This window comes from Staurois parvus, unplaced genomic scaffold (genome assembly GCF_062004578.1).
Source record: "Staurois parvus isolate SC_StPar_1 unplaced genomic scaffold, SC_StPar_1.0 ptg001795l, whole genome shotgun sequence".
NCBI lineage: Eukaryota > Metazoa > Chordata > Amphibia > Anura > Ranidae > Staurois > Staurois parvus.
In genome coordinates this window covers 12,606-84,694 of record NW_028319591.1, presented here as the reverse complement: position 1 = coordinate 84,694, position 72,089 = coordinate 12,606, and the positions used below count along the sequence as shown (strand labels likewise).

General features: G+C 46.1%; 1 protein-coding gene across 1 annotated transcript; it reads right to left on the bottom strand.

Annotated features, from left to right (window-relative positions):
* Positions 1–23,533: 23,533 nt before the first annotated feature.
* Positions 23,534–64,016, bottom strand: LOC149434246 (uncharacterized). Its single transcript, XM_089663875.1, has 10 exons — positions 63,884–64,016; positions 58,062–58,151; positions 56,887–57,056; positions 52,554–52,665; positions 46,633–46,754; positions 41,111–41,204; positions 39,715–39,771; positions 36,219–36,295; positions 35,008–35,151; positions 23,534–24,320 (listed from the first exon to the last, which is right to left on the bottom strand). Coding segments are annotated over exons 1-10 (972 nt in total). The 5' UTR covers positions 63,989–64,016; the 3' UTR covers positions 23,534–24,319.
* Between the last annotated feature and the right edge of the window lie 8,073 nt (positions 64,017–72,089).

The window sequence follows — 72,089 nt, the reverse complement described above, 5'->3', positions numbered from 1 at the left end:
TTTGAAGGGCAATTTCCTTCATTTTTAATATTTCAGAGACATACAATGCATCAAAATGTAGGTCTGGGTATCCCTGCTGCCACTAAAAATGTCCACGGCTAAGCCATAGTCCTGACAGTTTTCACAATATGACCATTTGTTTGCAACTCACGTCGCCTATTGACATTCATTGAAACTCCACTCTAGCCACCTCAAATTTGAAGGGCAATTTCCTTCATTTTTAATATTTCAGAGACATACTATGCATCAAAATGTAGGTCTGGGTCTTGTGATTCTCACAAGATCCAGGATTTATACTTTCTAAACTACAACCGTTTGAAGATGGCAACCGCCAGTGAAGTGAGCAAGTTGGAGCAGTTTGTTTTTAACCGCTCTTCTCTGCCCTTGCTGTAGAGTGAGATGCCATAGGAACCCAGGTGTGTGAGCAGGCAGCAGACTGACAAAAGCTAGAGTGTGAGCTATATAAATAATTAAAAGTTGAAATGCATTTCTCACTCTATCAAGCTTGCCATGTGCACTTTTAAAATTTGATCAATCAATTGCTTAGTGTCATGTTCACTATCTTTACTCACTCCAAACACTCCACACAGTTACTCTGCCCACTCCATAAAGTTACTCTGCCCAGTCCAACCTTTTCACAGTTACTCCAGCCACTCCAACCACACAACAGTTACTCCGCCCACTCCACCCAGTTACTCCACCCACTCCAGTTCTAGACTACTGGTGGAGGCAAGAACACTTCACACAATTTCCCCAGAAATTGTAGCTTTTCTAGTTCAATTTGTGCTGCAAATGTGGCTATATTCAATTGTTTGGTTATTGTTTTTTGATGTTAATATATATATATTTTTTTTATCCACAGTGCTATTATGCGGAAAACGACATGCGAAAGCACCTATTCTTTGAAAACATAAACTGGGATGAATTGGAAGCTGGAAGCTATGTCCACCATATGTCATGAAAGAGGTAAGTATATGACCAGGAAATAGGAACACTTCTGTAGTTGTGCTATGTCTGCTGCTTTGCATTCTTTATTCTGCCCCCTGTTGGGGGATAGCTGAAGCTGCATTGTGTTTTGAGTTGTACAAGTGAAATGAGCTATCGCTGTAGCTAGATTGTGCTTTTAGGATGAAAAAAACAATCCATAGTGGACCATTTATAAGTAATGGATCTATAAAACATGAAACCTATCAACATTTCATGTTTCTAACTGCCAAGTTCCTGCAGAGAAATTAGAATCAGCGCAGCCTATAAAGATCATTTATATACACGCCTGTACACATTATAATGATGAAGCAAATCGATGCAAATGTCCAATTGTGATCGGTCCTTTTAATTAGAAATTCCTTTTAAATGTTCACTCAGCACATAGCAAATAGCAGAAGTTGCCCAATAGTAATATTCCGTATATTGATGATAGTTAGGCATTATCTGAAGTCATTATTTCCTGATTCTTTAATGCGTTTCTTTCCACAGAGACGAGAGGTCGACCGATCAATAAAGCTAAAACTGAAGTTCAAGAAACCCGATGAAGATTCTCCAGCATTGGAAATTCCTGGCTTCAACTTTATCAGCGACCGATGGAGAGAGATGCCGCAATGCAAGTAAGGAATTGGGATGAGCTGGGATTCAGTCCGATTCCTGAAGTGAGCCGTCATTGCTGGACCAATGAGGAGAGGAGAGGAGAGGAGGGGAGAGTAGTGGAGGGGAGAGGAGAGAAGAGGAGAGAGAGAAGAGAGAGAGGATAGAGGAGAGGATAGAGGAGAGGAGAGAGGAGAAAGAGAGGAGAGAGGAGAAAGAGAGGAGAGAGGAGAGAAGGGGAGAGAAGGGGAGAGAGAGGAGAAAGAGAGGAGGGGAGAGAGAAGAGGGGAGAGAGAAGAGGAGAGAGAGAGGAGAGAGAGGAGAGAGGAGAAAGAGAGGAGAGAAGGGAGAGAGAGGAGAAAGAGAGGAGAGAAGGGGAGAGAGAGAAGAGGGGAGAGAGAAGAGGAGAGAGAGAAGAGAAGAGAGAGAGAGGAGGGAAGAGAGAGAGAGAAGAGAGAGGAGAGAGAGCGGAGAGAGGAGAGAGAGCGGAGAGAGGAGAGAGAGCGGAGAGAGGGGAGAGAAGAGAGAGAGGGGAGGGAAGAGGAGAGAGGGGAGGGAAGAGAAGAGAAGAGAGAGGGGAGGGAAGAGAAGAGAGAGGAGATACAAGAGAAGAAAAGAGAGAGAGGAGATACAAGAGAAGAAAAGAGAGAGAGGAGAGAGAAGAGAAGAGAGAATAGAGAAGAGAAAGAGAGGAGAGACAATAGAAGAGGGAGAGGAGAGAGGAGAGAGATGCCGCAATGCAAGTAAGGAATCGGGATGAGCTGGGATTCAGTCCGATTCCTGAAGTGAGCCATCATTGCTGGACCAATGAGGAGAGGAGGGGAGAGGAGAGGAGGGGAGAGAAGGGGAGGGGAGAGGAGGGGAGAGAAGGGGAGGGGAGAGAAGGGGAGGGGAGAGGAGGGGAAGGGAGGGGAGAGGAGGGGAAGGGAAGGGAGGGGAGAGGAGGGGAAGGGAAGGGAGGGGAGAGGAGGGGAAGGGAAGGGAGGGGAGAGGAGGGGAAGGGAGGGGAGGGGAGAGGAGAGGAGAGAAGGGGAGAGGAGAGAAGGGGAGAGAGAGAAGGGGAGAGAGAGAAGAGGAGAGAGAGAAAAGAGAGAGCGGAGAGAGGAGAGAGAGAGCGGAGAGAGGAGAGAGAGAGGGGAGAGAAGAGAAAGAGGGGAGGGAAGAGAAGAGCGGAGATACAAGAGAAGAGAAGAGAGGAGAGACAAGAGAAGAGAAGAGAGGAGAGACAAGAGAAGAGAGGGGAGGGAAGAGAAGAGAGGGGAGGGAAGAGAAGAGAGAGAGGAGATACAAGAGAAGAAAAGAAAGAGAGGAGAGAGAAGAGGAGAGAGAAGAGAAGAGAGAAGAGAGAGAGAGAGGAGAGACAATAGAAGAGGGATAGGAGAGAAGAGCGAGAGGAGAGAGAAGATAGAAATGAGAGAAGAGAGAGAAGAGAGAGGAGAGCGAGGAGAGAGAACAGAAGAGAGAGGGGAGAGAGAGAAGAGAAGAGAGAGAGGAGAGACAAGAGAGGAGAGACAAGAGAAGAGAGAGGAGAGAGGAGACAGAGGAGAGGGAGAGAGAGAGAGAGGAGAGAGAAGAGAAGATGAAAGAGGAGAGAGAGGGGAGAGGAGAGAGAGAGGGGAGGGAAGAGAAGAGAAGAGAGGAGAGACAAGAGAAGAGAAGAGAGAGGAGAGACAAGAGAAGTGAAGAGAGAGGAGAGACTAGAGAAGAGAGAGAGGGGAGACAAGAGAGAGAGGAGAGAGAAGATAGATGAAAGAGGAGAGAGAAGAGAGAGAGGTGAGAGAACAGAAGAGAGAGGAGAAACTAGAGATGAGAGAGAGGAGAGACAAGAGAAGAGAGAAAGAGAGAGAACATAGCAGAGATTGAAGAGAGAGAAGAGAGAGAGGAAAGAGTAGAGATAGGAAAGAGGAGAGAAAAGAGAGAGAGAGGAGAGAGAGGAGAAGAGAGAGAAGAGAGAGAAGGGAGAGAGGAGAGGGAGGAGATAAAAGTGGAGATAAGAGAGAGAGGAGAGGAGAGAGAGGAGAGGAGAGAGAGGGGAGAGAGGAGAGGAGAGAGAGGGGAGAGAGAATAGTGGAGAGGGGAGAGAGGAGAGAGAAGAGAGAGAGAGGAGAGAGAGGAGAGAGAGAGAGGAGAGAGAGGAGAGAGGGAGAGGAGAGATAAGAGAAGAGAGAGGAGAGAGGGGGGAGAGAAGAGAGAGAGGAGAGAGAAGAGAAGAGAGAGAGGAGAGAGAAGAGAAGAGAGAGAGGAGAGAGAGGAGAGAGAAGAGAAGAGAGAGAGAGGAGAGAGAGGAGAGAGAAGAGAGGAGAGAGAAGAGAGAGAGAAGAGACAAGAGAAAAGAGAGAGAGAGGAGAGACAAGAGAAAAGAGAGGAGAGGAGAGAGGAGAAAGAAGAGAGGAGAGGAGAGAGGAGAAAGAAGAGAGGAGAGAGGAGAGAGAAGAGAGGAGAGAGGAGAGAGAAGAGAAGAGAGAGGAGAGAGAAGAGAGAGAGGAAAGAGAAGAGAAGAGAGAGAGGAAAGAAAAGAGAGAGAGAGAGGAGAGACGAGAAGAGAGAGAGGAGAGAGAAGAGAAGAGAGAGGGGAGGAGAGAGGGAGATGAGAGAGAGGTGAGAGAAGAGAGAGAGGGGAAAGAAGAAAAGAGAGAGAGAGGAGAGAAGAGAGAGGAGAGAGAAGATAAGAGAGAGAGAGGAGAGAAGAGAGAGGAGAGAGAAGATAAGAGAGAGAGAGGAGAGAGAAGAGAGGAGAGAAGGGAGGGAGAGAGAGGAGAGGAGAGAGAGGGGGGGAGAGAAGAGAGAGAGGAGAGAGAGTAGAGAAGAGAGAAGGGAGGAGAGAGGGAGAGGAGAGAGAAGAGAGAGAAAGAAGAGAGGGGAGAGAGAAGAGAGAGAGAGGGGAGAGAGGAGAGAGAGAGAGGAAAGAGAAGAGAGAGAGGAAAGAGAGGAGATGAGAGAGGATAGAAGAGAGAGAGAAGGGAGGAGAGAGGGAGAGGAAAGAGAGAGAGAGAAGGGAGAAGGGAGGAGAGAGAGAGATGAGGGAGAAGAGGAGAGAAGGGAGGAGAGAGAGGTGAGAGAGAAGAGAAGAGAGAGGTGAGAGAGAAGAGAATAGGGAGGGGAGAGAGAAGAGAAGAGAGAGAAGAGAGTGAGAGGAGAGATAAGATAAGAGAGAGAGGAGAGAGAAGATAAGAGAGAGAGGAGAGAGAAGAGAGGAGATGGAGGAGAGAGAGGAGGGGGCCAGAGAGAAGAGAGAGGAGAGAGAGAAGAGAGAGAGAGAAGAGAAGAGAGGAGAGAGAAGAGAGGAGAGGGGGGAGAGGAGAGAGAAGAGAGAGAGAGGAAAGAGAAGAGAAGAGAGAGAGGAAAGACAAGAGAGAGAGAGAGTGGGGAAGAGAAAAGAGAGAGAGGGAGGAGAGACAAGAGGAGAGAGAGGGGGGGCAAGAGAAAAGAGAGAGAGAGGAGAGACAAGAGAAGAGAGAAAGAAGGGGGAGAGAGGGAGAGGAAAGAGAAGAGGGAAGAGAGAGAGAAGAGAGAGAGGTGAGAGAGAAGAGAGAAGGAAGCAGAGAGGGAGAAGAGAGAGAAGAGAGAGAGAAGAGAGAGAAGAGACAAGAGATAAGAGACAAAAAAGAGAGAGAGGAGAGAGAGAAGAGAAGAGAGATGGGAGAGAGAAGAGAAGAGAGAGGGGGGAGAGAAGAGAAGAGAGAGGGGGGAGAGAAGAGAAGAGAGAGGGGGGAGAGAAGAGAAGAGAGAGGGGGGAGAGAAGAGAAGAGAGAGGGGGGAGAGAAGAGAAGAGAGAGGAGAGAAGAGAGAGAGGAAAGAGAAGAGAGAGAGGAAAGAGAAGAGAGAGATGAGAGACAAGAGAAAAGAGAGATAGAGAGGAGATACAAGAGGAGAGAGAGAGGAGATACAAGAGGAGAGAGAGAGGAGATACAAGAGGAGAGAGAGGGGGGGGGGAGAGTGGAGAGAAGAGAGAGGAGAGGAGAGAGAGGAGAGAGAAGAGAAGAGAGAGGGGAGAAAGAAGAGAGAGAAGGGAGAGAGAAGAGAAGAGAGAGAGGAGAGAGAAGAGAGAGAAGAGAAGAGAAGAGGGGGGAGAGAGAGGAGAGAGGGGGAGAGAAGAGAAGAGAGAGACGAGAGAGAAGAGAAGAGGGAGAGGAAAGAGAAGAGAGAGAGAAGAGTCAAGAGAAAAGAGAGAGAGAGAGGAGAGAGAAGAGAAGAGAGAGAAGAGAGAGATGAGAAGAGAGAGAGATGATGGAAGAGAGAGAGGATAGGAGAGAGAGAGAGAGAGAGAGAGAAGAGAGAGAGAGAGAGAAGATAGAAGGGAGGAGAGAGGGAGAAGAGAGAATAGAGAGAGGAGAGAGAATAGAAGAGAGAGGGGAGAAAGGAGAGAAGAGAGAGAGGAGAGAGAAGAAAAGAGAGAGGGGAGAGAGAAGAGAAGAGAGGGAGGAGAGAGAAGAGAAGAGAGAGAGGAGAGAGAAGAGAAAAGAGAGAAGAGAGAGAGAAGAGAGAGAGGAGAGAGAAGAGAAGAGGGAGAGGGGAGAGAAGAGAGAGAAGAGAGAGAAGAGAGGAGAGAGACGAGACAAGAGAGAGGGGAGAGAAGAAAATAGAGAGAGGGGAGAGAGAAGAGAGAGAGAGAAGAGAGAGAGGAGAGAGAGAGAAGAGAGGAGAGATAGAAGAGAGAGGAGAGAGAAGAGAGGAGAGAGTGGAAAGAGATAGGAGAGAGAAGAGGAGAGAGAAGAGAAGAGAGAGAGGAGAGAGAAGAGAAGAGAGAGAAGATAAGAGGGAGAGGAGAGAGGCGAGATGAGAGAGAAGAGAGGAGAGAGAAGAGAGGAGAGACAAGAGAAGAGAGGAGAGACAAGAGAAGAGAGGAGAGAGAAGAGAAGAGAGGAGAGAGAAGAGAAGAGAGAGAAGAGAAGAGAGGAGAGAGAAAGAGAAGAGAGGAGAGAGAAAGAGAAGAGAGGAGAGAGAAAGAGAAGAGAGGAGAGAGAAAGAGAAGAGAGAGAGAAAAAGAGAAGAGAGAGAGAAAGAGAAGAGAGAGAGAAAGAGAAGAGAGAGAAGACAGAGATGAGAGAGAGAAAGAGGAAAGAGAAGAGAGAGGGAAGAGGCTCAGAAAGGCCTTGGGTGGTAAACAGCCTGCAACACTGTCTAAGGGGACAAAGTCTCTGAAATTGTTAACTCATCTGCAGGAAAGACAGTTCAATGAGTTCTTAAAAAAACAAAAAAAAAACAAAAAACACTGCACCCCCTAGTAAAACATGCCCATCACACTATTAACCCTTTGATTGCCCCCAAATCAGCCCCGGCACCTGCCAGCACCTGCGTTTAGCCCCTACACTTACCCGCCCCCCTTCTCCCCCATTAAGTGCAGTGTCAGTAGGTCACTGTCACTTGATACATTGCACACAAAACCGCAGTGTACGCAGAATCAAGCCTGATCTCTGCTAGCACTTGCCGATAAATATTGATGACTCTCATATGCAGCAGAGTGCCAGTACTAGTGCCGCTCTACCTTTTGGTGAACTGGCGAGTACCAGCGGTCTAGTACATCCTGGTCTTTCACATACCAGCACTGCAGTATCACTTGGTGACGTGGCGAGTCCCATAAGTGCAGTACAAGCTGGTGCGGTGGCGAGCACAAGTATTGTCCCGCAACCACCAAGAATTCGCACACAGACCCGTAGAGCCCCTAGTGTCCTTCCGGATGTGCTTGCAAGTCCCAATTGGCAGCCCACAAATTCTGCAGCTCCCGTACTTCCCCCATCCACTGCCCAACCCGGAATTCAGGTGGAAACAGCAAATTTAACTACTCCCTTGATCCTCCAACCAAACCTTGCCAGACCATTCGCATGGAAACCTGTTATGGTTTCTGAATTAAAATTATTTTTTGGGGGCCTAACCCTCAACGTTGGCATTACTAAAACAAAAAATGAATTGCGGTTGTATTGGTCCACAGACCCGATTCATCATATGCCCGTGTTCTCTGCTGTCATGGCCAGACATAGATATGAGAGTATAATGTGTTTTATGCATTTCAACGACAACACACTCTGTCGTCCTCGGGGTGACCCTGAATTTGACTGGCTCCACAAAATTTGGCCCCTTGTAAATCACCATAGCCAAAAACTTGCAGATGTCTATATTCCCCAGCAAAAAATCTGCATTGATGAGTCCCTCAATTTTTCTGGCCACCTTCCATTCAAACAATTTCTCCCCAGCAAGCGTGCCAGATATGGGGTCAAGATGTATAAGACCTGTGAGAGGGCAACAGGCTACACAAGTTTTGGATTTATGAGGGAAATGATAGTCACGTGGAGCCCCCCCAGATGCAAGTGGCAAGATAGGTTGGTGTCATCCTTTTTCCATATGGGATCCCACTTATAGGTGGACAATTTTTATTCAAGAGTGTCTCTATTTAGACATTTGTACAATCTTGGAACTGGCGCATGTGGCACCATGCGACCTAATGTGTGTCCACCATTAGAAGTGGGTGGATGCAGGGCGGTATATTCTAATGGTGGGCATACCACACACTTTTTCTGGCAGAGATTTCATCTCTATTTTTCCATTCAGGCCACAGGCTGCATAGAAAAAAAAACAAAACAACATAGCATATATACCCAACAAAGACCAGCGATGTACTGAATGGTTATACCAGGATGATGCCTACAGCTGCAGGCATCATCCTGGTATCTTCTTTTTCATCCAGCGATCAGTTTTCATGTAAAAGCAATCCTAGTGGCTAATTAGCTGCAGGATTGCTTTTACAAGCAGCGGGAGATGATGCCCCCCCCTTCCCCGCTGCCATCCACGGCCTTCTCGGGCAGTCCCGTGCCATTGGGGGAACCTGAGAATGCAGAGAGTGTTTCTGCCAGTTGACCATAGAGCTGATTGGAGACCAGAGTGGTGCCAATCATCTCTATAGTCTAAGAAATCAGAAGCTACGAGCATTTCATCACTTCAGTTTTGCAGGATATAAACAGCGCCATTTGTAAATTGGGAAAGCATCTGATCACATCGATCTTGATGAGTTAGATAATGTAAGGGCAGAGGAGATATCTAAAGTCTGATAGACTCCAGATTTCTCAAAAAGAATATATGACAATGCCCATTGAAGTTATAGGGGATATTTGCATTCCCTATGATAGCATTAAAAGTGATAAAAAAAATGAAAGACAGTGTAAAAATAATGAAAACATAATCAAAATAAGTAAAAAAAACAAAAAAAAAACCATGCTCGCCCCCCTGCGAGGGGGTTGACCTTGTGCCGGCATGCAAACAACGGTTGCACCAAAAAGTCTCATGCATATGGTATTTTTTTGGGGTGTAATTCCACACATACCCATGGCTTGTGTGAGTAATATATAATTTAAAACTTTGTGTAAAAAAAAAAATGTTTTTGTCATTTTCCAAAAACTTGTGGAAAAAAAATAAATCTTCCAAGGACTCAATATGCCACTCAGAAGATAGCTTAGGGTGTCTACTTTCCAAAAAGGGTCATTTGGGGATGTTTGTACTGTCCTGGTATTTTAGCACCTCAAGAAATGTGATGGGCAGTCAGAAAATAAAAGCTGTGTAAATTCCATTATCTATACCATAGTTTGTAGACGCTATAACTTTCTCACAAAACAATCAATATACACTTATTGGGGTTTTTTAACCAAAAACCTGTAGCAGAATAGATTTTGGCCTAAATTTATAATGAAATTTGAGTTGTTTGGATACTTTTTATGACAGAAATGAGAAAATATCTTTTTTTTTTTAATTTTTATTTATAGCACCAAAATTAAAAAGCGCACAGGTGATCAAAAAACACAGAAAGAATGCTCTATTTGTGTGAAAAAAAGGAAGTAAATTTAATTTATGTACCGGATAAAGAAAGAGTATCAGCGAGCGCTTAATAACCAGAGAAGCGGCTATGGACTAAAAAGGAAACCATAAACCCTTCAGAGTAACTAAAATAAGAAAGTGCAGCGCTAAAAATAATAAAATAGTGGGAAAATATAATAAAGTCAAAAAAGTGTGTAAAAACCATAAATGAACATTATGTATATTCATAAAAACCATTAATAAAAGTCCATAAATAGATTCAAAGATCATGAGTGAGCCCCTAGGTGACGTGATTAATCCCAGTGGTAATCCAACATAAAGGTGGGTGGCAACAAGTAGATAAAGTGCGCACTCACCAGCTGCACAAGGAAAATGCACAATGTATTTAACCTCTTCCCGCCCGGCCTATGGCCGAATGGCGGCCGGCAAAAACACTCACCTTTCCGGGTGGATGCCATATGGCATCCTTTCGGGCATGCGCAGTTTGCGCGCCTGCAGAGCCACGTAGCGGCGCGATCTGTCACCGGCCGTGTACCTCGGACACGGCCGATGACAGATCTGAGTACCGCCCCCGTTTCCGGTACCATGTGACCTGTTGTGACCAATCACAGCAGGTCACATGACAGTTGTATACAATGGATGGCTTCATTCATGCCATCCATTGTATACTAGTGTGTCTAGCTGTGAATGGTCACAGCAATCACATGCACAAGCTGGGCCAATCACAGCCCAGCTGTGTCATGTGATTAGCAATGGCCAAATCACAGCTAAGCACAAAAAAAAAAAAACCCTGAATGAATCGATGTCATTCAGGTAAATGCTTGCTTATAGCAAAGTAATTCTTTCATATAAGCAAATTGTGTAAAAAAAAAAAAAATACTGATCACTTCCCCAAAGTAGTACAATGTTACTATGGTAACATTGTACTACTTTGGTCATAGTGAAATATGAAAACAAAATCTTAAAAAAAAAGAAAAAAAAGTAATAAAAAATTAAAATTAATAAAAAAAAAAATTATAATTTTTTTTTTCACACTGTCACCAGTCAGTGTCCCTGATCACCACCTTGCCAGTTATATGATGAGGCTGTACTGCACTGGTGACAATATGTAAATTTCCTCAAAAAATATCCCCTGAAGAAGCCCGTGAGGGCGAAACATGTAGGGAGTATACTATATTCACCTAACCAAGTCTGAATCTCAGTTGGTATTCTTAGAATTGAAATTGTTTTTATGTTTTTGTATCTTTTCCTTTCTTGTTTTACCAAAATACGAAATAAAAATTTTATAACTTTTAATGTGTTGTATTCATGTCTATGCACCCTGAAAGTCCCATCTTCTCTATTGATTATTTTTATTTGATCCTCGCCAATTACTCTTTGTAACCTCTATGCCCACAAACTTCAAAGATGAAGGGTCTCTCCCATGATGATAACGATAATGCTTGGATAATGACTGATCTCTGAACCCTCTCTTAATGTTGTATACGTGCTCCCGGAAACGGTCCCTTAGTCCCTGGTGGTGCGGCCCACATATTGCTTGTGGCACGGGCACTCGAGTAGATACACAGCGTATCGGCTATTGCATGTGATAAAGCTGTTGATATCATAAGTTTTCCCCGTGGTTGTGGATTTGAAGGACTCGATTTTCTTAAGGGGGAACTTACTCTGTAAACACACTTCCGGCATGGATAAAAACCTTTCATGGAATTGAAAAATACAGGTTTGAGAAGGGGATCAATTATATTGGGTGAGATTTTGTTCCTTAACCCCCCTGGTGGTATTCCCGAGTGTAGCTCGGGGTAAAGTTTCAGCACCACAAGCGGTAACCCCGAACTACACTCGGGAATACCATGCGGCGCTGCTCTGGGATCTGTTCTTCACTTACCTTGTCCTGCGCTCCCGCGATGTCCCTCCTGCAGTGTCCCCGGCAATGTCCTCCGGCGGATGCCGGCATCTGTCATCTGGGTTCCGTCCTCTGCAAGCGTCGGGACGTACAGGGGACAGAACTGGCGGGAAATTTGAAAATGACAAAAAGTGACATTCACTAAATACACTAAAATCACATAGTAAAACATTCCTGTATCAAACCATTTCACATACATTTTGTCCCGAGTGCTTTGTCCTGCGCCCTGCCTGCATTTTTACTGTTCTTTCTGCCTGGAAACTGAGAAACGTCCATGGCGTCCAAAAAGCGTCCCTTTAGGTCAAAATCGGTTTTAGACCGGCTAGAGAACAGCGATAGTAAATCAGAACCACTTGCAGAATTGAGTGATAATGATTCGTGGGGGAAATTCCTCATCAGACACTGAAAGCGATTCTGCGACTTTGCTCAGTGATGTGCGAACTTGGCGCTATATTTCCAATTTCAGTGTTTTTGGTTTGATTATATTATTGAATTAAATTTAGTATTATTATTATTATATTATTATTTTTTATTAAATTATAATTTATGATTTCGTGTTTCAAATTGTACATACCCGGGATGTTTACTAGACTCTTGTTTGGACAGATTTCAGTGAGTTATTCCTAAAAATTACAGCCTACAATAAAAAAAAAACATATTTCCATGCAAAAAAAATGTACCACTTTGAGCACAGAATGTGGACATAATCAGACCGCTAGGGAGGTTAAGGTGGGTGCTCTTCGGAAGAATGGTAGACAAAACCGGGTCTCCTTTCAGAAGGTCCCAATTTTTTGTTATGATCCTCTTAATAGATTTATATTGGACTGAAAAAGAAGTGACAAAAGGGCAGAACTTACTTTTTTTCTGGTTAGCTGATGTAGATAACATGTCATCCCTATTGAGGTTAGCTACCTGGTTCATTTATGAATCTAATTTAATATGGCTGTAGCCAAATCTTTGTCTAAGTATCGTAGCTTTTTCATGGCAGGTTTCAATGTTTGTGCAATTTCTACGTACCCGCATAAATTGGCCTTTAGGAATGTTCAGGAACCAAGCAGGGTGGTGACAGCTATCTACAGAAATGGAACTGTTTCTGTCAGTTTCCTTGAAAAATCCTTAGAGATAATGGGGTTTATTTACTAAAGCTGGAGAGTGCAAAATCAGACTCCCTTCTGCATAGAAACCAATCAGCTTCCAGGTTTAATTGCCAAAGCTTCATTGAACAAGCTGAGGTTAGAAGCTGATTGGTTTCTATGCAGAAGGGAGTCTGATTTTGGACTCTCCAGCTTTAGTAAATAAACCCCAATATGTCCACCATTATTAATTAGTGTAACGTCCAAAAAAATCGATTTTCTCAAAGCTGTAGTTATAAGAAAGCTTGATGTTGAGGTTACTATTGTTAAGTGTCCTGAAAAAATTGATCAGTGTCCTCATTACCCTGCCATACAGGAAGGACATCATCAATATAGCGTCTATAGAACATAAGTTCTGGCCAACCGTGTACGTAAATTATGTCCTCCTCCCACTTGGCCATAAATAAATTGGCCAGGCTGGGAGCGAACTTAGCAACCATGGCTACACCTTTTATCTGCAAGTAGTACGTCTTGTTAAACCAAAAATAGTTTTTTTGCATGGCAAAATCCAAAAGTTCCAAGATGAAACTCTTTCGTATTAGGGGGATGTGATGTGCCTCATTCAAGTAGTAGACTATAGCAGGGGCGGACTGACCATTTGGAAACTCGGGCAATGCCCGAGGGCCCAGGGTCAGTAGGGGGCCCCATGAGATGCACCTGGTATCTTTCATAGGCTTTTTTGGGTGTGGTTTGAGTGTGGACGAGGACACAGGGACCCCATGATCCCCTATTGCCCGGGGGCCCCATGATTTGTCAGTCCGCCCCTGGACTATACCATACATGCCATTAGCATGATCAATGTTGGTGTATAAGCAGGCAACGTCAGCCGTCACCAAATATGTAGGTAGTTCGGGGTCCCATTGAAGGGATTTAATATCGTTAAGTACCTGTTTGGTATCTCTGAGATATGACGGTGTAGTAACCACAAGGGGCTGTAGGTAATGGTCAATATATTCAACGATTTTAGAACTGAGGGACCTTATAACGCTAATGTTGGGTCTACCTGGTGGCTTGATTGGATCCTTGTGGATTTTAGGGAGACAGTATAAAATCGGGAGTTTAGGTGCTTTGGGAATCAGAAACTCTTTTACTTTTTTATTTATAATATTAACATAACCTTTATCAATAATTCTCTTTAATGATTTTTTGAACGTGATCAAAGGGTCTTTGGGCAAAATGGTGTAGGTTTTTTTGTGTCGCTTAAAACCTCTGCCATGCGGTCCTCCTTGATCAGGACCACGACTCCGCCTCCCTTATCTGCTGGTCTGATTACCAGATTTCTCTTCTCCAGTAGAGATTTGAGACCAAGATTAATGCTAGTTTTATTGTGGGGAATGCTGGGCTTGATTGCTTCCATATCTTTCAGTACCATGTCTCTAAACACATTAATGTGAGAGTGGGAGTGAGGAGGGGGATTGAATAGGGACATATTCCTAAGACTAGAATGGATAATGCCATTATCAGTTTAACTGTTATGGGTTTTTTAAAAAAAATGCCTTTAAGTGAGATCTGCCGTACAAAGTTCTGTATGTCTACGTAGGTCTGGAATTTGTTTAAACCTATCTTAGGTGCATATTTCAGTCCTTTGTCAAGGACTTTGTGTTCTTGTTGGGTTAATTCCTCTCTGCTTAGATTAAAGATACCTTTCCCTTCTACAGTTTCCTCTTTTTTGTGCCTGTTAACTCTTTTACCTCCTCTGTTTCTTCTGCTCGGGTACTTTGTTTTCTTCCCACTCCTAACAAATGGGGCTGTGGGACATAATAGTTATGATTATTCTGAGGTCTAAGGTCTACATTGTTATTCCCTCTATAATTGGGATGGTGATAAGGCCTATTGGTATGTCTATTGTAGCCTTGGTTCCATGGTGTACCCCGATTTCTTGGGGACTCATACTGATCTTATAAGGAATAATGGGTTCCCTGTCTAACTGGGGTTCTCCAGTTTGTCTGATAATTGTTTAGGAGGTTACATTTTGGGAAATTACTTTGGGGATTCCTGTGTTGAGCTGGGTGCCACCTCATGTCCCTATTACCTATTTCTTCATCAGGGAAAGGTTCAAACCTGTTGTGCGTTGGTACTAATGATTTGGGACCCTTTGGTGTTCCAAGGTTATAATCATTAGTTCTAGGTGGTTTTCTACGGATAGAATAATGGATTGGTGGCTTGTATGCTCCACTTGTCCTTCCAATCTGTGGGATGAAGTCATTTGTTCCCGTCGACACAGGTTCTTGTTTAGGGATTTGCCATTTGAAGACATGCCTGTCTTGATAGTCCTTAGCATCCCTTATATACTTTTTCTTTTTCTTAGTTTTTTGTTCTCTCTCTATAGTCTCAAGATAATTCTTGAGTCTATTAGACTCAGCCATTTACTCTTGTGAACCCTAACTTTGATTTCTTTGTCTAAATGGATGAGTATTTTCTTTTTTTCGAAGGACAAGAAACTTGAGAAGATCAAGGCCCATGTTGTTAAAGAATTGGAACCACTCAGTCTCGCTATTGAAGTCCTCTGTTTCTGGGGAGGCATCCCATCTGAGGCCTCTGGGCACCATACTTTCTTTAATGTATCTCTCTAGGAACAAGATGTCCCATAATGTCCTGATTTCTGCAGAGGTGACATTCTGCAAACGTCTGAAAAGGCCTCTAAGGTCCTTCGTATCATTAGTCCTGGAGAAGACATCCTCTGGGATGTTAGACCGCGTGGACCTGAACTCAAAAATATCCATCATGTGGTTAAAATGTGTGCAATCAAAAGGATAAAAGCGGCTCAGCTAAGAAATGGTAAAAAACACTGGATAAAGAAAGAGTATCAGCGAACGCTTAATAACCAGAGAAGCGGCTATGCACTAAAAAGGAAACCATAAACCCTTCAGAGTAACTAAGATAAGAAAGTGCAGCGCTAAAAATAATAAAATAGTGAGATAATATAATAAAGTGAAAAAAGTGTGTAAGCCACGTAAAAACCATGAATGGACATCATGTGGGGAATTAAAAAGCTCACCAAAGAGCCATAAGGGGAATGTCCATAGTGTAGTAATTCAATTTTATTGGTAGCAATAAAAAGTAAATAAATGAACGGTATGTGTATAAATGGACACAGTCCTCCCAGAGCGACACAGTATGGTATATTAAAGTAACAAGTATTGCAGAGTAACGCAGCAACAAAGCAGCGCTGCTATGTGCACTGACCAGCTGGTATGATGTGGGGGGCCGCCGGACCTCCATGATCTGGCGGCGTAGCGTCAAAGGCGTGCAGGCTCCTCCAAGATGCGTTTCGTACAAAAGTACTTCTTCAGGTGGGGTATGCCAGTGCAGCCAGATGATTAATGCATCTATTTATAGCCTATTTGGCGCACAGCAATTAGCGGGCGCCATTTTGCCGGAGAGCGGCATACTGCGCATGTGTGAACAATCAGGCGCCATTTTGCCTTGGTCCGGGCAGAAAGAATGAAGGATTCTAAATATAGGGCTGGTAAATGTGCCATTTTACTGTAGCCCTAAAGCAGACGAGGTTAGGCTTCTTTCTGGCACCTCAACCAAACAGCTCATGTTTGTTCAAGTATCACCGTATTGTACTCCTGAAAACAACCACGCCATCTTTTTCCAGAGCAGCCTGTATATGTTTTGAGGTTGCCTGTGGGGTTTTTCTTTGAATCCCGGATAATTCTTCTGTCAGTTGTGGCTGCAATCTTTCTTGGTCTACCTGACCTTGGCTTGGTATCAAGAGATCCCCGAACTTTCCACTTCTTAATAGGTGATGTAACAGTACTGATTGTCGTATTAAAGGCTTTGGACATCTTTATATGTCCTTTTCCATCTCTATAAAGTTCCATTACCTTGTTACGCAGGACTTTTGACAGTTCTTTTCTGATCCCCATGGCTCAGTATCTAGCCTAGTCAGTGCTTCCATGTAAGAGCTAACAAACTCATTGACTATTTATACACTGACACTAATTGCAATTTAAAAAGCCACAGATGTGGGACATTAATCTCTAATTGGCATTGTAACCCGTGTGTGTCACCTTGTGTGTCTGTACCAAGGCCGAACATTCCAGGGGAGGGAAACTTCTGATCAAGGGGGTGGAGACTTCTGATCAAGGGGGTGGAGACTTCTGATCAAGGGCCATTTGGGTGATTTCTCTTATCATTATCATTTAAAAAGGAGCCAAACAACTATTTAATAATAAATGGCTTCATATGACCATCATCCTTCAATAAAAGAGCATTGTTTTGGCATGATCAGTCAAGATTTTCAATATCAATGCCAAAATTTCACAATTTCTGCCAGGGGATGCAAACTTTTGAGCACAACTGTAGATGCTGCGATTTACGCCTTTTTTTTACTATACAGCGCTGCGCTAGTTTAACTGACAATTGCACAGTCTTGTAATATGGCACATCAAATATTTTTCCACACAAATAGAGCTTTCTTGCGGTGGTATTTGATCACCGGCGCGCTTTTTATTTTTTGCGCTATAAACAAAAAAAGTTTTGGAAAAAAAAACAAAAACGATATTTTCTCATTTCTGTCATAAAAAAATATCCACAAAATTTTGAAGAAAAACTATATATTTTTTTAGATATTTATGACAAATGAGAAAATATCATTTTTTTCAAAACTTTGTTTATAGCGTGAAAAATAAAAGACGGCACAGGTGACCAAATACCACTGAAAAAAAGCTCTATTTGCGTGAAAAAAAAGTACATTTCATCGATGTACCATATTACATGACCGCACAATTGTCAGTTAAACTAGTGCAGCGCTGTATACAGGGGCGGACTAACAACTCATGGGGCCCCCGGGCAGTAGGGGATCATGGGGCCCCTGTATCCTTGCCCAAACTCAAAAAAATCCTATGAAAAAGGTACCAGGGGCATCTAAAGGGGCCCCCTACTGACCCCGGGCAATGCCCAAGTTTCCAAATGGTCAGTCCACTCCTGGCTGTATAGTAAAAAAAAAAAAAAAAATGGCGTAAATTGTCAGTTAAACTAGTGCAGCGCTGTATACAGGGGCGGACTAACAACTCATGGGGCCCCCGGGCAGTAGGGGATCATGGGGCCCCTGTCTCCTTGCCCAAACTCAAAAAAGCCTATGAAAAAGGTACCAGGGGCATCTAATGGGGCCCCCTACTGACCCCGGGCCCTTCGGCAATGCTCGAGTTTGCAAATGGTCAGTCCGCCCCTGGCTGTATAGTAAAAAAAAAAAAAATTGGTGTAAATTGCAGTATCTATACCATAGTTTGTGTAGCGCGGAAAATAAAAAAAAGCGCACAGGTGATCAAATACCACTGAAAGAAAGCTCTATTTGTGTGAAAAAAAAAGACGTAAATTTAGTTTGGGTACAGTATTGCATGACTGCGCAATTATCAGTTGAAATAGAGCAGCGTTGAATAGCAAAAAGAGGCCTGGTCATTAAGAAGGGGTAAATCCTCAGAATGGCAAGTGGTTTAAAAAAAAACAAAAAACCCCAGAAGAAACAAAACAAAAAACCCCCAAAAAAACAAAACCACACTGGCAACTCATTCCTGTGAAGAAAGGAAGCTCAGGGAAGCAGCACAGAGAGCAGGAGCCAGCAGCACTGAAAGTTAAGTGCTGGGGAAGGAAACAGTTTATTTATTGAATTGTACTCAATGTGATCAGGTTTGTTCACCTTTTTCAGTTTTCCTACAAAGGTGAATGAACACCATAACCCCCACCCCCTCACCCACACACCACCAACACACACACACACACACACACACACCCCCCCCAACACACACCCCAACACACACCCCAACACACACCCCAACACACACCCACCCACCCCAACACACACCCACCCACCCCAACACACACCCACCCACCAACACACACCCACCCACCAACACACACACACCAACACACACCAACACACACCCACACACACACCAACACACACACACACACCCCAACACACACACACCCCAACACACACACACACACACACCCCAACACACACACCCCAACACACACACCCCAACACACACACACACACACACACACCAACACACACACACCAACACACACCAACACACACACACACACACACACCAACACACACACACACCAACACACACACCAACACACACACACTGTAATAAGGAATCAGTCTTTATAAAACAAAAATTTATTCCAGCACACGTTAACCATTACAGAAAAAAAAAAAGTCAATATTGCCGAATGAAAAAATAAGTTTCCAACTAGCGTCAAGTCTGAAAGAAGAACAAAACAAACATGCTAAATGCATACAGAAAGGTCCAGGTTTGTGGGTGCCGTCATCTGAGAAGGGTGCCCGGAACCACGAATCAACACTAAACACACAGAATGCATACCCTGAAAGAATCGGAACTGAATAAATACTATAAAAAAACAAAACAAAACCCATTAAAACAAGGTGAATCCTGTTCATGTTAAACTGAAAAAATAAAAACCTGGAAAGTTAGAAGAGACTCCAGTCCAGCCACGGTAGACATTTCGTCGGGTTTAAAGGGTCTCCAGTCAAAACAAACATTTTGATTTGGCATGGATTGTTAGTGTACAGAATCACCCACCGGTTTCTTAGGGACTTTTGGTGTGAGGCACCCGAGTTCTCAGGTCTGCACCGACCCGCCGTGGTCATCATAGGGGGATGTCTAGGGCTCTGCATTATTTTTTTTTTACATAGCAGAGAATGCAACCGAGACACCGAAGACTCCTCCTAGTGCAGCAGTAATGACGGTATCCTGGGGACTGTGCATCTAGGAAGTCCCCGATGTGGAGCGCACACACCTCGTAAACGTACAAGTACTCCGATTGCGATTAAAGGCCAAGTTCACCTTAAAAAAAAATAAATAAATGCACAAATCTTTGCAGGTAAAACGTGCATTTCTTTCTTTTTTTTCTGGCGCCTGCAGAGCATTGCACCAGCGATCAGTAGATGGCGGGTGCAATGTTAGGCTCCTGCAGACTGTCAGTACAGCTGTTTGCCCTTACCTCCTCCATAGGGGGCAGGCAAGAGAGCGCGCCCTGCACACATGTCCGGTACTCATGGAAAGGTCCCGATCTCCTTTCGATTGGGACCTTTCCCGATCATGTGACCGCATACAAGTACTCCCGATTGTGTCCAAGTTCACCTTAAAAAAATAAATGCACAAATCTTTGCAGGTAAAACTTGATTTATTTTTTTCTGGTGCCTGCAGAGCATTGCACCAGCGATCAGTAGATGGCGGGTGCAATGTTAGGCTCCTGCAGACTGTCAGTACAGCTGTTTGCCCTTACCTCCCCCATAGGGGGCAGGCAAGTTACTGAACTCCAAGATCAATGATGAATGACAGCGCTCTCTAGTGCCCTCACATTTCATTAACTTCTTGGCGCCGGCCAAGCTCCCGTCGTCTGGGCCTTGACACCATGCGGCCGCACATTTGCGTGCAATTAAGAGAAACATCACACATGTCCGGTACTCATGGAAAGGTTCCGATCTCCTTTTGATTGGGACCTTTCCCGATCATGTGACCGCACACAAGTACTCCCGATTGTGATTAAAGTTCCAGTTCACCGTAAAAAAATAAAGGCACAAATCTTTGCAGGTAAAACTTGATTTATTTTTTTCTGGTGCCTGCAGAGCATTGCACCAGCGATCAGGAGATGGCAGGTGCAACGTCAGGCTCCTGCAGACTGTCAGTACAGCTGTCCGCCCTTACCTCCCCCATAGGGGGCAGGCAAGTTACTGAACTTCAAGATCAATGATGAATGACAGCGCTCTCTAGCGCCCTCACATTTCATTAATCTCTTGGCGCCGGCCAAGCTCCCGTCATCTGGGCCTTGACGCCGAGCGGCCACACGTTTGCGTGCAATTAAGAGAAACATATGTGCTGAGAGCGCGCCCTGCACACATGTCCGGTACTCATGGAAAGGTCCCGATCTCCTTTCGATTGGGACCTTTCCCGATCATGTGACCGCATACAAGTACTCCCGATTGTGATTAAAGTCCAAGTTCACCTTAAAAAAATAAATGCACAAATCTTCGCAGGTAAAACTTGATTAATTTTTTTCTGGTGCCTGCAGAGCATTGCACCAGCGATCAGTCGGTGGCAGGTGCAATGTCAGGCTCCTGCATACTGTCAGTACAGCTGTCCGCCCTTACCTCCCCCATAGGGGGCAGGCAAGTTACTGAACTTCAAGATCAATGATGAATGACAGCGCTCTCTAGTGCCCTCACTTTTCATTAACCTCTTGGCGCCGGCCATGCTCCCGTCATCTGGGCCTTGACGCCGAGCGGCCGCACATTTTCATGCAATTAAGAGCACGCCCTGCACACATGTCCAGTACTCATGGAAAGGTCCTGATCTCCTCTTTCGATTGGGACCTTTCCCAATAACGGTGAATCTCGGCGGTCACATGATCCTAAAACCCCACCTCCTGGCTTCTCAAACCCTTAAAGGGCCGGGAGGCGCTGGCACGAAGGGGTTAAGAGCTACTAGGAATTTGGTGCGCTGGCAGACTGCAGTTGTAGCTGATTCATTCAGTGTCAGCAGAGCCCTGTACGGCCGCACGCTTTTTAAATTGTGACAGCGGGAGCGGGGAGAGGATCCCCTTGTCTACTGTCACAGCAGGGGATCGGAGGGGCGCAGGTAGCTGCTCTTTGGTAACATGTTACACCCCCTAATACAAGCGTAACATGTTACCAAGGTGAACTTATCACTTAGGCCTCATGCACACGGGGCATTTTTATAACAGCTGTTTTGGGCATCAGGCATTTTTTTTCTACAGCCAGCAAACTCCCCGGCATGTGATCCTAGGTGTCCGTGTGCACATAGGCTTTTGGCAGGGGCTGGAAAAAAACCTAGAAGAGGAGTTTTTCCAGCTGTAAAAATGCTCTGACGCTGCAAAACGTGGCATTTTTGAGCCTCAAGCTTTTCTAGCAGTAGTTTTGCTGAAAAAAAACAAAAAAAACACAAAAGCTAATGCAAAACCACTAAAAAGTGACAAAACTCGCATTTTTAATGCGGCATTCTACAGCCAACGCTACTGGCGTTTTTATAGCATCCAGTGTGCATGAGGCCTTAAAGGTATACTCATTGGCCCCCTTTTGGGAGTGTCAGATACTGGAGACCCCCCCGCCATGTGCTCTGGTTCCATCCTCCAGCCCAGGGGCGGACTGACAACTCATGGGGCCCCCGGGCAATAGGGGATCATGGGGCCCGTGTCCTTGCCCAGAGTCAAAAAAGGCTATGAAAAAGGTACCAGGGGCATCTCATGGGGCCCCCTACTGACCCTGGGACCTCGGGCAGTGCCCGAGTTTCGAAATGGTCAGTCCGCCCCTTGCTCCAGCCCTTACATCACACCATGGTGGCCAGTAGAGACGCAGGTGTCAGGGGTTCCAAGTATCCGACACGCCAGGAAGCACTAAATGCTCAAAAAAATAAAATAAAATATCATTCAAACAGAGAGAAGACAGCAGAAGCAGATTGCCGGACAGGCAAGAATAATACCTCTTCTATTACAGGGAACACCTCTGGAGATTCTTTTTTAAGATCGTGTCACTTTACCCCCCCCCCCCCAGATCACATCAAACCCGACTTTGAAATCGTGCGACTTACAGTAAAGTCGCACGATTTCAAAGTTGGATGACGTGCCGATTTCCTGTGCGATTTGCAAGATGTCCAGCACAGATTTCTATGCAAATCGCACCAAAAGTAGCGCATGTACTATGGAAATCGGTGCGGATCCGACCCAGTCAGAATGATCAGCAAGGGGGGCAAATTTTATTACAATTTTCACAGATCTACCCATAAATCAGCAGGGAGGAATGATGGAAACTACGGATCTTTACTACACCGTAAAAATACATTTTCATACTCCGGGGCAGCCTCTCTCAACCAGGGTGCCCAGGCACCCTGGGGTGCGCCTTGAGGTTTCTTCAGGGGTGCCTTGAGGTTTCTTCAGGGGTGCCTTGGGAAAATGGCTAAAAATTGCCCAAAACTTGTATACAAGCCAGCGGGTGGAACAAGCCGACCTTTTAGTTACACAAAGCCACAGGTCTTCATTGTGCGCCTTCTAGCCGCTGGCATCCTGGCAACCAATGACATCATCAGTTGATAAGGAGGGTGTCGGTTGCCTGCACAGCATCCTAGTTTGCCCCTCTCCATCAGTGCTGGAGTCACATTAGCTCAGTGATGGAGAAAAACTGAGGGAGAGGAGAAACACTGGAATACTAGTCAGTACCAGTGTGCAAAAGTATATTTGCTTTTGAAGAATACATCACCTCTAATGTTGGGTGTCCTCCATGTGTGGATGTTGCTGCGTTATACAAAACTATTAAAATAGTTTTTCACATTTTAGAATGGGGTGCCCTTTTAAAATTATGGACAGTCTTGAGGCACCCCATTTTAGAATTTTAGAATGGGGTGCCTCAGGACTGTCCATAATTTTAAAAGGGTGCCTTGACTGAAAAAAGGTTGAGAAACACTGCTCTGGAGGAACCCCCCGGGGGGCAAACCTCCGGAGGAACCCCCCGGGGGGCAAACCTCCGGAGGAACCCCCCGGGGGGCAAACCTCCGGAGGAACCCCCCGGGGGGCAAACCTCCGGAGGAACCCCCCGGGGGGCAAACCTCCGGAGGAACCCCCCGGGGGGCAAACCTCCGGAGGAACCCCCCGGGGGGCAAACCTCCGGAGGAACCCCCCGGGGGGCAAACCTCCGGAACCCCCCGGGGGGCAAACCTCCGGAGGAACCCCCCGGGGGGCAAACTCCGGAGGAACCCCCGGGGGGCAAACCTCCGGAGGAACCCCCCGGGGGGCAAACCTCTGGAGGAACCCCTAGGCTTCCACTGAACCCTGGTTGAGAATGGCTGCATAAGACCACCTCCTGCCTTGTCACACAGCCCTCAAATATCTATGTGGCTGTAAGGTGCACATGCAGCCAGGATAGTGAAGACATGCGGGGCTGTTCTGCCCACTGCAACCCTCAGATCTAAGTATGGATCTATAGAAGGGAAGGGTGGGTCAGGTTAAGTCAGGGCAAAGAGGATATGTTTTTGTTGCCATTGAGTGAAATATAAAATCAGCAGTGGCAAATTTAAAATCTCTGGCTAGAAAATAAAGAGTCATTCTACCCAAAAAGTTTTATATATACTTTTTTTTTTTATAAACAGCACACACCAGTTTGGTATATGTTCACAACAACAAAATTCCCATCTGTCTTCCATCCGTCGGGCAGATCTGCATTTGGTCAAGGAACCAAAAGGGTCTAAAACGTGACGCAAAACGTAAAATTGGTGGCTATAATTTTGGTTGCAAAAAAACAATAAATAACTGGACAATAAACATTTGCTTTGACAGCAAAGGAATACTTGGAAACGTAGCCGTTGTATCCCCTGCACACATGCCGAAAACAGAGGAAAACGGTCATTTCGGCAAATGACGACTGAACCACGACTGTCAGCTGAGGGTTCAAACCGTGGCGCCAACGTGGCCTGAAAGCAGCGTCCTATCTTCGATGGAATTTAGGAGGTTACTGTATCTGCACATTCCTTTCAGAGGGTTCCTAGTGAGAAATGTGACGGCTACAGTTCTGGCTTTTATTTTCAGGCGGGATTATGTGCGCCATTTTGAGCAGGTCCCTGCGTGAAACATGGAAGCGGCTCAGAATCCGGTGTGTGACGCTGAAAACTACGGTAGGTGTATGAACTGAAGAACATCTGGATAGAAAACGTACGTACAAAGGTAGAAAGAATGCTTTATGTTAAAAGTCCGTTGCCGTTGGCAATTGAAAGGAGGCACCGAGCAGTCCCGTCAAGTCAACGTGTCTCCATGCCGGTCTCCCCTCTTCTAGTACATTCTTCCTCGACTGCGGCTCCCACGAGTGCCCCAACCTCTTCCTCTGCCGCCGCGGAATCCTCCTCTCTGTTCTGTGGGATCCAAAATGTTAGGAAATGTTAGTGGACAAGACAAGTTCTGCCATTACAAGTCCAGCAGAAGTATGGGCAGCACAGTGGCTAAATGGTTAGCACTTCCGCCTGGCAGTACTGGGGTCGTTGGTTCGAATCCCAACCACGGCACCACCTGCCTGGAGTTTGCATGTTCTCCCTGTGTGGGTTTCCTCTGGGTACTCCGGTTTCCATCCACAATCCAAAGACATGCTGGTAGGTGAATTGGCTCCTGTCTACATTGTCCCTAGTATGTGTATGTATGAATGTGAGTTAAGGACCTTAGAATCTACACCCCTTGATGGTTAGGGACTGATGTGAATGTACCATATACAGTGGGGATCGAAAGTTTGGGCACCCCAGCTAAAAATTTGTATTAATGTGCATAAAGAAGCCAAGGAAAGATGGAAAAATCTCCAAAAGGCATCAAATTACAGATTAGACATTCTTATAATATGTCAACAAAAGTTAGATTTTATTTCCATCATTTACACTTTCAAAACAACAGAAAACAAAAAAATGGCGCCTGCAAAAGTTTGGGCACCCTGCAGAGTTAATATCTTGTACTGCCCCCTTTGGCAAGTATCACAGCTTGTAAACGCTTTTTGTAGCCAGCCAAGAGTCTTTCAATTCTTGTTTGAGGTCTCTTTGCCCATTCTTCCTTACAAAAGTCTTCCAGTTCTTTGAGATTTCTGGGCTGTCTGTCACGCACTGCTCTTTTAATGTCTATCCATAGATTTTCAATTATGTTGAGGTCAGGAGATTGTGAAGGCCATGGCAAAACCTTCAGTTTATGCCTCTTGATGTAATCCCCCGTGGATTTCGAGGTGTGTTTAGGATCATTATCCATTTGTAGAAGCCATCCTCTCTTTAACTTCAGCTTTTTCACAGATGGCATCAAGTTACCATCCAAAATTTGCTGACATCTTATTGAATCCATTTTTCCTTCTACTCGTGAGATGTTCCCTGTGCCACTGGCTGCAACACAACCCCAAAGCATGATTGATCCAACCCCATGCTTAAGAGTTGGACAGAGGTTCTTTTCATTAAATTCTGTGCCCCTTCTTCTCCAAACGTACCTTTGCTCATTCCGGCCAAAAAGTTCAATTTTAACCTCATCGGTCCACAGAACTTGTTTCCAAAATGCATCAGGCTTGTCTATACGTTCATTTGCAAAGTTCAAACGATGATTTTTGTGGTGAGGACGTAGAAGAGGTTTTCTTCTGATGACTCTTCCATGAAGACCATATTTGTACAAGTATCTCTTCATAGTGGAATAGTGTACCACAACTCCAGTGTCTGCCAGATCTTTCTGGAGGGATCGTGCAGTCAAACGTGGGTTTTGAATTGTTTTTCTCACAATCCTGCGAGCTGTTCTGTCTGATATTTTTCTTGGTCTTCCAGATCTTGCTTTAACTTCCACTGTTCCTGATGACTGCCATTTCTTAATTACATTCCGAACAGAGGATATTGACATCTGAAAACGCTTTGCTATCTTCTTATAACCTTCTCCAGCTTTGTGAGTGTCAACTATTTTCAGTTTCAGTTTTCTAGACAACTGCTTAGAAGAACCCATGGTGCTGATTGTTGGGGCAAGGTCACATGAGTCTGGGCATTTAAAACCTTTGAGATTGACATCACCTGGTCTTCCCAGACGATGATTGAGAACAATCCATGACACTGGCAGGTCTCAGCTTTGCAAAGGGGGCAGTGCATGCTATAAATTCTGCAGGGGGCCCAAACTTTTGCAGACGCCATTTTTTTGTTTTGTTATTTTGAAAGTGTAAATGATGGAAATAAAATCTAACTTTTGTTGACATATTATAAGAATGTCTAATCTGTAATTTGATGCCTTTTGGAGATTTTTCCATCTTTCCTTGGCTTCTTTATGCACATTAATACAAATTTTTAGCTGGGGTGCCCAAACTTTCGATCCCCACTGTATATGTAAAGCACTGCATAAATTGACGGCACTATATAATACCTGTAATAAAATAAATAAAATAAACACCAGATCTCTACGCAGTTTGAATAAGTGAACTGGAAAAAAATTGTTGCTGTTCTGCCAGTTTTGTGATTCGGGCCCCATTCACACCTGAGTGACTTGTAGCTCGAAGCACCAAAACACCGGAGTAGAAAAAAAAAAAAAAAAAAAAAAAAAAAAAATCAATGTTCTCAATGGAGATGGTTCATATATCCACTCCAAGTCGCCTAAAGCCAAACACCTGGAACTCAATCAAGTTCTGGAGCGCTTTTTGTTGCTCAAATTGGGCAGGTTTGTGCGTTTTGGGGCATTTTTAATTCCATAGAAATAAATGGAAATGCGCTATTTGCATGCTTTTTGTATAGTTTTTCTGCTCAAATGAAAAAAAAAAAAAAAAAGTAAAAAAATAAATAAAATAAATGCTAAATAAAATAAAGGAAAATAATCAAATATGTAATAAATAGTAATTAACCCCTAATCTTAACCCCAACCCTAAAAACAAAAATTAAATAGAATAAATGCCCTAACAAAAAATAAATACATTATTAATAATCACTAACAAAAAAAAAATAAGACAATAAAATAAAATATCAACACTTAATTTTAACACTAACACCCAACCTTAACTCTAACCTCTAACCCCCACCGGGAATTTTTTTTAAATAAATACATGATATAAAAATGGAATTAAAAAAAATAAAAAAAGTTTATGGAAAAGCTAAAAAACCTAGCAACAAATAATGAAACATGATAATTTTTTCATAGTGCCCATTAAAAAAAAATAAAAAAAATCCAAAAGCAAATAGAAATGCGCAACAACATGCCCGAAAAAAAAAGCTAATTAACGCAACGTTCAGGTGTAAATGCACCCTCACACAACCTTTACAGGGGAAGTAGGGCCAAAGCTCTTGTGGTCAGTTCTGCACTCCTGTGATCCAGAATCAGACGCTATTCCACTGTTGGCCGATGTCACCTAGCTGGTCCAGGCTATGGATATATCCCGACTATATTGTCGGGATCCACCCAGATGCCTGAGTGGGAACTGGGTCGGCCTCTTACAAGCCGCCTGTGCGCCTGAGCCAGCTGCTCCCACCTCCTGCTCAGCCTGGTGCTCCAGTGAGCACTGGATGAGTACAGCAGAGAGCTGGAGATTGACAGCTATCTGATTGCTCAGTTCTCGGTCTAGAGGTGGTTGGGGGCAGATGCAGCATCAGACCAATGGTAAGTATGATCGTTTTTTTAATATATATTCATGCACTTTTCTTTTAATTCATGGCTTTCATTTATTACAGGCATTAAGACAGTGTTGACATTTTACACAGCACTTTACATACTGTACATTCATATCACTGCCTGCCCTCAAAGAGCTTACAATCCAAGGTCCCTATCCCTATATTTAGACAGGAGCCAATTGACCTATCAGCATACCTTTGGAGTGTGGGAGGAAAATGCAGTACATAGAGAAAATCTATGCAAAGCACAGGAAGAACATGCAAACTCCATGCAGATTGTGTTCAGGCTGAGATTTGAACCAAGGACCCCAGTGCTGCAAGGCAGAAGTAGCTAACCACTAAGCCACTGTGCTGTCCATGAGTTATACAAACTTGTCATCCAAACAAAGCAAAACAATATTACTAATAAGCGTTGCGCATGAGTAGGGAAGCTCGCCAAACAATATAAAAATCTTCCAGGAACACTTACCAGATAGTCAGTACAAAACATTCCAAACTGTGTTAACAATTTCCATAAAAAAAACAAAAAAACTGTGGCATACATTTGCAAATGTAAAGTGTTACTAAACCCAGGACCCTGCATTCACTATATCTGCTCTCCCCGGACCCTGCATTCACTATATCCGGTCTCCCCGGACCCCGCATTCACTATATCCGCTCTCCCCGGACCCCGCATTCACTATATCCGCTCTCCCCGGACCCCGCATTCACTATATCCGCTCTCCCCGGACCCCGCATTCACTATATCCGCTCTCCCCGGACCCCGCATTCACTATATCCGCTCTCCCCGGACCCCGCATTCACTATATCCGCTCTCCCCGGACCCCGCATTCACTATATCCGCTCTCCCCGGACCCCGCATTCATTATATCCGGTCTCCCCAGACCCCGCATTCACTATATCTGCTCTCCCCGGACCCCGCATTCACTATATCCGGTCTCCCCGGACCCCGCATTCACTATATCCGGTCTCCCCGGACCCTGCATTCACTATATCTGCTCTCCCTGGACCCTGCATTCACTATATCCGCTCTCTCCGGATCATGCATTCACTATATCTGCTCTCCCCGGACCCTGCATTCACTATATCCGCTCTCCCCGGACCCTGCATTCACTATATCCGCTCTCCCCGGACCCCGCATTCACTATATCGGGTCTCCCCAGACCCCGCATTCACTATATCCGCTCTCCCTGGACCCCGCATTCACTATATCGGGTCTCCCCAGACCCCGCATTCACTATATCCGGTCTCCCCGGACCCTGCATTCACTATATCCGGTCTCCCCGGACCCTGCATTCACTATATCTGGTCTCCCCGGACCCTGCATTCACTATATCTGCTCTCCCCGGACCCTGCATTCACTATATCTGCTCTCCCCGGACCCTGCATTCACTATATCCGCTCTCCCCGGACCCTGCATTCACTATATCCGCTCTCCCCGGACCCCGCATTCACTATATCGGGTCTCCCCGGACCCTGCATTCACTATATCCGCTCTCCCTGGACCCCGCATTCACTATATCGGGTCTCCCCAGACCCCGCATTCACTATATCCAGTCTCCCCGGACCCTGCATTCACTATATCCGCTCTCCCCGGACCCTGCATTCACTATATCCGCTCTCCCCGGACCCTGCATTCACTATATCTGGTCTCCCCGGACCCCGCATTCACTATATCCGGTCTCCCCGGACCCCGCATTCACTATATCCGGTCTCCCCGGACCCCGCATTCACTATATCCGCTCTCCCCGGACCCCGCATTCATTATATACGCTCTCCCCGGACCCCGCATTCACTATATCTGGTCTCCCCAAACCCTGCATTCACTATATCCGCTCTCCCCGGACCCTGCATTCACTATATCTGGTCTCCCACAGTACACAGGACATGGAAATGCAATTATTTTAGTAAATATAAACTGCTAAATACCTTTCCTCATCAGCAATATATAGCAGTCCTGTGTCTTCTATCAGTGTCCAACGGAGCACTGGTTAAAGCTTGTAGTTTTGATTCTGCTCTAGGAGGATGCAGAACCCCTGACCTCTGTCTGGACAGTGCCAATTGGCCCTGTGCTGATCACATGCACCCTCCCAAGAAAAAAACAAAAAACCTCTCTGGCAATACACACCAAACTGAGCATGTGCAGAGTGATTCCACATAATATCTCTCATCAAGAGATAAGAGGGGGTTACTGGAAGGGGAGGATCAGATATGACAGGATCAAACAGCCTTTTACACAGTGCAGAGGATTAACCCCTTAGGTTCCACAGTGAGTATAACAAGCACGCTTTACTGCATATACAGACTGACTGTACGGTTGTGGGTTTTGCAACACTTTAAGAACACTCTGCCGTTGCAAGGCCCCTCTGCAAAGTGAGGTGCATAACTGTAGTCTACCGGAGCTTCCATCTTGGGGGATATGTATAGCAATGAATACATGGAGAGCAGATCTGCCTTGGAGGTAGCCCATTCCTAAAGCAGAACCCAACCAAACAGCTATACAGACGAAGTCCGTACAATACAGCAGATACATTGAGCTTCATTAATCAGCACTGATCAGAGCCGGCTCATCTCAAGGGACACACAGAATGATCGCTCTCTATGAGCCCTGCTCACACCATACGTGTGGTGGTGTGCATGGGATAAAAACACACCGCATGTCAACACCATGTGCTTCATAAAGTATCTTTCACATTTAGTTGATCCAGGGAATATCCGATTGCCTCCCGGGGGATCAGGAAGGAATTTTTTCCCCTGCAGGAGCAAATTGGATCGTGCTTTGCTCGGGTTTTTTTGCCTTCCTCTGGATCAACTCTGGGTGTAGGATTATACCTTTTTTTTTTTTTTATGGTTGAACTGGATGGACTTTTGTCTTTTTTCAGCCAGACTAAATATGTAACAAACACCTCACCAGACTAAAGGTTTTCATTTTTGTTTTTTATACTTAACCACCTCCCGTCCGGCTGTTGTATATAAAACAGCCAGATGGTGGCAGTGCAGGGTCCGGTGGTAGTTTATAAATGGCCTCCCCACCCCCTGTTGTGTGCGCTCCCACTGCGATCCGGTGCCCGCTGTGTGCTCCGTACACCGATCGTATATGGGACCTCTGTGCGAGGTCCCGATCATGTGATCACTGATTGGCCAATCAGTGATCACATGAATAGGTGTAAGCAAGATGTCACTTCTGACATCATTGCTTACTACGTGTGAAATCTGTGAATGATCACAGAGGTCACATGGTACATGGCTATTCACAACAGCCTTGTACCATGTGACAAGCTGTGACCAATGACAGCTCACACAGTATTTTCTCAATGGCTGCAAGAATGCAGCCAGAGAGAAGGAGAAATTATTGATTTTAAAGGAATAAAAGCAATCAGTGTAAAAAAAAAAAAACCTTCACAAACCCCCACACGTAGTACAATGTCACTGTACTGCTAGGGTGACAGTATGTAAAAAAAACAAACAAAAAAAACAAATATAAACATTTTTTTTTTTTTTTAATGATAATTTTTGGTTATAAACGAATTTGGGTTTTTTTTTACTAAAAAGATAACTGAATAATAATTTGGCCAAGATTTATGAAGGAAGATTTATTTGCAAAATTTTATAAGAAAAACACTTTTGAAAATTTTGGACTTTTTCATTTATATAGCAAAAAAAATAAAAATCCCAGCGGTGAATACATACCACCAAAATAAAGTTTTATCTGTCTCAAAAAAATGCTAAAAATTCATATGGGCACAGTGTTGCATGACCGCGCAATTGTCATTTAAAGTGTGACAGCGCTGAATGCTGAAAATTGCCCTGGACAGGAAGGGGGGGGAAAGTGTCCGGACCGGAAGGGGGGGGGGGGGGGAAAGTGTCCGGACCGGAAGGGGGGGGGGGGGGGGGGGAAGTGTCCGGACCGAAGGGGGGGGGAGGGGGAAGTGTCCGGACCGAAAGGGGGGGGGGGAGGGGAAGTGTCCGGACCGAAAGGGGGGGGGGGAGGGGGAAGTGTCCGGACCGAAAGGGGGGGGGGGGAAAGTGTTCGGACCGAAAGGGGGGGGGGGGGGAAAGTGTCCGGACCGAAAGGGGGGGGGGGGGGAAAGTGTCCGGACCGAAAGGGGGGGGGGGGAAAGTGTCCGGACCGAAAGGGGAGGGGAAGTGTCCGGACCGAAAGGGGGGGGGGGGAGGGGGAAAGTGTCCGGACCGAAAGGGGGGGGGGGGAGGGGGAAAGTGTCCGGACCGAAAGGGGGGGGGGGGGAGGGGGAAAGTGTCCGGACCGAAAGGGGGGGGGGGGAGGGGGAAAGTGTCCGGACCGAAAGGGGGGGGGGGGGGAGGGGGAAAGTGTCCGGACCGAAAGGGGGGGGGGGGAGGGGAAAGTGTCCGGACCGAAAGGGGGGGGGGGGGAGGGGGAAAGTGTCCGGACCGAAAGGGGGGGGGGGGGGGGGAGGGGGAAGTGTCCGGACCGAAAGGGGGGGGGGGGGGGGTAAGTGTCCGGACCGAAAGGGGGGGGGGGGGGGGGAGGGGGGAAGTGTCCGGACCGAAAGGGGGGGGGGGGGGTAAGTGTCCGGACCGAAAGGGGGGGGGGGGGGGAAAGTGTCCGGACCGCAAGGGGGAGGGGAAAGTGTCCGGACCGCAAGGGGGAGGGGAAAGTGTCCGGACCGCAAGGGGGAGGGGAAAGTGTCCGGACCGAAAGGGGGGGGGGGGGGAGGGGGGAAGTGTCCGGACCGAAAGGGGGGGGGGGGGGTAAGTGTCCGGACCGAAAGGGGGGGGGGGGGGTAAGTGTCCGGACGAAAGGGGGGGGGGGGGGGTAAGTGTCCGGACCGAAAGGGGGGGGGGGGGGGAAAGTGTCCGGACCGCAAGGGGGAGGGGAAAGTGTCCGGACCGCAAGGGGGAGGGGGAAAGTGTCGGACCGCAAGGGGGAGGGGGAAAGTGTCCGGACCGCAAGGGGGAGGGGGAAAGTGTCCGGACCGCAAGGGGGAGGGGGAAAGTGTCCGGACCGCAAGGGGGAGGGGGAAAGTGTCCGGACCGCAAGGGGGAGGGGGAAAGTGTCCGGACCGCAAGGGGGAGGGGGAAAGTGTCCGGACCGCAAGGGGGAGGGGGAAAGTGTCCGGGACCGCAAGGGGGAGGGGGAAAGTGTCCGGACCGCAAGGGGGAGGGGGAAAGTGTCCGGACCGCAAGGGGGAGGGGGAAAGTGTCCGGACCGCAAGGGGGAGGGGGAAGTGTCCGGACCGAAAGGGGGGGGGGGGGGGGAAAGTGTCCGGACCGCAAGGGGGAGGGGAAAGTGTCCGGACCGCAAGGGGAGGGGGAAAGTGTCCGGACCGCAAGGGGGAGGGGGAAAGTGTCCGGACCGCAAGGGGGAGGGGAAAGTGTCCGGACCGCAAGGGGGAGGGGGAAGTGTCCGGACCGCAAGGGGGAGGGGGAAAGTGTCCGGACCGCAAGGGGGAGGGGGAAAGTGTCCGGACCGCAAGGGGGAGGGGGAAAGTGTCCGGACCGCAAGGGGGAGGGGAAAGTGTCCGGGACCGCAAGGGGGAGGGGGAAAGTGTCCGGACCGCAAGGGGGAGGGGGAAAGTGTCCGGACCGCAAGGGGGAGGGGGAAAGTGTCCGGACCGCAAGGGGGAGGGGAAAGTGTCCGGACCGCAAGGGGGAGGGGGAAAGTGTCCGGACCGCAAGGGGGAGGGGGAAAGTGTCCGGACCGAAAGGGGGAGGGGGAAGTGTCCGGACCGAAAGGGGGGGGGGGGGGGGAAAAGTGTCCGGACCGCAAGGGGGAGGGGAGGGGGAAAAGTGTCCGGACCGCAAGGGGGAGGGGAGGGGGAAAAGTGTCCGGACCGCAAGGGGGAGGGGGGGAAAGTGTCCGGACCGCAAGGGGGAGGGGGGAAAGTGTCCGGACCGCAAGGGGGAGGGGAAAGTGTCCGGACCGCAAGGGGGAGGGGAAAGTGTCCGGACCGCAAGGGGAGGGGAAAGTGTCCGGACCGCAAGGGGGAGGGGAAAGTGTCCGGACCGCAAGGGGGAGGGGAAAGTGTCCGGACCGCAAGGGGGAGGGGAAAGTGTCCGGACCGCAAGGGGGAGGGGAAAGTGTCCGGACCGCAAGGGGGAGGGGAAAGTGTCCGGACCGCAAGGGGGAGGGGAAAGTGTCCGGACCGCAAGGGGGAGGGGAAAGTGTCCGGACCGCAAGGGGGAGGGGAAAGTGTCCGGACCGCAAGGGGAGGGGAAAGTGTCCGGACCGCAAGGGGGAGGGGAAAGTGTCCGGACCGCAAGGGGGAGGGGAAAGTGTCCGGACCGCAAGGGGGAGGGGAAAGTGTCCGGACCGCAAGGGGGAGGGGAAAGTGTCCGGACCGCAAGGGGGAGGGGAAAGTGTCCGGACCGCAAGGGGGAGGGGAAAGTGTCCGGACCGCAAGGGGGAGGGGAAAGTGTCCGGACCGCAAGGGGGAGGGGAAAGTGTCCGGACCGCAAGGGGGAGGGGAAAGTGTCCGGACCGCAAGGGGGAGGGGAAAGTGTCCGGACCGCAAGGGGGAGGGGAAAGTGTCCGGACCGCAAGGGGGAGGGGAAAGTGTCCGGACCGCAAGGGGGAGGGGAAAGTGTCCGGACCGCAAGGGGGAGGGGAAAGTGTCCGGACCGCAAGGGGGAGGGGGAAAGTGTCCGGACCGCAAGGGGAGGGGAAAGTGTCCGGACCGCAAGGGGGAGGGGAAAGTGTCCGGACCGCAAGGGGGAGGGGAAAAGTGTCCGGACCGCAAGGGGGAGGGGAAAGTGTCCGGACCGCAAGGGGGAGGGGGAAAGTGTCCGGACCGCAAGGGGGAGGGGGAAAGTGTCCGGACCGCAAGGGGGAGGGGGAAAGTGTCCGGACCGCAAGGGGGAGGGGAAAGTGTCCGGACCGCAAGGGGGAGGGGGAAAGTGTCCGGACCGCAAGGGGAGGGGGAAAGTGTCCGGACCGCAAGGGGGAGGGGGAAAGTGTCCGGACCGCAAGGGGGAGGGGGAAAGTGTCCGGACCGCAAGGGGGAGGGGGAAAGTGTCCGGACCGCAAGGGGGGGGGGGGAAAGTGTCCGGACCGCGGCGGGGGGTGGGGGGGGGGGGATTGGGGGGGGAAGTGTCCGGACCGGAAGGGGGGGGGGGGGGGGGGGGGGGGGGAAGTGTCCGGACTGGAAGGGGGGGGGGAGAATTGTCCGGACTGGGAAGGGGGGGGGGAGAATTGTCCGGACTGGAAGGGGGGGGGGAGAATTGTCCGGACTGGAAGGGGGGGGGGGAGAATTGTCCGGACTGGAAGGGGGGGGGGGGGAATTGTCCGGACTGGAAGGGGGGGGGGGGGGGGAATTGTCCGGACTGGAAGGGGGGGGGGGGAAAGTGTCTGGACTGGAAGGGGGGGGGGGGGGAAAGTGTCCGGACTGGAAGGGGGGGGGGGGGGGGAAGTGTCCGGACTGGAAGGGGGGGGGAATTGTCCGGACTGCTAACCATGGATCTCCCCTGGACTCACCATAAGAGAAGTTCCCGAGACTCGCGCTGTACTTCCCGCTGGGTGGGTTGTAGATCTGTCTGGAGTCTCTTTTTGGTCCCTATAATAGGCTTTTTCGGCGGTGAGGCGGAAGATGTAGTGCTGTCTTCTCCGGTTCTCTTTTGTCTGGAAATACAAAGAACTCCAACAAATCACACAACACGCAGGGCAGTCATCCTCAATACTGGGCAAGCTGCAGCCACAGATCTGATGTCAGCTGAACCGACGTCACTCCGGCTGTTACGCAATTAAAACCAATAGATTTCCCTCCTTCCCCAGCCAACTAGAACATCTGCTTTTCCACATGTGAGATTTACAAAACCTGGAGGACTCAGAATCTGGAGCAGCTGTGCATGGCAGCCAATCAGCTTCTAGCTTCAGCTTGTTCATTGAAGCTTTGACAATGAAACCTGGAAGCGGATTGGTTTCTATGCAGAGCTGTACCAGGTGCACCATGCAGTTTCAGCAAATACCCCCCATTATGTGTAGATGTTCTATGCCAGGCCTTGGAAGCTGTAATAAGGGAGATTGCAGGGAAGATGGTAGGCAAATCTTTGCTGGCGCTCTCATACATCTGCATGTGTTCAAACGAGAATTTCTTTTGTGCATACAATAGTATTGATCAGGGGCAAACTGACAACTCATGGGGCCCCCGGGCAATAGGGGATCATGGGGCCCCTGTGTCCTTGCCCACACTCAGAGCACACCCAAAAAAGCCTATAAAAAAGGTACCAGGGGCATATCATGGGGCCCCCTACTGACCCCGAGCCCTCGAATGCTCGAATGGTCAGTCCGCCCCAGGTATTGATAACAAGTCAGTTTAACCACTTGCTAACTGTGCTATTGCCGAATGACAGCTACAGCGCAGTTCTGGGAGGGTGTCATTATGACGTCCTCCCAGAACACTCCCTCCCGGGGGCCCGCACCCGGCGATCTCCATGATCACTGTGTCCTAGCAGTGCCACCCACCAGTGCCCATCATTGTGGCCCATCATTGTGGCCCATCAGTGCCGCCCATCAGTGCAGTACCAGTGTTGCATGACAGTGCAATTGTCATTCAAAGTGCGACAGTACTGAAAGCTGAACATCGGCCTGGGCACGAAGGGGGTATAAATGCTTGGTAGGCAAGGGGTTAATTCGCTCTCCGGCTTTTGTCGCTCTCTGCAACTCACTTTCAGACAGGTCAGACTCACCCAATATCCGTTTTCTGTACTGGCTTCCAGGACAAGGTCACTGTGCTTTTGTAGGATGGAGGATTATGGAACAAATCCTGAAATAAAACAAAACACATTTGTGTAACAAGCCAAACCATCAAACCTAGAAGGCTAAATAATAATAGTACCAATTAGTAGTATTCCTTAAAAAGTAACAGTACCTCGCCCCTCCTAATCAAAACCATACAAAGGAAAAAGAAAATATACAAAAGCATGGTCCAACTGGAGATATATATACACACATATACACACACATATACACACACACACACACACATATATATATATATCATACATACACACACACACACACACATATATACATATATATCATACACACACATACATATACATATATATCATACACACACACACATACATATATATATCATACACACACACACACATACATATATATATCATACACACACACACACACATACATATATCATACACACACACACATACATATATATATCATACACACACACACATACATATCATACACACACACACACACACACACACACACATATATATAACATACATACACACGTACATACATATATATATATATATCATACATACACACGCACATACATATATATATCTATCATACATACACACGCACATACATATATATATATATCATACATACACACGCACATACATATATCATACACACACACACACACACACACATATATATATATATATATATCATACACACACACACATACATACATATATCATACACACACACACATATACAGTCAGGTCCATAAATATTGGGACATCGACACAATTCTAACATTTTTGGCTCTATGCACCACCACAATGGATTTGAAATGAAACAAATAAGATGTGCTTTAACTGCAGACTGTCAGCTTTAATTTGAGGGTATTTACATCCAAATCAGGTGAACAGTGTAGGAATTACAACAGTTTGCATATGTGCCTCCCACTTGTTAAGGGACCAAAAGTAATGGGACAATTGGCTTCTCAGCTGTTCCATGGCCAGGTGTGTGTTATTCCCTCATTATCCCAATTACAATGAGCAGATAAAAGGTCCAGAGTTCATTTCAAGTGTGCAATTTGCATTTGGAATCTGTTGCTGTCAACTCTCAAGATGAGATCCAAAGAGCTGTCACTATCAGTGAAGCCATCATTAGGCTGAAAAAAACAAAACAAACCCATCAGAGAGATAGCAAAAACATTAGGCGTGGCCAAAACAACTGTTTGGGACATTCTTAAAAAGAAGGAACGCACCGGTGAGCTCAGCAACACCAACAGACCCGGAAGACCACGGAAAACAACTGTGGTGGATGACCGAAGAATTCTTTCCCTGGTGAAGAAAACACCCTTCACAACAGTTGGCCAGATCAAGAACACTCTCCAGGAGGTAGGTGTGTGTGTGTCAAAGTCACCAATCAAGAGAAGACTTCACCAGAGTGAATGCAGAGGGTTCACCACAAGATGGGAACCATTGGTGAGCCTCAAAAACAGGAAGGCCAGATTAGAGTTTGCCAAACGACATGTAAAAAAGCCTTCACAGTTCTGGAACAACATCCTATGGACAGATGAGACCGACATCAACTTGTACCAGAGTGATGGGAAGAGAAGAGTATGGAGAAGGAAAGGAACTGCTCATGATCCTAAGCATACCACCTCATCAGTGAAGCATGGTGGTGGTAGTGTCATGGCGTGGGCATGTATGGCTGCCAATGGAACTGCTTCTCTTGTATTTATTGATGATGTGACTGCTGACAGAAGCAGCCGGATGAATTGTGAAGTGTTTCGGGAATATTATCGGCTCATATTCAGCCAAATGCTTCACAACTCATTGGACGCTTCACAGTGCAGATGGACAATGACCCAAAGCAGACTGCAAAAGCAACCAAAGAGTTTTTGAAGGGAAAGAAGTGGAATGTTCTGCAATGGCCAAGTCAATCACCTGACCTGAATCCGATTGAGCATTTCACTTGCTGAAGACAAAACTGAAGGGAAAATGCCCCAAAAACAAGCAGGAACTGAAGACAGTTGCAGTAGAGGCCTGGCAGAGCATCACCAGGGATGAAACCCAGCGTCTAGTGATGTCTATGCGCTCCACACTTCAGGCTGTCATTGACTGCAAAGGATTTGCAACCAAGTATTAAAAAGTGATAGTTTGATTTATGATTATTATTCCGTCCCATTACTTTTGGTCCCTTAACAAGTGGGAGGCACATATGCAAACTGTTGTAATTCCTACACCGTTCACCTGATTTGAATGTAAATACCCTCAAATTAAAGCTGACAGTCTGCAGTTAAAGCAAAATATGTTCGTTTCATTTCAAATCCATTGTGGTGGTGTATAGAGCCAAAAATGTTAGATTTGTGTCGATGTCCCAATATTTATGGACCTGACTGTATATATCATATATACACACACACATATATATATATCATATATACACACACATATATATATATATATATATATATATATACACATACATATACATACATACATACACAGCCTGCCTAGAGCACATTTTATAGGAAAGAACATATCCATCACCCCCTTTAGATGTGCATGTTCCTCCCTGATGGTCATTGGGTGCTTCACACAAGGAAGAACTACAGTTCCGCTGATACAAAGTGTGAGCAGGCAGAAGAGGCATGCAATGTCTCTTCTGCAATAGAATACACCTACCTGCCCACTGTCTTCTCCGACCTGTAAACTAGGCTGCGCATGCACAGCTTACATCGCCGTCCCTGTGTGCCGGTAAGACCGACTCCTGCAGAGAAATTTTGTCATCCCAAGCTAGCCCATGAAGACAAAGACCAGCACCCAGCAGAAGAAAAGATAGCTCTGCCTAACCACACAAAGAAAACTAGTCAATGCGCTGCTGAAAAGAGCCCCTGTGGACTTATTTATTTATTTCAGGTACTTATATAGCGCCATCAATGTACGCAGCACTTTACATATATATTGTACATTCACATCAGTCCCCAACCCTCAAGGGGTGTACAATCTAAGGTCCCTAACTTACATTCATACATACACATACTAGGGACAATGTAGACAGGAGCCAATTAACCTACCAGCATGTCTTTGGAGTGTAGGAGGAAACTGGAGTACCCGGAGGAAACCCACGCAGGCACAGGGAGAACATGCAAACTCCAGGCAGGAGGTGCCGTGGCTGGGAATCGAACCAACGAACCGAGTACTGCCAGGATGAAGTGCAAACCATTTAGCCACTGTGCTGCTTGCTGGTAATAGTAGTTCGCTAGCTCTGCCCTAAGCTGTGCAATCTGCTGATCGGCTGCTTGGTTACATGCAATCACAACATACATGAACATGTATCAGACACACTGGCCGGAGACGCACACATTGAACTGCATGCACACAGTGAAGGGCGAAGGTTGTATTTGCACAGACGTATGTTTTATAATAACATCGTATCCCCAGCACCACATGTACAGCCACTTACCTTGATTAAAACATTTATATTGCTGGTTATTTTCAAGGCTACCACTTTGATTTTGTTCTGTAGAAAAAAAAAAATTCTTCTATTACTTTGTGTTAGTGATGACTGCAGTACTGCTACCGGCAAAACAAATGAACAATCTAAAGTGACGCAAGTACTGGTTTTTTTTTTAAACAGCTGAGCATTAACCACCTCCCGTCCAGCCATTGTATGTAAACGGCCGGACGGTGGCAGTGCAGGGGCGGGTGGACGTTTATAAAGAGCCTCCCTGCCCCCTGCTTGTGTGCTCTCCCCAGGAGCACGCAGCACCGTGATCCGGTGCCCGCTGTAACCTCCGGACACAGTGGAACACCGATCGTCAGACGGGACCTCTGTGCGAGGTCCAAATCATGTGATCACTGATTGGCCAATCAGTGATCACATGCAAAGTAGTAAGCAAGATGTCACTTCTGATATCATTGCTTACTACGTGTGAAATCTGTGAATGATTACAGAGGTCACATGGTACAGGGCTATTCACAGCAGCTTTGTATCGTGACAAGCTGTGACCAATCACAGCTCACACAGTAGTTCTCAATGGCTGCAAGAATGCAGCCAGAGAGGAGGAGAAATTATTGCTTTTACAGCCTTTATGGGTGTAAAAGCAATCAGTGTAAGAAAAAAAAAAAAAAAAAATCTTCATCACCCCCCACAAGTAGTACAGTGTCACCATGGTGACACTGCACTGCTAGGGTGACAGTATGTAAAAAAAATCCATAAATATAAAAAAAAATTAAAAAAAAAAGGAAAAAAATGTTTAAAAATTATAATTTTTGGTTATAAACTAATTCGGGTTTTTTTTTTTTACTAAAAAGATAACGGAATACATTTTGGCCAAGATTTATGATGAAATATTATTTATTTGCAAAATTGTGTAAGAAACACTTTTTTTTCAAAATTTTTGGACTTTTTAATTTAAATAGCAAAATAAATAAAAATCCCAGCAGTGAATAAATACCAAAATAAAGCTTTATCTGTCTCAAAAAAATGCTAAAAAAAAATTCATATGGGTACAGTGTTGCATGACCGCGCAATTTTCATTCAAGGTGTGATAGCACTGAAAGCTGAAAATTGGCCTGGGCAGGAAGAAGGGGAAAGTGTCCGGACTGGAAGTGGTTAAGAAACCCTGTTTTAGCGGTGCTGCATCATTATGTGTATCATATACTGTTTGTGGGTTGATTTTTATATGTGACAGAAATGTCAGACTGGACCGGACTGAAGCGGGTTAATCCAGTGTATACTGAGGAAATGAAAATTTATTCCTAAAAAAGCAAACGGGTGCTAAATATCAAGGTATCTACAATGGACAGCCAAACATCTGTACGTCCTACAATTATTTAAAAAAAAATGCAATATTCACCTCATCCGTTTTTAAGGCATCCCCAGATTTTCCCTGCAAGGCCAGGCGAAGCTGTCTGATGTACACCTGTAATCCTCGGGCAAAGTACTGCAACCTACAGAACACACAGAGAAGCAAACATTCAGTGATACACCATTAAACAGCTAGTTACTGTAACGCGGAGTTCCACCCAAAAGGGGAAGTTCCGCTTTAAGCCTTTGTCCCCCGCTCCCCATTAAGGATCGGGTGAGTACCTGAATTTGACAGGTACCCGCTCCCACTGCGGTCACCGATCGGAAGCGGAAGTTGTCCCCCCCGCTCTCCCTGTAGTCTTTTGTGACATGTGACAGGTCCCAGAAGACTACAGGACCATTCACAAAGCGCAGCGCTTCTCGCGCATGCGCAGTGGGCACCCGGCTGTGAAACCAAAATCTGTCACAGCCGGTGGCCCACACTGAAGATGCCGCCGCCGGGGAGAGAAGATGCTGGTGAACCAGCGATGGTGAGGACACCGCTGGACCAAGGGACAGGTAAGTGTCTGTATTTTAAAAGTCAGCAGCTACAGTTTTTGTAGCTGCTGACATTTTTTTTCTTTCAGCTGCAACTCCGCTTAAAAAAGTAAGGCAATTTTTGTTTTTTTTAAGTTTTGGATAGAGTAGAGATGGATTAGATCCCCCGTCAGTTTTTATTGCTGTCTGTGTCCTCAGTAGGGAGATTTACCCTCTCTACTTGTTCTGTTTACTCTCATTGAAAGTGATTGTGAAGGCTTTTGGAAAAATTCCCTGGGTCCAATTCTCTGGAAAAGAGCATACAATTTGTCCAAAACTTTGAGGGATTGAAAAACTCAATCATTGCAGGCTGCAGAGCTGTTCCTACTAGAGAAATGGATTCCTTAACCACTTCAGCTCCTGCAACATACCCGTACATCTCTGGAGTTTGAGCAGTTATACCGGGATGATCCCGGTACTGTTTTTAGAGCAAACGGTAGAGTCAAGCAGTGAGGGTCTGAATCGACCAGCCAGAGCTTCTGCCAGTTGGTAAGAGCTGAAGACCAGATCGGCTTTGTTGGGCTCCAAGATATAGTAACCCAGAAGCGTTGACCTTACATCACTTCCAGTTCAGAAACAGACGGCGCCATTTAAAAAAAAAAAAAAAAGAAAAGCATTTAAATCACACCGATCTTAGTGTGAGTAAATGCTTTTAAGAGCAGAAGAGGGATTGGGGACTTATTGACCATAAATCTCTTCATAAAAGAGCACCTGCCATATGCCTATTACGGTTACAAGGGATGTTTACATTCCTTGTGACAATAAAAGTGATCAAAATTTTTTTAAAGTGACAGTGTAAAAATAAAAAAAAATTAAATTAAAAAATTAATGTGCCCCCATCCCTCCATGCTTGTGCACAAAGCGAATGCATGTGTTGGTCCCGCATGCACTCAAACAGCTATCGTCCCACACGTGAGGCACCATTGTGAATGTCAGATCATGGGCAGTAATTCTAGCATCAGACCCCCTCTTGTAAACCTAATGTGGTAACCTGGAAAGTCTTTTAAAATGTCTCCTATGGTTAGTAAAATGTATGCTTCCTGCCATTGCATGGGCGTGTGCAATTTTAAAGCGTGACGTTTGGTATCTATTTACTCCGCATAATCTTTTATATTTCACCAAAAAATTGCATTAGGTGTGTTTTTTTGCATTAAAATTCAAAAGTGTATTCCCCCTGAAAAAATTTTTTTTTTAAAAAACCGCTGCCCAAATACCGTGTGACAAATTGCAAAACCCACCAATTATTTCTTTAGGGCCTCAGATTTAAAAAAAGCTTAAAAAAAACAAAAAAAAAAAACAAAACGTTTTTTTACATTTTAAAATCAGCATCTTTTTTGCTGGAAAAAAGTCTTAGAACCCACAAAGTGCCAGAAAAGGTTTGGGGGTCAAGTGGTTAAAGAGGCCCTGTAACCTCTCATCCATGGCGTCTTATGTCTGAGAGCTTGTCCACCTGGACCGTTAGGGTGTTATTCTGTAGGAAATAGCCAGAGCCCCATTTATTGTAGATTCCACCTTCATGGGGTACTGAGGGAATCACTTTGGAGTTAAAAAACACCATCTGCTTTTTTGGCCAATCTCCACTTCCCTGAAGAAGACAGAATAACCCGAATAGTCATGAACAGCCCTGTATTCTGTGATAAACAAATAAATTGGATTTCTATGCTCACCTTAGAAAAAAAAAAAAAATCCTTTTCATGGACTCCTTTGAGGGGGGGGTTCCAGAAGTCTTTCGGGTTATACTATCATCTACAAGAGGATTGGGCACATTGTTTACCAGTATCCAAACCTCCTGTAGGCGGAAAAGCCTGAAGGGCAAAAAACTTCCTGTCCCCCTCAATAGATGAGAAAGAAATCCATTTTACACTGCTAGATAATACGCATTGTTGACAGCATGCTCTTGTACATACTGGACAATAGAAATTACAGGTTAATTGAAAATATTCTAACTTGACGAACTTTGTTAAAGAGGACCTCCCCTCAAACATTACCTCCAACATGGGAACATGGAGGGGAGCAGTACAAGATCCTAAATCAATGTTTTATTAATGTCTATTGTATACTGTTACACATGTAACCTACTGTATTCTTGTTGCAAATGCAAGGAAAATTGAAAGTAAAATCCATTTTACAAAAGTATATTGATTGCCATGAAACCTTTAAAAATATATCTTTGCTAGGTTCTGCTATGGAGAATGAGAATTCAGTACCTCCAGATTGAAATACGAGGGGCATTCAAGTCAAAAACGGGACTTTTGAGTTTATATAACTAAAGAACAAATTTCAAGCAGTGGAAACTGAATTTATTTTTACATACTCCCCTGCTACATTTATACCTTTATCCCAGTGTGTAATACCTGGAAAGCCTCGGCATAGAAAGATTTGTCAGTACATCTGAACCATCCTAGGACAGCCAGATTCACTTTGTCAGTGCTGAAATGCCGATTCTTCTTTTGTGCAATTTCACGATAGGTTATGCGTTGATTATCGAGGATCAGGTGATCCACGCGCTGAATGTTCACAGGAATGGCTGCTGTGGGCTGGGAACCACCACGCCCGGGATCATCACTAATGGACATACGGCCATCTTTGATACATTTACACCATTCCAAAGTCTTCCTGAGGCTGAGCGTCTCATCACCGTACTGTCTTCTGCAGATATCTGCAGGTTTTATGCCTTCATTCACAAAAAACTTCATCCCCACACGCTGTTCCATGTACACACCAACACGGTTGTCTGCCATCTAGATGAATGGTCTCTGGACTGGCCCGAGACATGTGCGCTGCCTATCAGTAATAGGGCACAATTGCCACTTATTACTACGCGTAGTACAGCCATGCTAGCATCCCTTTTTATACCTGTAAAATGAAAAGTCCTGGTTTGACTTGAACGCCCCTTGAACTTCTCTAGGAAGCTTCCATTTAATTCCTGAAGCATGCTTGACCCAAGTCTAAAATCAACAGCTGCCCGACAACTCAGTGTCTGTGCTCTGGGTAGTAAAGAATGTAAAGATTTATGACTTTGTGTCAGTCTACTCTACTCACATCACAGCTTCAAAGACGCACCACTCCCCCTCCTCATATTCCTTCGTGTACATTCAATTTGTTGTAATAATACTTAAATGCATTTCATGCAACAGCACTTAGAGTTACTTGCAGCACCTAGAGCTCCAAAGGCGGCCTACTTGTGCAGACACACAGGACCTACATCAGCCGTTCTCAACAGGGTCTCTCCTGGGGTCACTGGTGTTCCTTGAGCAGAGAGCAATACTGAACGGATATCCTATCTACACTAACAAGGCATGGGGGGCACTTCGACACCGAATAATATTGGTAAGCAATGCTATACATTTTTTTGTTTTCTTTTGTTTGTGTTTGTCTTATTATTTTAAAGTGGTATTAAACCAAAAATGCAATATTTTGCAGCTTACTACTCAATAGATGTGGTGGCTGCATTAGTTTTCTTTTCTAGGCTTTTTTCACCTGGTGATCTGGCCAGTAACACCTGTATTAGAGCGACTCCACTCTGGATGAAAAAGAGAAACAGACAAGCATTGCTAGTCTAAGGGGAGGGGAGTGTTAGATGTATTAACAACTGTAATTACACTAAACGAGTTGAAACCAAATTCCAGCTCACACTTATTAAAAGCAGTTTCTCACCCTAGGAATAAAATGAAAAGTCAGCAGCTATAAATACTGTACTTGCTGACTTAATAAAAAGAAACTTACTGTACCTGTCCAAAGATTCAGCACCATCCTCCCTTGAGCTAGTTCTTCACTAGTCTTTGGGTTCACGGTGCCACCATGTTAACTGGGCAGTTGGTTGTGATTCGTTGTGGCTTCACAGCTGGCTGGCCAGTGCTCATGCATGAGCCACGCTTTGTAAATGGTCCCACAGCCTTCTGGGACCTGTGACGTGTCTCAGAAGGTTGCGGGTAGGGAGAGGGGGAGGAGAATGTCCAGGTAATGGCCACGGTGGATGTGGGAGCAAGTATCTGTCAAAACCAGGTATCCACTCCCAACCCCCCAGAATGTTGCAGGTAGGGAGTGGGGGGGGGGGGGGGGGGGAGAATGTCCAGGTAATGGCCACGGTGGATGTGGGAGCAAGTATCTGTCAAAACCAGGTATCCACTCCCAACCCCCCAGAATGTTGCAGGTAGAGAGTGGGGGGAGGAGAATGTCCAGTGAACCGCCGTGGCAGAAAGTATCTGTCAAAACCAGGTATCCACTCCCAACCCCCCAGAATGTTGCAGGTAGGAGTGGGGGGAGAAGAATGTCTAGTGAACCGCCACTGCAGACATGGGAGCAAGTATCTGTCAAAACCAGGTATCCGCTCTCACCCCCCCCCCCAAAGGGTGGTAGCGGAAGGGGGGGAGGAAGTGGAAACGTGAAACAACCCCTTTTTGGGGTGAAATTCTGCTATAAGCAGTTACATCAATAGTTTTGTTCCTTTTGGAATAAAGGTTTTACAGAAATAAAAGCTGATCACTGTAAGTTCCCCTGTCAGTGGTCAATTGTTTGACTCAACCCTATAACTGCTACATCTGAAGAACAGCTTGTTCCATTGAAAAAAACAAAAAGACTTACTGGCCAGATCACCAGGTTAAAAAGGAAAGACCTAAAAAGAAAAACTAATGCAACCGTCACATCTAAGGATTGATAAACTGCAGTATAATAAAATGTTTGCTTTTGGGTTTAATATCACTTTAATTTCAAGATTATTACTAAAAAAAAACTTGTACAGAGCAGAAGAGTAACATTTGTTTTATTTTTAAAACATTCCACCATTTTTTGATCACATTATGTACAGCAAACTATAAAGTTTAATGAAAGGATCCCAGAGACCTGAAAAATGCGTCATGGGCTCCCCCGGGATAAAAGGGTTGTGAAAGTTTGGCCTAAGTTGCAGCTCTGCAGCTTGTTCAGTAACTGTGTAATGTCAGACCTACTATCCCTCCTTTCTATGGATAACGTAGTAAGCAAAGCGTGATCTTTTACCTTCTCAAGTGCTTCATATATTCTATGACCCATATCGTCCACATTTTTTCCCAACTTCTGGGACAGGGAACTAAATATAGGATCCTCTTTAGGTAGTAAAGGTGCTGAAAGATTCTTCCTTTCTTGAATGCCCTAAAAAAAAAAAAAAAAAAAAAAAAAGGAGTCACAGATTGAGACATCCAAACGGTAAAGAAAAAAACCAAAAAAAAACACTTATTGGGAAACTGCAAAATCACCTAAATATTTAGAGAGCTTTATAAATTTTTCATTTAGAGCAATAAAAAGCAAGTTTTTTATTTGAAAGTCATGTAAAAATACAAAAAGGTGGCCCATTTAGTGAACTACTTGTGGAGTTATTCACTTTTAGGCGATTACAAAGGACAAGGGGGCACTCTGGGTCTGGAGGAAGAGAGGTTTAAACTCCACATATGGCAAGGCTTCTTCAAATAGCTGTGGAAACGTCGAAAAAAAAGACTCCCAGAATTAGTTCTGACCAGCTCAGTAGATTTTCCTAAAAGAAAACTTGACACATTCCTAAACACACGAAATATAACTGGATACTAAAATACGACCGTTCCTAACCCCGGAAACAACTAAGCAACTTATTCACTCCCTTATTATATCACGACTTGACTACTGTAACTCCCTCCTCACCGGCCTACCTCAACACAGGCTATCCCCGCTTCAGTCTATCCTGAATTCTGCGGCCAGACTCATCCACCTTATTAACCGCTCCGTATCCGCCACCCCCCTCTGCCAATCCCTCCACTGGCTTCCGATTGCCCAACGCATAAAATTCAAATGACTAACATTGACATACAAAGCTGTCCATAACACTGCCCCAAACTACCTCACCGACCTGATATCCATCTACCACCCAAAACGCACACTCCGCTGCTCACAAGACCTCCTACTCTCTAGTTCCCTGGTCGTCTCCTCCCATGCCCGCCTCCAGGACTTCTCCCCATCCTCTGGAACGCACTGCCCCAATCCATCAGACTGTCACCTACCCTCCTCACCTTTAGGCGCACCCTGAAAACCCATCTCTTCAGGGAAGCCTACCCCGCCCTCACTTAATTGCCGATCTCCTCCACTCCATCCCCCACAGCTATTTCCTCCTGTACCACTTATCCCCTCCCCCCTAGATTGTAAGCTCCAAGGAGCAGGGCCCTCAAATCCATTGTGTATTGTATTGTTACTGTATTGTCTCCCATTATAATGTACAGCGCTGAGCAAACTGTTGGCACTATATAAATACTGTATAATAATACTAACTTTTATAAGTAATAACAGCAGGGGAAGTTGATCCTACTACCTTCTGGGGGATCAGGAAGGAATTTGTTTCCCCCGCTGAAGGAAACTGGATCATGCTTTATTAGGGTTTTTTTCTTTTTGACTCTCTCTGGATCAACTGTGGGTATATGATTGTGTATTTGGAGATTTTCCATTTGTTTTTTTTAATTGGTTGGAACCCATTTTGCTTGAAGTGATTGTAGCCGTATTAGTTCACTTGTGACAGAAACGAGTACTGTCCGTGATGCATTTTTTAATTTGCACTAACATACAATTTTCAGGACAAGCTTTTGGGGTATGCTCCCTTCTTCCAGGTCTAAGCAGTACTACTTCACAAAACTTTGTGAAGTAGTACTGCTTGGACATGGAAGAAGGGAACATACCCCGAAAGCGTGTCCTGAAAATTGTATGTTAGTGCAAATAAAAAAAAAAAAAAAAAAAAACAAAGTATCACGGGCAGTACTCAACTGTTTCTGTTGGAACCCATGTAACTAAGTTTTCTCCGGAAGGAAGTATATAAAAATAGCCAAATAGCTTCTGGCATAAAAAGAAATGTCTTTTGGCTTGACAAAGAAAAGAAATGTCTTGAAATGCACACCCACGCCCCCAGGATGTCCCCCAGTGTCTGACATCATCCATTGGGTTCCTCTGGAGTCTCCTCCCAATCAGGAAGTGGTCTGCGTCCCATGCCTACCTGGCCTGCAGCAGTGCTGCACAATCCCAGGCCTGGATGTCTCTGCTACGGGGCTCCTGGGATGCCCTGATTTCATACGCTCTGCAAGCTTCCACAAACTTACTTCATGTGAATTGCCAATTTGTTTTTAATGTTTTAATGCTGCACTTAGATGGTGCCCTCTGCTGTATGTGTTTTTATGTTTAAAAAGCTTCTGGCAGTTTCCCTAAAGCAGACCATACATGGATCAAAATTCGGCTGGATCAGCAGGTACCAACCAAATTTTGCTGCACATATGGACACCCTGGCTGTAGCTGGCAGCACTGATCATTGTATTCTGAATAATAAGATGCGCACTGTAGAATTTCTTTTGTTTTCTATTTTCACAGTGAATATGCCTCCTACTGTGCACCAATTTAAATCCAAGTTCTCCCTTTTCATAAAACAGACATGGGGGGTCTCAGTAAGTAAACTGTGCAGCTTTGTAAAATGTTCATTATTTTTAGGGTCATTCCTGTACGCCACCTGGTCCCTTTGGAAGCCCGGCCGAAAAAATCCCAGTTAGCAATCCCCACCTACTAGGACATGAAAGCCACAGGTTTTCGCTCCTGCAGAATTGGGGAGCAAGTGTCCATGATTTTTATGTTTCAGCAACAAGGCAGGAAGAGACTGTGTAGGCCATTTTCTGGAAAAGATTACATTTGCCTTCAAACAGATCAAGGAGACAACAGGTTATTTCTTGTGCCTTCTTGGAACAAGCTCATGCCAGGGGTGTTGTAGAAATATAAGAAAAGCCTGTTTACTCACTTAAATTAAATCAGACCTGCCAGTCTAGTATAAAAAAAAACGAAAAAAAAAAAAAAACAAACTCAGCAAAAATATTCAGAAGGGACGGAGACTGTTATAATAAAATATATGCTGTGCCTATAATTGTGACTAAAATATACCTGCAAATTGAACCGTTTTAAATAGCAAAGAGATAGTCACTGACTGCTCAGGGCAAAGGTGACAGTGTCTGAAAAAGCCCCTCCCAACCCACTGATCCTTACCACTCCAGCGCTGCTTGTCTGTCACAGCTGGTGCAAAATACCTGGTGCTGTGTGGTAGCAAGCAGCACTCACGTGACATCGCTCAGGTCCAGGACCAATTGCTAGGTCAGAGCACTTTGACATTGAGATGTCATTTGACATGTCACCGCTCCCTCTAGGTTCTGACATGAGCTGACGCAGGAACCTTTGGTGGTGGCTGCTACTGACAAAGGAATTTCTGGAAAGGTATCAGTAGGCTGGGGTGGGTTTTTCACAGACACCATCAGTTTGGTCTGATCAAGCAAAGTGACAGCATTTCCAGGCCCACTTCACGCAGCGGGAACGCGTTTTCCCACTTGAGTTTTAATGTGCATAGTACAGCCCATTTGCTTGAATGAGCTGCCCAATATGCACCAGAACCTTTTTGGGTATGGAGCGTCATGCATTATTTCAGCACGTGTATCCCTGCACCAAAATGCATCTAATAAATTTTTGAGGTGCCATTAAAGGGAGTATGACTAAAGCTGTTGGCTGATGTCACTCAGCCGGTCCAGGCTGGGGAAAAATACCGACTTTAAAGTCAGGATTCACCGAGATACCAGCACCTGGTTCAGTGTATCAGTGAGCTACAAAGAGCTTGAGCCAGCTGCTCCCTCCACTTGTACAGCCCAGCCCAGCCCTCCAGTGAGTGCTGGAGGGACAGACAAGAGACCCAGTAACTGACAGTCAGGGCTTTCTGCTCAGAGCATAGAAACATAGAAAAGTGACGGCAGAAAATGATCCGAGTGGTCCATCGAGTGTGCCCGCTTTTGTTTTTTGTTTGGGGGGGGTTGTTAGGTTCACTTTTTTCTCCGAGTATAGTTCTATGCTTGCCCCAAGCATGTTTGAAGCTATTTACTGTTGACTGGCTCACAACCTCTGCTGGATGAGGGGCGAGTCTCCCGCAGGGATGTTCCGGGCCGCAGCAGTCAGACAACTGCAGCACGGGCACAGGAGTGTCCCGCGCCTGCACTCGCCGACACAGGCCGCGCTCTCGAGAGACCCAACAGCCAAGACTCTCGCTTCTGTGCCTGGAAAGCTGACCACTGTGAGGGCCCCCGTCTCAAGCGGACTGCTGCGATGGTCCCTGTCCGCTGTTGTCCCTGGAAAGCGGACTGCTGCGAGGGTCCGTCCGCTGTTGTCCCTGGAAAGCGGACTGCTGCGAGGGTCCCTGTCCGCTGTTGTCCCTGGAAAGCGGACTGCTGCGAGGGTCCCTGTCCGCTGTTGTCCCTGGAAAGCGGACTGCTGCGAGGGTCCCTGTCCGCTGTTGTCCCTGGAAAGCGGACTGCTGCGAGGGTCCCTGTCCGCTGTTGTCCCTGGAAAGCGGACTGCTGCGAGGGTCCCTGTCCGCTGTTGTCCCTGGAAAGCGGACTGCTGCGAGGGTCCCTGTCCGCTGTTGTCCCTGGAAAGCGGACTGCTGCGAGGGTCCCTGTCCGCTGTTGTCCCTGGAAAGCGGACTGCTGCGAGGGTCCCTGTCCGCTGTTGTCCCTGGAAAGCGGACTGCTGCGAGGGTCCCTGTCCGCTGTTGTCCCTGGAAAGCGGACTGCTGCGAGGGTCCCTGTCCGCTGTTGTCCCTGGAAAGCGGACTGCTGCGAGGGTCCCTGTCCGCTGTTGTCCCTGGAAAGCGGACTGCTGCGAGGGTCCCTGTCCGCTGTTGTCCCTGGAAAGCGGACTGCTGCGAGGGTCCCTGTCCGCTGTTGTCCCTGGAAAGCGGACTGCTGCGAGGGTCCCTGTCCGCTGTTGTCCCTGGAAAGCGGACTGCTGCGAGGGTCCCTGTCCGCTGTTGTCCCTGGAAAGCGGACTGCTGCGAGGGTCCCTGTCCGCTGTTGTCCCTGGAAAGCGGACTGCTGCGAGGGTCCCTGTCTGCTGACCGCTGCGAGTGTCCCTACAAGCCGTCTGCTGCTGTGTGTCTACAAGCCACCTCCCATGAGTGTTCCTACAAGCCGCCTGCTGCTGAGTGTCTGCAAGCCACCTCCCGTGAGTGTCCCTAGAAGCCATGAACTTCCCCTATTGTGTGCTCAGACTACCCTTGCCATGAACTGCCCTATTGTGTGCTCGGATTACCCTTATCTGAACTGCCCCATTGCGTGCCTGGATTATAGCTACCTGGACTGCCCCGTGTGCTTGAGCCATCGCTACCCGAATCAGGCCCCACAGCCAAAGTCCTGCTGAGCCCCCGTGAGCCTGGTGTTGTCCCTAGAGAGCTGTGTGGGAGCTGTGCTGAGGTCAGACCCCACAGCCAAAGTCCTGCTGAGTCCCCGTGAGCCCGCTTACCGTGAGTGTCCCTACAAGCCGCATGTTGCGGCGTGCCATGAACTGTCCTGATTGAGTGACTTCCATAGTTCAATAAAGCTTTGTGTGTTCTGTCCTGCCTACGCTTCCATCACAAATACTTTCTGAGATTAGTTTTGAACTTTCCTCCAGTTAGTTGTAGGTCATGTTCTTGATTTTCGTTTTGTGTTGAAAATACTGCCGTCCCGAACCTTGTTCACCCCCTTGATGTATTTAAATTTTTCAATCATGTCTTCCCCTTTTCCTGCTTTCCTCCAGACTAAACATATGTTCTGGAAGTCGCTCTGGATATATTTTATCTCCCCAGACCTTTCCCCATTTTTGTTACCCAATTTTTTTTGTTCTCAGGAGGGGAGAACTGAGAGATCATCAGTCTTTCATTGCTCAGTTCTCAGTACAGAGCTGGCAGAGGCAAGATGCAGCACTGAACTGATGCTGCATCCACCTAGGCGAGTATAATTCCCCCCCCCCCAAACCTCATACTTCTCTTTAAAATGATTACTAGAACCACAAGTGAGATGTGCGTTTGAAACACATTTTGTCAGGAAACGCCAAGTGTGAATACAGCCGAAGATATTTCCAACAAATGTGCATACCCTCAGGTGCTGAAAGGCGTGGATGCTGAATGGAAGCTCTGCGATACTGGTGCAATCTGGTTGCTTCAGATCGGGAGGTAAATGACTATGTACGTCCACATAATCTTCTGGGCTGCAAATTCAAACACAAAGTGATGATTATCAGTTTTCAGAATTCTCAGGATTGTGAGAAAATCATTTAGCCTGCAACCAATAATAAAAAATTGTATTATCAGTTTTACTCAATACCACACGACAAAGCATTGTAAAAATAGGTTATAGGTTGCTCTGTGCTGCTGTCATTCAACTACAGTAAACTGAGGCACGATTGGCTGGAATGCATAAACTGCATTTTTCACTGTCTTGTCACATGCTCATACAAGTAACACTGAAACCACTGGAGCATTTACCTTCTTTTGCTGAGTAGATGATCTAAAATGTCTTTTGTTTCATTTTTACTAGAAAATGAAAGTATTGCGACATCACTTTTATGGGTTGTTGAAACCTATACTAAAGCTTTTCTATTAACCACTTGCTCTCCAGAGGATTTACCCTCCTTCCTGACCAGGCCTTTTTTTTGCATTAAGGCGCTGCTTTACTTTGATTTACAACTGCGCAGTAATGCAACGCTGCACCCAAATTAAATTTACGTTCTTTTTCCCCCCCCCACAAATAGAGCTTTCGGTGGTATTTGATCGCCTGTGCATCTTGGATTTTTTGTGCTATAAACAAAAAAAGACCGACAATTGAGAAAAAAAATTTTTTGGAATATTTGCTATTAAACATGTCCAATAAATTAAAAAAAATAAATAAAAAATTTTATCATAAATTTAGGACAAAACATTCTGCTCCATGTCTTTGCTAAAAAAAAAAAAATCCCAACATATGTAAATTAATTGGTTTATGTGAATGTTATAGCGTTTACAAAATGGCGGCATATACACAGTACTGGAATTTTTTTTTTCTTTTACTAGTAATGGCGGCGATCAGCGACTTATAGCGGGGCTGCGGCGGGCATTGACAATTTATTGTTTTCTTCTCCAGAATCACTTAGGCAATACATTATTTCCAGTGACATTAGCCTGAACGATTCTGGCAAAAGAACTCTTATCTCCATATTTAGAGTTTTCTTACTAGCCGGAGGTCAACTTTTGATATGACACAGAAGGGGTGTCAGAAAAATCCAAAATCATTCCTAAATCCTACACTGCCCCTTGCAGGAAACTGAAATCATTTAGTAAAGAAAAGAACACCTAGTGTGACGTCAAGATTAGGAGAGATAAGCTTTGCCCGCCTAGGTTTTTTGGGGGCTAAAAATAAATAAAAAATAATAATTAGGAGTTGGACAGGGACAATACATCCCAAGACAAAACAGGAGACAAGGGACAACTGACGGACACAGACACACCCTGAAGTGAGCTGACATCACTGACACCATAGCGTCCATATTGGTAATTATAAAACTTTCATTTTCTTCAGCTAACTTGTACTCGCTTACACCTAGAGCTAAACAGTTTAGTCTGAAAATGGTTAGTACAGGAGTTGATGTGAAATAATGTTAACTGCAGTATTTTAATTTCCATTCTCTGGGGAAATTTCTGAAATATCCAAAAGCGGATTTTAGCTTCTACTCAATGGTTTAGCTGATCCTAGATTGTAAGCTCCTAGGATCAGGCCCTCCTATCCCTCTTGTATTGAACTGTATTGTTGCTGTATTGTCTCCCTTTATATTGTAAAGCGCTGAGCAAACTTGGCGCCATATAAATCCTGTATAATAATAATAATAATATATAAATCCTGAATAATAATAATAATAATATATAAATCCTGTATAATAATAAAATAATAAATGACAAAAGTAGACAATTTAGTGTAACATTTGATCTTGGCCTCAGATAGATTCTGTGTATGGTATTCTTAATCAACTCATGCCAAGGTACTGGTTGAGCACTGACTATCGGCTGTATAGAGATCACGTGGTCAATTTAAATAACTTGTCACATGCTGCCGAGTTACTGAAAGTTTCCTACATTACATTTCCAGCGGATTTCAATTCATTAATATTTGAAAGTAATGGCTGGTTTGAGTTTCTAAACATTATTTTGGATTAGATCATTGTATTGTTATTTTGATTTATAATTTATCACCTGTTCTCTCTCATTACCATTTTGCACTGAATTTTATTATTAAATTTACTTTTTTTGCACATTGTTGCTTTTTATTTCGTCTTCAAATTAGCACAAATAAAGAATTTGGATTCTCGGTGGATTTATGAAAATTAGTAGGGAATCTCCTTAATTTCAGATCCCCGCTTGTTTTCATAAACTAAATTACTGATTATTTTCTCAGAGCTAAAAGTTCTGACAGAAGCAGGAAGGGGGATGAAACATTTTTAACGTGGATGTAAAAACTTCCATATACCCAGTGAAGTGACTGGCCTCAGGTGATACACAGAGATGAAACAAATCCTCCTACATAAGTTGTAACCTGTATCTGTGGCCCTCCTGTACAGTTCAAAAGACAGAATTTACACAGCTTTTTTTTTTTTTTCCCCAGATGTCACACACTGCACAACTCAGGAGAGGAGAGCCGAGTGTAATCTGAAACCTGAGTGGAGGGAAATTATACATCCTCTACACAATCTCATAGGGAAACATGCACAGCTGAGGCTGCTGGAGACACTCTCCCTGCCCTTACTTGGAGTTTGCACAACCTGTCAGAAATGACTCATGCTAATAGAGGAATGAGGCAGCAAAACAGAAATATCACTCTGTGCTTTGGATTGAGACAAGTACACACTGTAGAAGAATATACTTTGTTCATTTTTCATGTCAGAGGTTTACACCCACTTTAAGCCTAGTTAGTATTAGGCTGGAATTCTACTTTATGAACAGATATGCTGGGGTGCTAACTAAGCTCATTTCCCAACTGATCCTTGTGTCTCCAAGGTTGCAAGGCCATGGCTGTACACAAGGCCTTGACCTATACCCAAACTAGGATTAAGCCCTGCCCCTTAATGATCAGAGCCACAATTGAACTTGACAGTAAAAGTACACGCAGCATTACGGTCTATGGCAGTTGCAATCGCGCTATTTTTTTTTTTTTTTAATTGCACTTGTCTGTATTCTCACCCCTCTTCATAAAGAAAAAAAAAAAAAAAAAAAAAAAAAAACACCAAAAAACACACTAAAACTATATTCCCACCATGCAGCAAGAGCTTCTACTACACAGCACACCATTTTAATTGTAGGTTAAACTGCTAGTTAACATGGTTGTAAACCCTTCCATATACACAGTGAAGTAACTGGCCTCGGGTGATACACAGATGTAATACACCCTCAAACATAAGTTGCACCTGTTTATCTGAGCCCTCTATTCTCTACAAACGTTCAAAGTGCTGAATTTACACAGCTTGTCTAAGAATTCAGAAAGCTGGGGCAGGGAACTTCAGTTACATTCTGCAGAGTTCAGTAAGGAGAGCTCTGAGAGATGACTGGAGGAAGGGACGCAATCAAGAACAGAGCTGAGGCTTTCAATCTCCTAGTGTTCTATCCCCTACCATTTTTTTTTCTTGGTGTCAGGAAAACTTGTCAGAAGCGACTCATGCAGATAGCACAGGAAGAAGGCAGCATACAGAAATGACACTTAGTGCTCTCGATAGAGACAAGTACACACTAAAGCAGTGGTCACTAAATGGCAGACTGTGGTCCAAGAATGACCCAAGCAGTGCTCCCTTCTGGACCGCCAGCACACTAGACTGGAATGACAGATCTGCCGCTCAGCAGGGCAGTCATCACGGCAACTGATGACATCACATGTGTGCCCTGCCCCTTGCAGCTCACTGTCTCTCCTGCTCTCGCTCCCTGCCTGTACACAAGCGCACAGCTGATCCTTCAGCAAGGATCCTGGCAAGCTCCTGTCTGCCCTCAAGGTAAGGTGTGGTCTTACAGGGGCACTCGGACGGGGCCCACACTGTGGACACGGGCACTCGGACGGGAATGCCTGATGTAAGGTGGCACTGTGATGGGGATAACTGATGTAAAGGAGCACTCTAATGGGCACACCGGATGTGATGGGAATACATGATGTAAAGTTGCACTCTGATGGCAACACCTAATGTAAGGGAGCACACTGATGGGCACACCCTATTCGGACCTCGGCCAGAAGAAAATGTTAGTAACCGGACCTCCTTGAATCTTAATTCAATATCTCTGCTGTAAAGGCATATGCTTTGTTCATATTTCATGTCTGAGGTTTACAACCACTTTAATTTGCAAAACTATTTCATACATAGACCACAACATATATCTGCAGGCTGACAGCAATGATGAACGGAGACATAAAAAAACATTACTTGATATTTTTGTCCTCCAGTGGCATATAAGTTCCATCATATAAGTCCATGTCACCCAGAGGCACTTTGGCTAGAACACAATCAGGGTCATCCTTGTAGTGCCTCTGCTCCAACCCTGTGTCCCGATCTTCATTTTCCTCAATATGAATTTTCTGAGCAACTAAGTGTTTCTGGAATGGGAAAACAATGACAGGTAACAAGATGTACTTAAAAAAAAAAAAAAGAAAAAAAAGGGTGGATGTGCTAAAAAATTCCAAAGTGCAATTGTGCATACAATATAACTATATCAATTTTCTCAATAATAATAATATGGTTTGATAATGTGAGCTCAATATATGCAATAACAGAAATAAAAAGATATCACAAATAAAGTTGTGCCAAAACACCATACTCAACTTTCAAAATAATAAAAATAAACCTAGAAGAGTATATTTCCTCAAAGATGGGCTTTTTTTTTTTTTTTTTGAAGTAGTGGTTTTACATCTAGTATCTAAATTGTGTAGTGGATGCAGAAGCCTTCATTTTTAACTAGCGCAAGGAAATTATTTGGTTTCTTTTTATTATTAAAGTAACAAGATCTGTAATCCAAAGGCCCCTTTCACATGGTTGGTGAAGGGGGCTGGGGGTTCAATTCGTATCAGCAGGGCATCAGATAACAGATCCATGCCCACTCTGCTTCTAAAGAGCCAATAAGGACAGAGCCTGCTCTGCACTATGGGTGGCCGGGACTAATCAGACTCCGCTGTGCATCTACACCCAACTACCCTCCGAACCATTTGACTGAAAAGAAGAGGACAGATCCCTTGGTGATCGAAGCAGAGCAGGCAGATGACAGATCCATGTCCACTCTGCTTCTACAGAGCCAACAAGGACAAACCTTGCTCTGCTCTATGGGCGGCTGGGAATAATCAGACTCCGCTGTGCATCTACACCCAACTACCCTCCGAACCATTTTGACTGAAAAGAAGAGGACAGATCCCTTTCAGTTTCTTTTTGGCTGACCGGATTGGACCCAGAGGTAGGTAAGTGTGACTGGACCCAAGTACCTTTACACCTGCCTGTCCATAGGAAAGCATGGACCTGAAAAATTGACAGGCGGACCTGATCGGATAACCCGTGTGAAAGGGGCCTTAGACATACAAAGAAGAAATTGCGGTCAACAGGTATCAAGTCACCTCTAGTTCCTTGAGGTAGCCAACGGTGGTCTCTTGTCTCATTAAAATCACCAAATCGTGGGGATGCTTCAAGTTCATTGGCGAATCAACCTGAAAAACAAGGACTTATTAAAGGTGATAACAATTACAATAAGAGAACCAAGGAAAATATGGACCGAGTCAACACTCTGCTTTATAGGGAACTTCAGTCTTTTTTTTTTTTTTTTTTTTAAAAAAGTAAAAAATGACCCTGTAAAAAAAACAAAACAAAATACAAGGGTACTGCACAAGGGGTGGGGGGTGTTAATTGGAGGAAATGCTATGCAAAGTTTTTTAACTTTAATACAGGAAATGCCTTATAGTGAAAAAAAATTTTGCCTTTATAAAATGTGTTGCTCTGCTGCATAAATACAATTCCCATATATACTGTTTCTCTTTGTCTTAATGAGGTTAATAATGAACTTGACCCAAAAGCCCCTGATGAAGTCATGGGATCGGTAACTATACGCTTGGGGCGGAGCCAGGGGGCAAGGACTGGAGGTGCGGCGGTATTGAAGTGTCAAGTCCCGAGCTACTGTGTTTTCCATAATGCACGTGTTATATGCTATGCAAGTGCATTCTGCCTGCAATCCCAAAACGCTGAGCAAAAATGACAAATCGTACCACGCTTGGGGCAGAGCCAGGTGACAAGGACTGGAGGTGTTGCGATACTGAAGCGTCACGTCCCAAGCTAGTGTGTTTTACATGTTATTGTGCGATCCCAAAACGCGGTGGAAAAATGACAAATCGCACCACGCGTGTTCAGGCGCCATTCATTTTCAATGTCAACTAAAAACGCGGTGCAGTTCGGCCATGATGAATTGCACTGCAATCACGGCAAACTGGACCACGTGACGCGTGTCACCCCAAAAAGGAGCGTGAGCACCTTTTAGACGACAAACTTCACATGATGTGGTTTGCAGCGATTTATTGTACAACTGCGGCAGAACCGCACCGCGTTTTAGGTGCCATTGAAAATGAATGGCACCTGAACTCATGTGGTGCGATTTGTCATTCTTGTAGAGTTCTGGGATCGCCGGCAGTCTTGTTGAGATTCTGCCCTTGATACAAAATGCCCAGATGTGAATGGGGCCAGAAAATGAAAAAGCCTCTGTCCTGCCAGCATGCTAGAGAGAAATACCACCTGTGTGGAAGGCCTCTCCACCTCATCCAATCAGAGGGAGCTTTGTACTATTCACAGGTTGCAAAAGTATTCTGTACAAATACCAACTTTCTGAATGTATCTTCATAGGGCTCGGCAAGCTCCCCCCACTACTTGTGACAGTGGGCAAGCCTTAGCACAAGTTGCCTTGGCACACAGCAATGCATTGTGGGAGGCCTGGGGACTGTACATGGCTCCTCTTAATCCATAAATCTGAGTTATTGCAAGCGGCTCCAGTGATAAGGGGTACGAGTTGGATTCGTTTTGTGCCCCCTGTACACCGTCAGGGCCATTCGTACATCACACGGGTTCATCTTATGACATCACAACATGGCCAGATACCGGAAACCAAATGACACAGATTTACTCCAGATGCAAATGGAGAAACAGAAAAAGGGCGCACCGACCTAGTGCATTATCGTTTAACATATTTATTGAAAAAACAAAGTAAGTATCATACTCACAATAGACATAAAAACACAGGCATGTCAAACTGAACAAGATGTAGGATCCAAACAACATCCAGGTTGGCTCTGAGGAAGAGGTTGTGTCCTCGAAACGCGTTAGAAAGTTGGTCATCCAGGGTTCCATCGTATAGACCGGGTGTCGGCAACCCGCGGCTCCAGAGCTGCATGCGGCTCTTTCTCACCTTTGCTGCGGCTCCGGAGCACACTGCCCACCAGGTGACAGGCAATAGGGTTGCCGTAGCTCAGTGGACAGCAAGCCGCGGCTCTTTACACATTTTAATGCGGCTCTTCTGTGTGCCGGGCGCCCGCTCCCCTCCCTCCTCTCGGGCGGCCGCCCCAAAAGTCAGGACTCTGCAGCTAGCCCAGCAATGGGCAAACTACGGCCCGGCGGACCTTTTAATCCGCCCGCGGAGCGTGGCAAACATTGGCTGTCAGGATGTAGGCGGGGCAGCGTGACGAACTCCTCTCCTCTCACAGTCCGCCCTGAAGACCGGAACGGCGAGGGAACACGGCGAGAGGAACACGCGGAGCAAAGGTAAGTGAATTGACACAATAGGGGGGATGAATTACTATGGGGGGGGATGAATTACTATGGGGGGGGATGAATTACTATGGGGGGGGATGAATTACTATGGGGGGGGATGAATTACTATGGGGGGGGATGTATTTTCAGTTTTAAAAATGTGGCTCTCAAAATAAAATTTCAATCGTGGTTTTGGCGAGATTTGGCTCAGTTGAAAAAAAAAGGTTGCCCACCACTGGCCTAAGGCTATGATTGTGATTATGACGATACACTGTGGCCCTGATTAATCCTTTGCTTACTGGGCCCTTAAACCCCCTTCATGAGCAGAGCGCTTTTTGCAATATATGCAGTGTCGGATTTGTTTTAAATGTTGCAATGGTTTTGCGGCTCCCAGTCTTTTTTTCCCTTCGGAAACGGGTCCAAGTGGCTCTTTATGTCTTAAAGGTTGCAGACCCCTGGTATAGACTAAGATGTTGTTTGGATCATACATCTTGTTCAGTTTGACATGCCTGTGTTTTTATGTCTATTGTAAGTATGATACTTTGTTTCTTCAATAAATATTTTAAACGATAATGCACTAGGTCGGTGCGTCCTTTTTCTGTTTCTCCATTTGCATCCGGTGTATTTGGACCACCCCGGTCTGCTGAGGACAGCAAGCAGTGCATATTCCAGAAAATTCCAGAACATTACTATTGGGTCTACGGAGTCCCGTCCTAGCGCAGGAGAAAAGTGTTTGTTGTGACAGATTTACAAACATTTGTGAACTAATCATGGAGAAATCTGACCTTCAGCCCCGGCTCAAGAAAGTATTTACAAAAAATAATAATAATCTGAGGGCCAGCACACTCCAGAACGCGATGCAGGAAACCCGCGTGCCGCGCACATTTCCAATTTCCTGCACCGCATTTAAATCGCACTGCAATTACAATATACAGCCGATATCAACTCAACTTCACCTGAGCACCACAAACCAGAAACTTTAATTCATTTTTAAGATTCAACCCCCCCAAATCCATCCAGGTCTCCATGCTTTATTTTGTTGAGAAATCACTTTGCAAACCACTCCCCTAGCTTTTTTAACTGTGACCAAGTAAGGGCAGATGATTCATGTGGCATTTACTTCTTGGAATCCATCTGCACTCAGCTCAGGCATGTGGATAGGATGGTATGCTTAGCTGAGTAAACCCCTCCTCCCCTGCTTTTTGCTGTGATGCTGTGGTCGGTTGTGGCCCCTCCCCTTTGACTGGTCCAGCGCCCAGCATACCTAATCTAAGACATTACATTGAACATTGCCGCCCCTCCCTAGCATTTCTGGCTTCGGCCATCTTGAATAAGGGCAGATTATTCAGGTAGCATTGACTTCCTGTAAACCATGTGCCCTTAGCTCTGACATACAGACAGGAGGGTGTGCTTAGCTAAGAAAACTCCTCCCCTCCTGAAGACTCCTAGGCTGTATGACATCATTTGCCTAGGCCTGGAAACCAGGAAGTAAATAAAGTGTAAAAAAAAAAAAAAAAAAAAAAAATGTAAATCAAGACCTCCAACACCAGCCTGCAAATCTGTACTGCCTGCATTATAGTGTACAGACGTGAACACCAGACAGGACTGCAAGACTCACCAGATCCGTGTCATGTCTTCTCCCCCCCCCCCCCAGCACAGATCACAGTACAATCTGAAGGACACCCATTCTATGGAGTTAACCAACATCCACATCAAGGATCTGCCTGGATGTGTGCGGGGGTGGGGGGATTCTATGGGGGTCCAAACTACAAACTGTACAGGTAATCTGTGGGAGGAGCAAAAAACTGCCTGAGGTGTGAGAGCTGTGATTGGATAAACCTGAAATGAGAGAAATGGGGGGGGCATTACTGACCTTCTCCTAGGTGCCGCCCTTCCTTTACCCTGAGCAGTCCCCTCCCCCCCCCAGGGTCCCCCTCTTTCCCTCTCAGGTGCCCCCCCCCTCAAAGGACACCAATTTCTCCCAGGTGACCCCCCTTTTCCCCAAGGTGTCCCCCTTCCCCCCCCCTCAGGTGACCACATCTTCTCAGGTGTCCCCCTCCCCTCAGGGGACCAAGGTGGCTTTTCCTGTGTCCACCCTTGTCCCTCTCAGATGCCCCCCCCCATCCTTTTCCCCCTCAGTTTCTCTCAGGTGACCCCCTTTTCCCTCTACAGTGCCCCCCCTCCTCCTGTAAAAGGGACCCCATTTTCTCTCAGGTGTCCCCACCCACCTTCTCCCCTTCAGGTGCCCCCCCATACTAAAACAGGAGACCCCCCCCCCATTACACCTCAGGGGACCCCATTTTTTTCTCAGATGACCCCCTTTTCCCTGTCAGATGCCCCCTTCTCCCTCGAGACCCCCCCTCAGGGGACCCCAGTTTCTGTCAGGTGACCCTCTTTTCCCTCTCCGGTGCCCCCTCCTGTCAAGTGGACCCCATTTTCCCTCAGGCGGTCCCCCCCCCCTTCCTTTTCAGGTGACCACCCCCCTTTTTCCCCTCAGGGGACCCCATTTTCTCTCAGGTGACACCTTTTTCCTTCTCAGGTGTCCCCCCCCCCTTCTCTCAGGGGACCCTTCTCTGCCCCCCCCCATGTCCCCTCTTTTCCCTCAGGTGTTGTCACTCCTCCTCTCTAGGGACCCCAATTTCTCAGGTGACCCCTTTTCCATAAGGCATTCCTGTTTTCCCTCTCAGGTGTCCCCCCTCCTGTCAAGGGGACCCCATTTTCCCACAGGTGTCCCCCCTTTCCATCTCAGGGGACCCCATTTTCTCTCAGGGGGCTTTCTCCTCTGCCTCCTATCAGGTGTCCCCCCCTTTCCTTTTCCCCCTCAGCAGACCCCAATTTTTCTCAGGTGTCCCCCTCTCCTCTCAGGGACATCAGTTTCTCTCAGGTGACTCCCTTTTCCCCTCTCAGGTGTCCCCTTCCTCTCAAGAGGACCCCGTTTTCGCTCAGGTTTCCGATTCTGCCTTTTCCCCCCTCAGGTATCCCCCCCCCTTTCCCTTCTCAGGTATCTCCCCCCCCCTTTTCCCCATCAGGGGACCCCATTTTCCCTCAGGTCCCTCCTCCTCTCAGGAGACCCCAGTTTCTGTCAGGTGACCACCTTTTCCCTCTCAGGTGCCCTCATTTTCTGAGGTGCCCCCTTCAGGGGACCCCAGTTTCTCTCAGATGACCCCCTTTTCCCTCTCAGGTGCCCCCCCACCTCCTGTCAAAGGGACCCCATTTTCTCTCAGGTGTCCCTATCCACCTTATCCCCCCTCAGGTGACCATATTCTCTGAGGTGCCCCCCTTCTTCCTCCCCCCCCCCTTAGGGGACCTCAGTTTCTCTCAGGTGACCCTCTTTTCTCTTTTAGGTGCTCCCCCCTCCTTTCAAGTGGACCCCATTTTCCCTCAGGAGTCCCCACCCACCTTTTCCGTTTCAGGTGTCACCCCCGCTTCTCTCAGGTGTCCACCCCTTTTCCCCCTCAGAGGACCCCATTATCTCTCAGGGACCCTAGTCTCCCCCCTATGTCCCCCTTTTCCCTCTCAGGTGACCCTCCTGTCAGATGTCCCCCCCACCTCCGTGCTAGGTTGGGAGGTCCCCCCTTGCTCTCCCAGGAGACCTCCCCCCTCATCTCCTCCTGTCAGGTGACAAACCCCCTCCCCTCAGGTGTCTGCTCACCTGCTGTTGGATCTTGCCGTCCTCTGTCACCACCCAGTGTGTAGTGGCCCCGGAGGGACAGACCTGGCACAGCAGGCAGAGCACCCCGAGCAGGCAGACCCCCATCCGGGAGGTGCCGGTCAGGGCTCCGGTCTCAGGGGGGACTGTACGGCCCGCTCCTGCTCTCCGCCATGTTTCCCGCTACGTCACACGCTCTGACGCAAACCGGAAGAGGAAGCGACAGCGCCATCTTGGCAGAGGCAGTGTTCCTTACCTACCAACAGAGGGCGGGGCCGTGATGCCGATCTCCGTTCATTGGATATACAATAATGGTGACAGTTCCAACGGAAGGGGCGGGGCTGCGATATCCATTCATTGTCTATTTATCCACTTGCAGCTCCAACCTGTTTGGCACTTTTTGTTTACACGTAAACATCGGCGTATTTTGCTGGAAGATGTCTTCCAGCCCCCAAACATTATTTAGTTTTTTAAAGCAGAGGCCCTAGAGAATGAAATAGCGGGAGCTGCAATCTGTATGTCACACGGTATCTGCGCAGCAGTTTTTAAAACACAATTTTTATGGAACAAATACGCTTTTTGCATCTTAATGCACAAAACATCCAATAAGTGTAAATTAATTGGTTTACGTGAAAGTTGTAGCGTTTTTACTAGTAATGGTGGCGAGCAGCGACTTATAGCGGGACTGCCGCGGGCATTCTGACACTGGGGAGAAATAACATGGTGTCAATGACATCCCCCAGTGACACTAATATAGTGAGCGGTGCTAATAAAAAGCACTGACACTGTACTAATGGTACTGGGCAGGAAGGGGTTAACATGTTGGGGGCAATCAAAGGGTTAACTGTGTGCGGTTTGTGTGTTTCACTGTAAGCAAACTGCTTTGTATGGCTCTGCTAAAAATCCCAATACGTGTAAATTCATTGGTTTATGTGAAAGTTCTAGAGTTTACAAATGGTGGTATAGATACTGGAATCTTTTTTAAAAAAATTTTAATACTAGTAATGGTGGCGATCAGCGACTTATAGCGGGACTGCAGCAGGCATTTTCACACTGGGGGGAACTGACTGTCACTGACATTCCCAGTACAGTGATCAGTGCTAATAAAAAGCAATGACACTGTACTAATGGCACTGGGCAGGAAGGGGTTAACATATAGGGCGATCAAAGGGTTAACTGTGTGCTGTTTTACTATGGGGGGCTGTGTGTGTTTCACTATAAGCACACTGCTTTGTATGGCTCTGCTAAGCAGAGCGCTACATCATTTTTTTATTTAATTTGCTCTATAGATCTATGGGTATATGATTGGATGTTGCAGAATAAAGTAAGCGCTCTTGGATATACAGCAGCTAGGACACTAGGCAACCACAGTACCTATGTAATAACAGTAAATATAGTAAAGTGCAGCGCTTAATAAAAGTGAAAAACTCCTATGGAGATATCAGGACTGTATGATATATGGGGTCAGCATCATATGAAGAGATCAGGACTGTATGATATATGGGATCAGCATCATATGAAGACATCAGGACTGTGTGATATATGGGATCAGCATCATATGAAGAGATCAGGACTGTGTGATATATGGGGTCAGCATCATATGAAGAGATCAGGACTGTGTGATATATGGGGTCAGCATCATATGAAGAGATCAGGACTGTGTGATATATGGGATCAGCATCATATGAAGAGATCAGGACTGTGTGATATATGGGGTCAGCATCATATGAAGAGATCAGGACTGTGTGATATATGGGATCAGCATCATATGGTGAGATCAGGACTGTATGATATATGGGACCAGCATCATATGAAGAGATCAGGACTGTATGATATATGGGGTCAGCATCATATGAAGAGATCAGGACTGTATGATATATGGGGTCAGCATCATATGAAGAGATCAGGACTGTATGATATATGGGGTCAGCATCATATGGTGAGATCAGGACTGTATGATATATGGGACCAGCATCATATGAACATATCAGGACTGTGTGATATATGGGACCAGCATCATATGAAGAGATCAGGACTGTATGATATATGGGGTCAGCATCATATGAAGAGATCAGGACTGTATGATATATGGGGTCAGCATCATATGAAGAGATCAGGACTGTATGATATATGGGGTCAGCATCATATGAAGAGATCAGGACTGTATGATATATGGGGTCAGCATCATATGAAGAGATCAGGACTGTATGATATATGGGGTCAGCATCATATGAAGAGATCAGGACTGTATGATATATGGGATCAGCATCATATGAAGACATCAGGACTGTATAATATATGGGATCAGCATCATATGAAGACATCAGGACTGTATGATATATGGGGTCAGCATCATATGGAGACATCAGGACTGTATAATATATGGGATCAGCATCATATGAACATATCAGGACTGTATGATATATGGGATCAGCATCATATGAAGAGATCAGGACTGTATAATATATGGGGTCAGCATCATATGAAGACATCAGGACTATATAATATACAGAAGCAGTGCTCAACCCATGTCCCATGGACCACATGTGGCCCTTGGAGCCCTCTGATGTGGCCCTCAACCTCAAACTGAATGCAGACATTTTGGTGCGATTTTAGAAAGTACACTACACCTGCAAGATATAATAGAAGTCTATGGCAAAGTATAGCTAACCTGCAGGAAAGCCGCATTGCATCGGTGTGAAAGTAGCCTTATAAGGGGCTCAGGACACTAAGGACTCATTTACATTTGTTGTTTGGAGGGCAGCAAAACCCCATAGTTGAGACGTAAATTTACCCCCCCCCCCAGTCACTGGTGTAGTGTCAGGGATCGTGACCACACCCCATTCTTCAGGGGGCCCATACAGCCTCCTTGCCACCTTCTGTTTTACATTTGGACAGCAGGAGCAGTGGGGCGGCATATTCAGGGGTAAAATGTTCATTATGATATTCAGAATAAAAAAGTTAATACTCTGAGCCACTTCATTTCATTGTGACAACCGGTTATCAAATCACTTAAATCACTCCAGTCTCCTGGGTAAAAATGAAAGGTCAGCAGCAACAAAAACAGTAGCTGCTGACTTTTAATAAACAGCCACTCGCCTGTCCCACAAAGCTCCACTTTAAGTGGTCCTTACTCTTCAAAAGGTCAAGCACCCCTGATTTACAGGATCACCAGGCTCAGGAGAAAGTCAAGTCTGGTGAAGGAGAGGAGTGGAAGAGATCTGTCCATCATAGAGGGTGAACCCCGGGACTTTAGGAAGAGTTGATATGCTTCATCGCTCTGATTTCTGACCTCATCCTGCACATCAGGGCCCCTTCACACCGCTCCATCATTAACATGTGTTATGTTAACCCCCCTGGAGGTATTCCCGAGTGTAGCTCGGGGTAAAGTTTCAGCACCACAAGCGGTAACCCCGAGCTACACTCGGGAATACACTGCAGCGCTGCTCCGGGATCTCTTCTGCACTTACCGGGAAATTTAAAAATGTCAAAAAGTGACATTCACTAAATACACTAAAATCACATAGTATAACATTCCTGTATCAAACCATTTCACATACATTTTGTCCCGAGTGCTTTGTCCGGCGCCCTGCCTGCATTTTTACTGTTCTTTCTGCCTGGAAACTGAGAAACGTCCATGGCGTCCAAAAAGCGTCCCTTTAGGTCAAAAGCGGTTTTAGACCGGCTAGAGAACAGCGATAGTAAATCAGAACCACTTGCAGAATTGAGTGATAATGATTCGTGGGGGAAATTCCTCATCAGACACTGAAAACGATTTTGCGACTGCTCAGCGATGTGCGAACTTGGCGCTATATTTCACATTTCAGTGTTTTTGGTTTGATTATATTATTGAATTAAATTTATTATTATTATATTATTCTTTTTTATGAGTATTTATTAAATTATAATTTATGATTTTTTTGTTTCAAATTTTAACATACCTGGGATCAGGGGTGGACTGACAACTCATGGGGCCCCCGGGCAATAGGGGATCATGGGGCCCCTGTGTCCTTGCCCAAACTCCAAAAAGCCTGTGAAAAAGGTACCAGGGGCATCTCATGGGGCCCCCTACTGACCCCGGGCCCTCGGGCAGTGCCCAAGTTTCCAAATGGTCAGTCCGCCCCTGCCTGGGATGTTTACTAGACTCTTGTTTGGACAGCTTTCAGTGAGTTAGTCCTAAAAATTACAGCCTAAAATAAAAAAAATACATATTTCCATTCAAACAAAAGTACCGCGTTGAGCACAGAAATACTGACATAATCAGACTGCTAGGGAGGTTACGGCGGCTCATATATGTAATGTTATTCCCTGTTAATTAGAAATATAAAAAATATATATATATATATATACACAAGTTGGCAAAATGTCTAGCTTCCTCTGTTTGCATTTAGAAGAGCTGAGTCACAGGTTCAACCAATCAGAGCTTTGCTAGTAATTTTAAACCTGCCCATGAGAATGACAGTTGGAGGTATCCCTAGCCCTGCCACTAGTCAGAGGCTTCTTAGAAATTTTTAAAAATTTAAACCTGCCTGGGACAAAATGACAGTTGGAAGTATCCCTGGTCCTGCCACCAGTCAGAGGCTTTTTAGAAATGTAAAAAAATTTAAACCAGCCCAGGGAACATGACTTTTGGCCGTGATGTCAGAGGCTTCTTAGGAATTTTTAAAAATTGAAACCTGTCTGGGACAAAATGACAGTTGGAAGTATCCCTGGTCCTGCCACCAATCAGAGGCTTTTTAGAAATGTAAAAAAATTGAAATCTGCCCAGGGAACATGACCTTTGGCCGTGATGTCACAGTGTAGGTGTGTCTGCAGTCAGCCTGTCATTCTTTAGCTAGTAAAGCAAAGAAGAGGTTGTGTGTTACTTGTTCTCCCAAAGAATTATTCTTTGGTGAATGACAAGCATAATACAGAGAAAGCAACCCTTTCCTCCATTTACCACCAGAGAGGAACCAGCAAAGAACAGAAAAGATATGGAAATTAAGCCCCACCCCAGCAGATCTTCTGCTCAGCCTGCTCATCAGAATCCCACCCCTGAGGGCAAACGTAGGCCATTTTTTGGCAAGGCTAGGGCTTTTTTACGTCGTCTGTTCCACCGTGGAAGAAAGAAGAAAGCAGTTCGGGATCCAGAAGGTAAGATTTATGATCCTTTCAACATACAACAGGCTGAACAAGATCCATTTTATTTATGGGTGTTACATTGTATCTTCTTATCGGTACACAACGGTTCATATACCCCACTCCTGATTATAGCGCCCTATTCTGATTGGTGAACAGTGGTCTATATTCTACCCCATCACTGTGTATCCAAAAAGGATATAACATTTTTTATGTGCAGTGTTGTATGACGGAGTAATTGTCAGTCAGACTATCGCAGCACTGATAAATGGGAATGAAGGGGGATTACCGGCTCATGCTCAAGTGGTTGCAGTGCATCTATAGGCAAAATGTATTTTTTTGGGTTTAGAAAGGGTGGTGAAGGGTTAGAGACCATGTCATATCTTTATCGTCAGCTGTGTCTCCACTGGGGGGAGGGGGGGTCTCACCCCAATATCACTTCATATCACCCCTTCCCCCACGATATTGGCTGATACTTCACTGACCCCCCCCCTTGCCCCCTTCACATTGCCAGCCACCCCCCTGTAGTGTCCTCTGCCTCTCTAACCCCCCCATAACAGTTTCCCCTGCCCCTCCACATCACCCCCCCCCCCACACACACACACTGTAGTGTCCGCTGCCCCTCTACCCCCTTCCCCACAGCAGTGTTCTCTGCCCTCCATGGCAGTTTCCTCTGCCCCTCCAAATCACCCCCCCCCCACATGGTAGTGTCCACTGCCTCTCTGCCCCCTCCCACATAGCAATGTCCTCTGCCCCTTCACATCACCCCCTTCCTCCCACTTTAGTGTCTTCTGCCCCCCACAGAAGTGCCCTGTGCCCCCCATGGCAGAGTCATTTGTCTCACCCGCCCCCCATAGCAGTGAGTGTCCTCTGCCCCTTCACATCACCCCACTCACTGAAGTGCCCTGTGCTCCCCCAAGCAGTGTCCTCTGCCCCTTCACATCACCCCACTCACTGAAGTGCCCTTTCCCCCCCCAGCAGTGTCCTCTGCCCCTTCACATCACCTTCTTCACTGAAGTACCCTGTGCCCCCCCCAGCAGTGTCCTCTGCCCCGTAACATCACCCCTCTCACTGAAGTACCCTGTGCCCCCCCCCAAGCAGTGTCCTCTGCCCCTTCACATCACCCCCCCTCACTGAAGTGCCCTGTGCCCCCCCCACAGCAGTGTCCTCTGTCCCCTCACATCACCCCCCGCACTGAAGTGCCCCATGCCCCCCCCAAGCAGTGTCCTCTGTCCCCCCTGCAGTGTCCTTTTTGCTCTTCACACCATCCCCCGGACACAGACAGGAGAGTGCAGGTAGCATTGCCCTACCTGTTGTAAGGTGTACAGCAGAGCGGAGAGGAGGAGGGGAGGCAGCAGTACTGGATGGAGGGCGGGAGTGGGGGCTGCCGGTGTTAACTTTTCATATCGGCAAGCTGGTGATTGGTTGCTAGGACCGCCCGGCTTCCTAACAACCAATCACATTCTGGTTACCTGCAGCAGCTCCCTGATCCCATCCTCCGTCCACTATTGTTAACATAACAACAACATAGCCCCAGTATTAGGGGGCCACCTCGTCCCTTTAAACCCGAATACATTATTTACACGGGTTCTGAGGATCATTTCATGCAGATAAGGCACTCAGTGAGCTTCATTACCATTGTAAATAATGTGTGTTCGGGTGTAAAGGGATGAGGTGGCCACCCTGGCCAGTATACAACATACAGAATTCTACAGACACCAGTCCATTACTAGAACATGGCCTCTAGGCAGCCATGGACAGTCCATAATAGCAATGCACAGCCTATAGCAACCATTCAGAGTCCATAGCAAGAGGGTACAACGTATGCAAATACAGAGATACCAGCCCATTACTAGAAAACTTATCTCTAGGTGTCCATGGATAGCCCATAGCAACCATACAGAGCCCATAGCAACCGGGCAGATTCCATAGCAACAACAGAAAAACACAAGTCTTCTCCACAGTATATACACCCCACTGAATGTATAATACAGGTATATATATATATATTATAGTGTACAGCATATGTATCACATAGCCCCAGTGTACAGTATATACTATATGTATATATTATAAACATATCTACAACATAGGCCCAACGTTCAACATATATAATTACACAGACAGCAATCCATTACTATATAATCACCTCTAGACAGCCATGGACAGTCCATAATAGCAATGCACAGCTCATAGCAACCATTCAGAGTCCATAGCAAGAGGGTACAACGAATGCAAATACAGAGATACCAGCCCATTACTAGAAAACCCAACCCTAGGTGTCCATGGATAGCCCATAGCAACCATACAGAGCCCATAGCAACCGGGCAGATTCCATAGCAACAACAGAAAACACAAGCCTTCTCCACAGTATATACACCCCATTGAATGTATAATACAGGTATATATATATATAATAGTGTACAGCATATGTATCACATAGCCCCAGTGTACAGTATATACTGTAAATATAAGTATATGTATATATTGTAAACAGGGGTGGACTGACAACTCATGGGGCCCCCGGGCAATTGGGGATCATGGGGCCCGTGTCCTTGCCCAAACTCAAAAAAGCCTATGAAAAAGGTACCAGGGGCATCTCATGGGGCCCCTACTGACCCCGGGCCCTCGGGCAGTGCCCGAATTTCCATATGGTCAGTCCACCCCTGATTGTAAACATATCAACAACAAAGGCCCAGTATACAAAAGAAATAGTTATACAGACACAGTCCATTACTGTTGTTCAGCTTGATATGCTGTTGATATAAAACGTTATTACGAGTGTTTTTGAGCTTAAAAAAAAAACCGCTAGTGTGCATGGAGCCTACATTCTGTTCAGTCAGTCTTGTAATTTATTTGATTAGCTTTGTTCTAGTAGATAGTTTAGAAAAGCAAATACATGAATAGAAGGTAATCTTTTTTTTTTTTTTTCCTCCAGAAGTCCATGCGACCTCTAATGAGACTACCGACCAGGACTTTGTGCTCGCCTCAGAGACAGAGACCTCAAGCATCTCAAACAGTACCTATGTGGACACTGTGCCCACCTCAACGGATGGGCTTGAATCCACAATTGTAGAGACTGTGGCTGAGT

Excerpts from the sequence above, each read along its gene's own strand:
- LOC149434246 (XM_089663875.1), bottom strand. The coding sequence starts at position 63,988 with ATGGGGGTCTGCCTGCTCGGGGTGCTCTGCCTGCTGTGCCAGGTCTGT. Across the intron at positions 41,205-46,632 it reads TATATGAAGCACTTGAGAAG|GTTGCAGTACTTTGCCCGAG; the intron begins GTAAAAGATCAC and ends TGTGTTCTGTAG. Across the intron at positions 36,296-39,714 it reads ATATAAATGTTTTAATCAAG|GATTTGTTCCATAATCCTCC; the intron begins GTAAGTGGCTGT and ends GTTTTATTTCAG.